The following is a 72,089-nucleotide window of genomic DNA, read 5'->3' on the forward strand; positions in this document are numbered from 1 at the left end:
AAACTTGGCTTTAGCATGCACGAATGGGTCATGTTAACTTCACTTCCCTCAAACAAATGTCAGACAAGAACTTAGTTTGTGGACTACCAAAGATAGATAACCCTACATAGTTGTGTGAGGGATGTCTAGTGGGAAAGCAGACACGGAAATCATACACAACACAAGCAAGCTTCAAGGAAAAACAGAGGCTTGAGCTAGTACAAGAGGACCTTTGTGGTCCTATTTCACCACCCACACCTACTGGTAACTAATATTTTATGTTGTTAGTTGATGATTTTACTCAAGTAATGATGAAGACTGAGGATGAAGCCTTCAGTTTTTTCAAAAAGTTCAGATATCTATTGAAACAAAAATATGTGAAAAGTTAAAGACTTTCCAAACAGATCGTGGTGGTGAATTACTAATAAAACAATTCACCACATATGTGAAGAAACCGGTCTAAACCGACACTACACAACACCATATTCTCCATAGCAAAATGGAGTGGTGGGGAGACGAAATCGTACTGTTGTAGAGATGGCAAGAAGTATACTCAAGAGTATGCAAGTACAAGAAATGTTATGGGGAGAGGTTGCACATCAAGTTGTTTATGTTTTTAATCAGGTGACCGCAAAAGCCTTAAAAGATGCAACACCTTATGAGATTTGGATTGGAAGAAAGCCACAAATTGATAACCTAAGAGTGTTTGGATGTAGGGCTCATGCAAGAGCAACAGGAAGTCATCTTCAGAAACTTGATGATCAAAGAAAATGTCTGGTGCACCTAGGATGCGAGACAGGAATGAAAGCATATAGATTATTTGATCAAGATGCAGTGAAAATATGCATGAGTAGGGATGTATGTTTTGAAGAAGATAAAGCTTGGTCATAAGAAAATTTAACTTTGTTAAAAAGTACATCAGTAGCAATTTTTATAATTGAAGGCTACTCTCTAGAAGATAGCTATGAAGATGTGAGCAACAGGAACTTGAAATCTGGATGCAAAGTCCTATACTAGAACAAACCCAGCAGACAAGTGCACAAACCTCTACACTTACACCCTCAAGCTCGACCATTTCAAATACTTTCGTAAATATTGAATCAGACTGGACAGGTGGAGGAGTCCCAAAACGATATCATTTATTGGATGATATTTATGATGAGCATGGCGAACTTTTATTCATGCATGCTAGTTAGGAGCCTTTGTCATACTAAATGGCTAGTGAGAATGTTAATTGGTTAAATGCAATGAGAAGTGAACTGGAAGCCATTGCAAGAAATAAAACTTGGAAACTGGTTTAACTCTCACTAGATCGAAAACCCATTGGTCTCAAGTGGTTTTACAAACTGAAAGAGGATCCATATGGAAAAGTATTGAAGCACAAGGAGAGGTTAGTAGCAAAAGGCTACGTTCATAAAACCGGGATAGACTTTGATGAATTCTTTGCACCTGTTTCCCGACTTGAAACAATATGTATTTTGCTTGCTCTTGTAGGTAAAAATGGATGGATTCTGCACCACCTTGATGTAAAATTTTGCATCTCTAAACGGATATTTGGAAGAAGAAGTTTATGTAACTCAACTGGAGGGGTGTGTGAATCATAATGAACCAGTAAAAATATATATGTTGTTAAAAGCTTTGTATGGGCTTCGTTGAGTTCCTAGAGCTTGGAACTCCTTTCTAGATAAATGTATGAAAAAATTGGGATTTATGATATACACACAAGAATAAGCAGGTTACACAAGAAAAAGGAATGATAAGCTCTTAATAGTTGGAGTATATGTTGATGATCTAATTGTTACATGAAATTGTAGTAATGAGGTGAAGCTCTTCAAAGAACAAATGCAACAGGAGTTTGAAATTAGTGACCTTGGCTCATTGTCATACTACCTTGGTATTGAAATCGGTCAAGAGAAAGATGGTCTTACTCTAAAGGAAACATGATATGCAAAAATATCCTGGAAAAGGCAGGCATGGCTGAGTGCAACTCATGCAAATACCCAATGGAACCCAAGTTAGAGCTAACGAATGATGAAGAGGGAGACTCGGTAGATCCCACAGAGTACAAGAGCATCATTGGAGGTTTAAGAAATCTCACAGACACTCGACCCGACATCTCTTATATTGTCAGGATTTTAAGTCGATTCATGGAGAGACCCACAATCAAGCATCTACAAGCAGTGAAACATATTCTGACATATATCAAAGGAACCATTAACTATGGCTTAATGTACACCAGGGGGCGGAGAAGACATTGTAACTAGGTACACTTATAGTTATCTTGTAAGGGATGTAAATGACAAACGTAATACATCATGAATGGCATTCTATCTTAATGAAAATCTAGTTACTTGTGTTTTGCAAAAATAAAGGAATGTAGCTCTTTCCTCATGTGAAGCAGAATTCATAGCGGTGACAGGTGCAACGTGCCAAGGGATATGGATGTGTCAGTTGCTTAGTGAGTTAACAGGAAAGTAAGTTAGTCCAATGGTGCTGAATTGTAACATCCTAAGTCGAGGTATACCTTGTCACCCTTAGTCTTTTGAGTACTTGTACATTTTAGTCCCTTTATGAAAAAAGGTGGTGAATGAGTACGCAGGGCGTATGCGAGTGTACACTCGACGTCCTCATATGCGTGCATTTGACACGGAATCCACCTAGTACGTTGGGTGTACCAGAGGGTACGCTGGGCGTACTAGGCCTAGAATGAGAACCTTAAATTAGGGCGATTCCCCTATATAAAGGTTATGATGGCCTCATTCTAAGCCACCATTCTCAGAAAACAAACCCTCTTGTGCCCTAACCTTCATTCTTAGAGCTTGTGAGTGCATTTGAGAGCCTTTGAGAGTCTTTGTGTGTTCTTGAAGTGAAGAAGAAGCTTTGGAGAAGAAGGAGTGAGAGTCCAGGACCTTGGATCAGAGCATATCTGAGTTGGGAGCTTCATATAGAGGTATAAAGCTTCAAGCTTTCTCATATTTTGTTTTGTGCATCATAGTAGAGTATTTTAGGATTTTTGTCACAAAAGTTGTAGACTTTATGAGATATTGAGCTCCAGAGACTATGATCAACCCCTTTGAGTGTGTTTAGTGGTGTAATGTCATAAAAATCCAATCTTGGACGTTGGAATCAAGCCATGCATGAGTTATGAGCTTTTTGAGAGAAGAAAGTGAGTGTTTTTGGTGTTTGTGACCATATCATCCATGCAAAGGCTAAAAGTCATTGACTTTATGGAGTAAGAGCTATTAGGGAGTCCAAATCTGTCATATGAGCCAAGGTCTTAACTGATTAAGATCAAATGAGTGAGAAGAGTGAAATTGGGACGTACGTTGGACGTAATCCCAGTACGCATAGTGCAGGGGTCGAGCATCCCCGATGCATGCATGATAGCAGAGTACGCCCATCGTACAGAGCTGGTACGCGTAGTGTACTCTTTGCTGTTGACTTTTGGTTGACTTTTTGGGATTGGTCAATTTGTGGACTATTAAGGCCTTTGAGGGGTATATTGGTCATTTACCCTTTGATGATTTTGTAGAAGGGTTAGTTTAGCTTATTGATAACCGTGATTAATTATGGATAATTGTCGTATGTGTTAGGCGGAGGCTAGGTAAGTGATTTGAGTTCGAGATTAGCCGATTTCTTGTGACGTAAGTATTCTCACTATACCTACCATAAGTGGTATCTTTGTGTGATCGAGATGTCTTATGTGCTTATCCGTGTATTGTGATATTCTACATTATGTCTTTATGATTTATGTTGAGTATTATTATTATAAGCTTATTGAGTTAGGACCGGAGGGTCCACCCGAGTTGTGGGACCCGAGGGTTTCTAGTGGAACACATTGAACAGAGGGTCGTATTGAGTTAGCGTCGAGTGGCTAATGTGATGTGTGTAGTATTTTGGGGGAACTCACTAAGCTTCTTGCTTACCGTGTTATGTGTTATGTGTTTTAGGTACTTCCGAGGATCGCGGGAAGGCCCCGGCTTGATTGTACACACACTCGCATTGCAGATATGTTTTTGGAGGATCCTGGATTAGTGATAAATAATTTTTGAAATATGTGTTGATGTTTGATACTTGAGATTTTTGAGAAATGTGACATGTGTTTACTTGTGTTTGAAAATGAAAATTTTTTGTTTAAAATTTACGTCGTTACAAGTTGGTATCAGAGTCTTGGTTTGAGGGATTCGGATGCACCTCCAGGTGTGTTTGGACTCAAACTATGGATTTGAGAAAGATTTTCAAAAGAAATGATTTTTCTAAAACGAGAAAGAGTTTTAAGAGAAAACGAGTTGGAGCGGTGTGTACAATCAGCCAGAGCCCGGACGGTGATTTCCTAAAATACCCTTACGTTTGTGTTATGAGATATTTATAAGATATTTTATTAGAATTGCGTGCTAGAGAGTAGGCTAGGTATTTCATATTCTAGGGCTAGGGTTGCCTGATTTGTGATGCCTTAGCCTAGGAGATGCTTTTAATCAGTGTTATATGTTATTTGCTCTGAGTATATGCTGAGTTCTGAGTCAGGAGATAATCTAGGAAGGGATACTTAGATAAGCATGTGAGTAGCCTACTGAGAGAGTAATCTGAAGTTGTGACGGATAGAGTACTTGTGAATTAGAATCCGACGAGGAGGACTTAGGGTGACTACAGGTGGGGTGTGGAAGGTAGTATTGGGCCCGTACTACTGAAAGCACCCGGTATGTATGCAATCCAAGTAAGAATCCTTGGGATGCTAAGGAGCAAGTAAGGATGAATAGTAGAATGTGAGTATGATCGAGCGAGTCTCTGATGATTTTGTGTTGTGTTTCAGAGACATCATGGTGGGTACACGCCACACCCCATACAGCAGTAGAGTTAGCGATGATGATATTCGCAGGATGATTCACGAAGAGGTGGCCGCAAGCATACGAGAGGATATTTGGGAGATATTTGGGTCAATTAAGACCACTTTGATCGAGACTTTTGACGATCGATATGTTGCGGTTACTGAGGCAGTTGTTCCTGCAGCTGTTGCTGCTAGGCCATTGGGAGGTGACTCGTTGCTGTACCGAGAGTTCAGCAACACGAAGCCACCAGAATTTGATGGGACTCAGGATCCGATTGTTGCGATGAGATGGATCTTTGACATAGAGGGGTGTTTCTACACTTCTTCATGTCCAAAGAATTTAAGGGTATGGTTCGCACTGAATCAACTTCGCTTGGGAGCGCAGGACTAGTGGAAGTTTGTGATGGCCAGTTTTACTCCTGCAGAGCACACTGTAGTGACTTGGGAGAGGTTTATTGTGATGTTTCGAGATAAGTATGTTCCCCCAGTAGAGAGGGAACAGTTGGCCCAGGAGTTTCTGTCTATCAAGCAGAAGACAAATTCGGTGACTGAGATTACATGGATCTTTGACGAGAGGACACTGTTCTGCCCTAAGCATGTGTTAACTGAGTAGGCATGCATGAGTCGGTATTTGAGCATTCTGAGGAGGGATATTTGAGAGTTCATGGCGAACTCATCTTATCGAACAGTTGTTGAGCTTCAGGAAAATGCCAGGAAGAGGGAGATCGAGCTAGAGACTTAGGCCAAGGAGGATACAAAGTCTCAGGGGAGACACCAGAGTTCGGTGCAGTCGCAGCCGGCAGCAAAGCGGGCTAAGCCCGTTGATTCGAGGACTGGGGCAGAGAGCCGTACTTGTGGAAAGTGTGGCAAAAGTCACGAGTGGTCGTGTAGAGCGGGGATTTGCTACAAATATGGCAAGGAGGGGTATATGGCGAAAGATTTCCCCAAGGGGTTTGCAGTTTGCTTCCACTGCAACCATACCAGCCACCGGAAGGCCGAGTGCCCTCAGCTTCGTCAGGGATCAACACAGGGATTTGCACCTGCTGCTTTGCGTGCTACTGATAGTCGGCCGGTGAAGGCTGACATTCCGAGGGCTAGTGGGAGAGCTTTTCAGTTGACAACGGAGGAGGTCTGCGCAACACCTGATGTCGTGGCCGATACGTATTTCCCTATTTTTTTTATTTTGAGATTTATTATGCTTATTTTGTGCTATATTTAGGTACATATCTTTTGAGTTATGTACCTGCTTTAGTGTTATTTAACTCGGGTGTGATTCGATCCTTTGTGTCTTTAGCTTTTATTCGTCACATTAGTATCCGACATGAGGCATTGAGTCGAACCTTTGAGGGTCTCTATAACTGAAGAGCATGCGGTTTTCGCTACTGATGTGTTCCGAGGATTTGTGCTGGAGATTTTTCGTGTAGAGTTTCCGATTGATCTGGTACCTATTGCGATGGGTGATATATGTGTCATCGTAGGCATGGATTGGTTGAGCCGCTTTGGAGCGGTGATCTACTGAGAGCGTCAATTGGTGACTATACGAGACCCTAGTGGGGGAGTGCTTACTAAAAGCGTTACTAAAGTTGCCATAGTCTAGGTCAACCTTTGTAACTCATTTTGAAGTAATAAAGAGGAATTAAGTGAATATTATGTGAATTATATGCTTATTTGCTTAATTATTATGATTTAATTAATTAATAATAAAAATAAGCATTTAAAATAAATACTAGAAAAAGCCTATATCTTTTAAGAAAGTTGTAGTGGCCGAAACAAGGATTCCGGAGATATAAATAACGTCGAAATCCGAGCTATAACGAAGAAGTTATGACCTGTCGAAGTTTCGCGACAAAACCGATACGGCACCGGGAAGCGTAAAAAGTGAATATTGCGATAAAGTGCTTTTTAGCCTTAACAATCTAAACTAAAGTCGTGGTATTCGTTAAACCGAGAAGTTCGATAAAAAGAACGCCTAAATCTGACTTCGTATGACGAAGTTATGATTTTTCTAAGTTTTAGCTTAGCAGTAGACAGCTAAATACTCGAATTTAAGATCGAGCGAAATTTAGCCGACACAACCTAAATGAGAATCGAAGGTCTTGTCAATAGTAGTACAACGGTAAAAAGACTGACGAAAACGGACGTCGGATGAAGAAGTTATGAGTTTTTAACAGATTTTCCTGTCCCGGTTTGTTAAAAATAATAATATTAAAACTAAATTCAAAATTAGCCGACGAAGTCTAAATGGAAGTTGTAGAGCATGATTTTAGCTATGCGTGCATATAAAGAACGTCAAAAACGGAGCTCGTATGAGAAAGTTATGGATTTTAGAAGTTCGGGGCTCAAAATTCGAAAAATTCCGCATGAACAGTAACCGGACACGTCATCAAGGCCGAAACTACTGTGTCACCGAAGATATGGACGAATACGGACTAGACGCGTGACGCAATTCCCTCGGACCGAAGCCTCGGCCAATCAGAAGCCGCCTCGTGGCCGCCGCGTGTCCGAGTCTCGCAGAGCCACGTCCAAGCTTCGTAGCCCGCCTCCGTGTCTCGCCTCGCTGCTGCCACGCGCCTCGTTCCCTCGCTGCCACCTTCTCCCTTCGTGACTGAGCCTCGCAAGCTGCTACATGGAAGCTTCTCAGCCACGAAGACCTCGGCCTCGTACCCTATAAACAGGGGGGTTGCGAGATCTCCTGACTACTTTTGAAAATTTGACATTTTTCACCCCTAAACTTATATTTTGACTACTTTGACTTCCCCCGAAGCCCCGGTATCATTTTTAAAGCCCAGAATACGTCCCGAAGTGCCTGAAAACCCAGAAAATTTTATCTTTTCGATTTTGAACCTCCAACTCTCGCAGAGCCCGGTTTCTTAATAAAACTCCCGGTTTTATCAGAAACGATCATTTTAAGGAACGAATTGCTGCCCGATTATCATCAAATCATGTGAGTGTATAGTCACTTTCATCTTACACATAGATATGAAGTATTTTCTATAAAATACGTGTTATGTGTAATTATATTGATTGTTTATTTGAGATGATTGTTGAATACAATGTTATATACAAGTTATAAACTGTATATGTATTTTATCTACAAATATGTTGGGTAGAACATGGGTAGACAAAATAGTTGATGTGTGTTAAAATGATGAGAGGCCTCGATGTTGTTGTTCTTCCAATCATCTAGCGGAGTATGGATGGCGACCAAAGACTCTTCTAGACAGTCCAGTGGAACGCTAGCAAGCTTGCAACCTGTAGGTGTTGTGAACGATGTGTTCACCGGTGTACTCCATCCCCCTAATGGTTGCCTTTAGGACATTTATTGTTGAGGAACCCCCTTAGCAGTAGTGTCCATCCCGATGATAAAATACTTAGACTAGGTCCCTTGTATAGGTGTTTAGGGACGTAAAGTGAGGATAACGGGAATGGGTAATCAGGGTTATTGTTGGTTGATGAAATTAATAAATTTATTGTTGATCGATGAAATTAATAAATTTATTATTATTTGTGGGTTGCAAACCCTATATGCTCACCAGGCTCCCAAGCCTGACCCACTCAGCTTTCTGTTTTACAGGTAGTGGACTCAGAGCATAATTATGATGATGATGAGGGAATTTTGGATTATAGGTCATTAGTTGTAAATAACTGTTGTAAGGTTTATAATGTACTGTTTATACTTATGTACTGTATCAAACATGACATCCCAAGTCTTTTAATGAAATACATTTCTAAGGAAATGCTTTTGATAAATCTTTATCATATTATTGTTTTTGGACAAATTCTGCAATTCTTTTATTAAAAGGTTACTCTGATTTTGAAATAAAGTATAAACAAAACCGGTCTTTTCTGGCCGTGAAATTGGGATGTCACAGTTGGTATCAGAGCTTTAGTTTAAGCGAACTAGGAATTTGTAGGATTTCTAGACTTAAAGTTAGAATACGAAGCAATGATTGTGAGGTGTGAGCACTAGTATATTTTAGGAAAGATGCCTAAAATGATGTAATGTGCTAAATGTTATGTGTTTGCTATACATGATATTATTGTTCGGATCTATGGTCTGTTGCCGACCGGATCTGGAAAACCTTATGTGTGTAGGATTCTAGGCATATGATTACGATATTAGAACTAGCATGTAAACGTTTCGGAGTCTATAGTGAATAAAGATCTAAATTCACCTTATTCGGTGTATAGATCAAGATGGCAAGGACCCGTAGCAGAAACATAAACGCAAATGGGGATAGGAACCAACCCTCAGTGGTTCAGCAAATACCAGTTGTTGAAGAAGTTGCACCTGAGCCAGTCACCATGGCTGGAGTTCAAGCCATAATTCAAGCTATACTAGCTGAAAAAAGGGAAGAAATGAGACGGATTCTCCATGAGAATAGGGACGAATCTACCATACATGTTGAACCGATGGAGCCAATTCCCGAGCAATCCGAGGAAGGGAACTACAGCCGCCAAGTGAGTCAAATAGGGACTCAAGGTGAGCAAAGGGATGGCCCAGAAGGGAGAAACAACAAGGATGGGCGGATGTACAAAAATTTCTTGGGTGCGAAACCACCAAGTCTCTCACGAAGCCCAAAGCCTGTTGATATCATGGACTGGATCTCCGAGATGGAAATGGTGTTTGAAAATTGTGATTGTAGCGAGAAGCAGAAGACTGTCTTCGCTGTGAGACAATTGAAAACTGGAGTCTTGAGCTGGTGGAAGCTATTGGCAGATACAATGCCGCGAGGAGAAGCTCTGAAAATGTCGTGGGATGAGTTCTTGGAACAACTGAAGGCGCAGTACTGTTCAGAGATAGATCTCATTGATCTGAACAGTGAGTTCCAAAATTTGAAAAAGGGGAAAATGAGCATCGATGACTATGCTGTTGCATTCACGGAAAAGATGAAGTTGTTTCCATACCTAGTGCCAACCGAACTTTCCAAAGTTGAGAAGTTCGCAAACGGACTGTCGGCTGACTTTGGCCTAACAGTCAAGATGGAAACCACTCTGAAATTAGCCGTTCAAGCAGCTAAGAATGTGGAGACCCAACAAAAGGAAAAAGGTCTAGAAAGGGCTGAGGTTAGTGAGAAACGGAAGTTCGATGGATCCTTGAAGTCCAACAAGAAGAGTAGCTTCTCGAAGTCTGGTTCGAGAGGAGGAGGATCAGAAGCGAAGTGGTGTGACAAGTGTAAGAAGAAGCACTCTGGAAAGTGTGATGGAGGGGTCACTTGTTTCAAATGTGGAAAGCCTGGGCACTATGCCAACGAATGCACATTCACTAAGAAGGTATGTTATGAGTGCAACGAGGAGGGGCACATTTCAAAAGATTGCCCAAAGAAGAAGGAGATAGGAAGACCCAACATACCACCAAAGCCGAAGGCGAGAGCCTTCCAGATGACACTTGAGGCTGGAAAGGAGGCAACAGACGTCGCTTCAGGTACCTTTCTTGTAAATGGTTTGCCTGCAAACATACTATTTGATTCCGGAGCCAACTACTCCTTTTGTGTCGCATAAATTTGGTGGGAAATTAGCATTACATGTAGAAAAACTTGATAATGCCCTGATTGTAGAAGTTGCCAATGGAAAATTCGTACTTGTTAGTAATCGTATTAGGAACATCATCATTGACCTAAACGGAAATGAATTCCACGAAAAGCTATTACCCATAGAGTTAAACAGTTTCAACATCGTTTTGGGTATGGATTCGCTTAGCGCCAACGATGCTGAGATTCTTTGTAAGAAGAAGATTGTAAGGGTGAACCCACCCGAAAGAGAATCATTTATGGTGTACGGGGACAAACACAGAGTGAATTCCGGAATTATCTCCCTGATGAAAGCCAGGAAATGTTTGTCCAGAGGATATACATCGTACTTGGCATTCGTAATTGATGCTAAGAAGGAGAAGAAAGAGGTGCAGAATATACCGGTTGTATGTGATTATCCGGAAGTCTTTCCCAAAAATCTTCCCGAATTACCACCTGATAGGCAAGTGGAGTTTCGTATAAACTTGTTACCAGGAACAACACCGATAGCAAAGGTGCCTTACCGATTAGCACCTACGGAGATGAAGGAGCTCATGATGCAACTTCAGGAGCTGTTGGATAGCGGTTTCATTTGACCTAGTTCATCACCGTGGGGAGCTCCGGTGTTATTCGTAAAGAAGAAGGACGGAAGAATGAGAATGTGTATTGATTACAGAGAGCTGAACAAAGAAACGATAAAGAACAAGTACCCGTTGCCAAGGATCGATGACCTGTTCGACCAGTTACAGGGTTCGAGCTATTTCTCGAATCAGGATACCATCAACTAAAGGTGAGAGAGCAGGATATCAAAAAGACTGAATTCAGAACAAGATATGGACATTATGAGTTCTTGGTTATGTCATTTGGGCTAACCAATGCTCCTGCAGCATTCATGGATTTGATGAACAGGGTTTGTAAACCATTCCTCGATAAATTCGTGATAGTGTTCATCGACGACATTCTCATCTACTCGAAAAGCCAATAGGAGCACGAAAAGCATCTACGTGAAGTGCTAGAAGTCCTGAAAAAGGAGAAGTTGTATGCAAAGTTCTCCAAATGTGAATTTTGGATTCAAGAAGTCCAATTCTTGGGTCATGTGATTAACCAAGAAGGAATAATGGTTGATCCAACAAAAATTGAAGCTGTAATGAAGTGGGAACAACCAAAAAGTCCTACGGAGATTCGAAGCTTTTTAGGATTAGCTGGATATTACCGAAGGTTTATCTAAGGCTTTTCTTCAATAGCCGCTCCATTGACAGCCTTGATCCACAAAGGAGCTACTTATACTTGGAGTCAAAATCATAAGGAAGCCATTGAGAAGTTGAAGAAGAAATTATGTGAGGCACCGATTCTTTCTTTACCCGAAGGAGTTGAAGACTTTGCAGTCTATAGTGATGCATCTGGAGTTGGGTTAGGTTGTGTTCTGACCCAGCGAGATAAAGTGATAGCATATGCATCAAGACAACTAAAGGAGCATGAAAAGAACTACCCTACTCATGATTTGGAGTTGGCAGCGGTAGTTTTCGCTCTAAAAATATGGAGACATTACCTCTATGGTACGAAGTGCAAACTTTTCACTGATCATAAGAGTCTCCAGTATCTCGTTAATCAGAAGGAACTGAATATGAGGCAACGACGCTGGCTGGAATTACTCAAAGACTACGACTGTGAGATACTTTATCACCCTGGTAAAGAAAATGTTGTTGCTGATGCTCTCAGTCGGAAAGTCAACCTTGAAAAGAAACGGCCAAGAGCGTTGAGAATTGAGGTTGTCTCAACAATTGTGGAGAGTATAAAGAAAGCTCAGGAAGAAGCTTTAGAGAAGAATGACCGAAAAGAAGAACGTTTGAGCAAAACATTAGTATTCGGTACAAACAACCAAGGGTTGAAGGTATTCCAAGATAGGATTTGGGTACCTAAGACGGGAGGAGTAAGAGCTGTTCTGATGGAGGAAGCTCACAAGACCATGTACTCGATTCATCCCGGTAGTACGAAAATGTATAGGGATTTAAAACCCTATTACTGGTGGCCAACGATGAAGCTCGATGTTGCTAAGTATGTGGCCGAATGTGTGACATGTGCAAGAGTCAAGGCACAACATCAGAAACCGTATGGGAGTTTAGAACCTCTACTTGTATCCATGGGTAAATGGGAAGACATCACCATGGATTTTGTGACTAAACTACCCAGAACAAAGAGCGGTCACGACATGATTTGGGTGGTCGTGGATCGTTTCACCAAGAGTGCACACTTCATAGCAGCCAATGAAAAATGGTCTATGGATAAGCTTGTGAATGCTTACGTGAAGGAAATTATGAGACTTCACAGTGTTCCTCTAACAATTGTATCAGATCGTGATAGTCGTTTCACGTCACGATTTTGGAAAAGTCTACAAGAGGAAATGGGTACCAAGTTGTGTTTAAGTACAACTTACCATCCACAAACTGATGGTCAGAGCGAAAGAACAATACAAACACTTGAAGATATGCTGAGAGCATGTACCCTGGAATTCCAAGGTAACTGGGATGAACATTTACCTTTAGTAGAATTTTCCTACAGCAATAGTTTCCACTCGAGCATAAAGATGGAACCTTATCATGCTTTGTATGGACAGAAGTGTCGTACGCCGTCTTGTTGGCTTGAAGCTGGAGAAAAGCAGTTTATGGGACCTGAGATAGTCCATCAGACTGCTGAAAAGTTGAGAATGATTAGGGAAAGGATGTTAGCAGCTTAGGATCGTCAAAAGAGCCATGCTGATAAGAAAAGAAAACCGATAACATTCGAAGTTGGTGATTCAGTTTTGCTTAAAGTCTCGCCGTGGAAGGGACTTATAAGATTTGGTAAAAGGGGAAAGTTGAGTCCAAGGTTTATTGGACCATTTAAAGTTCTTCAGAGGATTGGGAATCAAGCTTACAAGCTAGAACTACCAGAAGAACTAGTTGGTATTCATAAAACTTTCCATGTGTGTTATTTAAGGAAGTTCACAGGAGATGTTCCCGACATAATTCCAATATCTGAGCTAAGACTGGATGAAAGCAAGAGGTAAATCGGAGAGCCAGAGGCAATCGTTGACCGTAAGACTAAAAAGTTGCGATGCAAGATGGTCGATTTAGTGCTTGTGCAATGGAAACATACGAATGGGCCAAATCTCACCTGGGAAACGGAGAGTAACATGATGCGTCGCTACCCGTATTTGTTTGCTGATGTGTGATTCCGAGGACGGAATCATCTTAAGGGGGAGAGAATTGTAACTCCCGTGTTTCTGTGCTAAAAGCATTAATAAAGTTGTAATAGTCTAGGTCAACCTTTGTAACTCATTTTGAAGTAATAAAGAGGAATTATGTGAGTATTATGTGAATTATATGCTTATTTGCTTAATTATTATGATTTAATTAATTAATAATAAAAATAAGCATTTAAAATAAATATTAGAAAAAGCCGATATCTTTTAAGAAAGTTGTAGTGGCCGAAACAAGGCTTCCGGAGATATAAATAACGTCGAAATCCGAGTTATAACGAAGAAGTTATAACCTGTCGAAGTTTCGCGACAAAACCGGCATGGCACCGGGAAGCGTAAAAAGTGAATATTGCGATAAAGTGATTTTTAGCCTTAACAATCTAAACTAAAGTCGTGGTATTCGTTAAACCGAGAAGTTCGATAAAAAGAACGCCCAAATCTGACTTCGTATGAGGAAGTTATGATTTTTCTAAGTTTTAGTTTAGCAGTAGACAGCTAAATACTCGAATTTAAGATCAAACGAAATTTAGCCGACACAACCTAAACGAGATTCGAAGGTCTCGTCAATAGTAGTATAACGGTAAAAAGACTGACGAAAACGGACATCGGATGAAGAAGTTATGAATTTTTAACGGATTTTCCTGTCCCGGTCTGTTAAAAATAATAATATTAAAATTAAAGTCAAAATTAGCCAACGAAGTCGAAACGAAAGTTGTAGAGCATGATTTTAGCTACGCGTTCATATAAATAACGTCAAAAACAGAGCTTGTATGAGAAAGTTATGGATTTTAGAAGTTCAGGGCTCAAAATTCGAAAAATTTCGCATGAATAGTAACCGGACACGTCATCAAGGCCGAAGCTGCTGAGTCACCGAAGATGTGGCCGAATCCGGACTAGACACGTGTTGCAATTCCCTCGGACGGAAGTCTTGGCCAATCAGAAGCCGCCTCGTGGCCGCCGCGTGTCCGAGTCTCGCAAAGCCACGTCCGAGCTTCGTAGCCCGCCTCCGTGTCTCGCCTCGCTGCTGCCACGCGCCTCATTCCTCGCTGCCACCTCCTCCCTTCGTGACTGAGCCTCGCAAGCTGCTACATGGAAGCTTCTCAGCCACGAAGACCTCGGCCTCGTACCCTATAAACAGGGGGGTTGCGAGATCTCCTGACTACTTTTGAAAATTTGACATTTTTCACCCCTAAACTTATATTTTGACTACTTTGACTTCCCCCGAAGCCCCGGTATCATTTTTAAAGCCCAGAATACGTCCCGAAGTGCCTGAAAACCCAGAAAATTTTATCTTTTCGATTTTGAACCTCCAACTCTCGCAGAGCCCGGTTTCTTAATAAAACTCCCGGTTTTATCAGAAACGATCATTTTAAGGAACGAATTGCTGCCCGATTATCATCAAATCATGTGAGTGTATAGTCACTTTCATCTTACACATAGATATGAAGTATTTTCTATAAAATACGTGTTATGTGTAATTATATTGATTGTTTATTTGAGATGATTGTTGAATACAATGTTATATACAAGTTATAAACTGTATATGTATTTTATCTACAAATATGTTGGGTAGAACATGGGTAGACAAAATAGTTGATGTGTGTTAAAATGATGAGAGGCCTCGATGTTGTTGTTCTTCCAATCATCTAGCGGAGTATGGATGGCGACCAAAGACTCTTCTAGACAGTCCAGTGGAACGCTAGCAAGCTTGCAACCTGTAGGTGTTGTGAACGATGTGTTCACCGGTGTACTCCATCCCCCTCATGGTTGCCTTTAGGACATTTATTGTTGAGGAACCCCCTTAGCAGTAGTGTCCATCCCGATGATAAAATACTTAGACTAGGTCCCTTGTATAGGTGTTTAGGGACGTAAAGTGAGGATAACAGGAATGGGTAATCAGGGTTATTGTTGGTTGATGAAATTAATAAATTTATTGTTGATCGATGAAATTAATAAATTTATTATTATTTGTGGGTTACAAACCCTATATGCTCACCAGGCTCCCAAGCCTGACCCACTCAGCTTTCTGTTTTACAGGTAGTGGACTCAGAGCATAATTATGATGATGATGAGGGAATTTTGGATTATAGGTCATTAGTTGTAAATAACTGTTGTAAGGTTTATAATGTACTGTTTATACTTATGTACTGTATCAAACATAACATCCCAAGTCTTTTAATGAAATACATTTCTAAGGAAATGCTTTTGATATATCTTTATCATATTATTGTTTTGGGACAAATTCCGGAATTCTTTTATTAAAAGGTTACTCTGATTTTGAAATAAAGTATAAACAAAACCGGTCTTTTATGGCCGTGAAATTGGGGATGTCACACTTACAGTGTATGGTGAGGGTTCTAGATTTGGGTCAGCCTTCTGCTCTGCTACCAGGGCAAGGCAGAGTTTACAGCAGGTTTGTATGGGCTTCTTGGCGTACGTGATGGATACACGGATTGTTTTAGAGAGGTTGAGTTCTAACTTTGTGGTTCCTATAGTGTGCGAGTTCCCAAATGTTTTTTCATAGGAGTTACTAGGTGTGCCTCCTGAGAGGCAGGTGGAGTTCCATATTGATTTATTTTCGGGCACGACGCCTATTTCCAAGGCACCATATCGCCTTCCACCAGTAGAGATGCACGAGTTATCCTCACAGCTCCAGGAGCTGCTGGGGAAGGGATTTATCAGACCGAGTAGATCGTCGTGGGTTGCGCTGATCCTTTTTCTCAAGAAAAAGGATGGTTCATACCAGATGTGTATTGATTAGTGGGAGTTGAACAAGCTGACGGTGAAGGACTGTTATCCACTTTTGAGGATTGACGATTTATTCGATCAGTTGCAGGGGGCATCTTGGTTTTCCAAGATTGATTTGAGATCTAGATATCACCAGATGAGAGTATGCAAGGAGGATATTCAGAAGACGGCCTTTAGAACTCGTTATGGGCATTACGAGTTTGTGGTGATGCCTTTCGGGCTCACCAACGCACTGATAACATTCATGGATCTCAGGAATCGGGTGTATAGGCCTATGTTTGACTGGTCGGTGATTGTGTTCATCGATGACATCTTAGTTTATTCGAGGTCCAGAGAGCAACGTGAGGAGCATCTATGAAAATTTATTAGGGTATTGAGTTCGGAGAGGCAGTATGTCAAATTCTTCGAGTGTGATTTCTGGTTACGAGAGGTCCAGTTCTTAGAGCATCTCATTAATCAGAATGGGATATTGGTCGATCCGGCCAAGATTGAGGCAATTATGTGATGGGAGGTGCCGAGATCCCTATACAAGATCAGGAATTTTCTGGGATTGGCTGGCTACTATCGTAGATTAATCAATGATTTCTCCAAGATTGCGGTTCGTCTCACCAGATTGATTTGGAAGGGCATTACTCTTGTTTGGGGGCCTGAGCAATAGGCATCATTTGAGACTCTTTGCCAGAGATTGTGCGAAGCTCTGGTGTTAGCCCTTCTAGTGGAGGACTTCGTAGTCCATTGTGATATGTCTATTTTAATGATGGGTGTAGTGTCGATGCAGAGGGGTCACGTGATAGCATATGCATCGAGGCAGCTAAAGCCTCATGAGATAAGGTATCCCACCCATGATTTGGAGTTAGGTGCAATGGTGTTTGCCCTCAAGATTTGGTGCCACTTTCTCTATTGTGCTTGGCGTACTATATACACAGACCATAAGAGCCTAAAATACCTCATGTATCAACTCAACCTGAATATGAGACAAAGGAGATGGTTGGATGAGTGAAGGACTACGACTATGAGATCTTATATTACCCAAGCAAGGCTAATGTGGTAGCCGATGCCTTGAGTCATAGAGCCGAGAGCGCTCTGATCCGGGATGTGTGTTTGAGGATGACGGTGATGACTCTAGGCTTAGATACCATCTTGGAGGCTCAGGTGGAGGTTGTGAGACTAGAGAACCGCAAGAGAGAGCGTGTGATTAGGAAAGTTTCTAAGTTTATGACGGACAACCGTGGGCTTATGTCCTTCCATAGGCGGATTTGGGTGTCTTATACAGGTGGAGCTCATCGTGTATTGTTGGAGGAGGCACATAGATCGAGATTCTCGATCCACCCAAGGGCCACTAAGATGTATTTGGAGCTCAAAAGAGACTATTGGTGACCCTGTATGAAGAGGGACGTTGCATAGGTTGTAGAGAGGTGTTTGACCTGTAGTCGGGTTAAGGTGGAGCATCACTGACCACATGGTCCATTGCAACCTCTTGAGATTCCCCAGTGGAAGTGGGAACAGATTTCTATGGACTTTATCACCAAGTTACCTAGGAATGGGCGAGGAGTTGACGTGATTTAGGTGATTGTGGACTAGCTAACGAAGATCGCTCACTTCCTCGCTATCAGTTAGAGTTCTTCTGCAGAGAGATTGGCCGAGATTTATGTGAGAGAGGTGTTAGATCAGCATGGTGTGTCGACCTCTATAGTGTCATATCGAGACGTGTGCTTTACTTTTAGGTTCTGGAAGAAATTTCATGAGGAGTTGGATACCCGGTTACATTTCAGTACCACATACCATCCGCAGACAGACGGGCAGAGCAAGCAGACAATTCGGACGCTTGAGGACATGTTGTATGCATGTGTTATGGACTTCAGAGGAAGTTGGGACACTTATTTTCCCTTGGTTAATTCTTCTTACAACAACAACCATCATTCGAGTATTGATATGCCTCCCTTTGAGCTTCTTTATGGGAGGGGGTGTCGGACTCCCATTTGTTGGGGAGAGGTAAGGCAACGAGTGATGGGTGGCACTTTGATAGCAATGAAGATGACTGAGCAGATTCAGCATTTCAGACAGATGTTACTGATGGCCCAGAGTCGCCAGAAGAGTTATGCAGACAGGCGACAATCTGAGTTGGAGTTTCAAGTCATAGATTTTGTACTCCTGAAGGTATTCCCTTGGAAAGGGTGATTCGATTTAAGAAACGGGGCAAGTTGGGGCCCCGACACTTTGGTCCTTTTAGAGTGACAGCCAAAGTGGGTAACGTAGCATACCGGTTGGAGCTACTTGTAGAGTTGAGTTAGATTCATAACACCTTCCACGTGTCCCAGTTGAGGAAGTATGTAGCCAATGAGACGACAGTGGTACCCCTAGAGTACATTCTGGTGGATGCGACCCTGAATTACATTGAGAGGCGGATCACGATTTTGGATCAAAAGGTGAAGGTTCTAAGGAACAAAGAGGTGCCCTGGTTCAGGTCCAAGGGAATCATCGGAAAGGGTCCGAGACGACTTGGGAGCTGGAGTCAGAGATGCGAGAGCAATATCCCGAGTTATTTTCGGAAATTGACTTTGAGGGCGAAGTCTGATTCTAATGGGGGAGAAGTGTAACATCCAAATTCTAGGTATACCTTGTAACCCTTGGTCTTTTGAGTACTTGTCCATTTTAGTCCCTTTATGAGAAAAGGTGGTGAATGAGTATGCGGGGCGTATGCGAGTGTACGCTTAGCGTACTCATATGCGTGCATTTGACATGGAAGCCACCTAGTACATTGGGTGTACCAAAGGATAAGCTGGGCGTACTAGGCCTAGAATGGAAACCCTAATTTAGGGTGAGTCCCCTATATAAAGGTTATGATGGCCTCATTTCTGGCTAACATTCTCAGACAACAAACCCTCTTGTGCCCTAACCTTCATTCTTAGAGCTTGTGAGTGCATTTGAGAGCCTTTAAGAGTCTTTGTGTGTTCTTGAAGTGAAGAAGAAGCTTTGGAGAAGAAGGAGTGAGAGTCCAGGACGTTGGATCAAAGCATATCTGAGTTGAGAGCTTCATATAGAGTTATAAAGCTTCAAGCTTTCTCACTCTTTTGTTTTGTGCATCATAGTAGAGAAATGTATTTGATTGTGAAGTAATATAGTTTAAGGTAAGAAATAGTGTTAAACTCTAGGGAAACGTATTTGATTTTAATTAGATAATAAATATATAATAATACTATAAACAAAAAGTAATTTGGGGGATTTTGTTTAAACTAAATTAAACTTGATTATTCACTTATAAAAAGCAAACAAAGCAAAAAGCATGATTTAAAGAGTAGTTTTCAAGTATTTCCAATTAGATTTTGAATCTTCCTATTTTCATATAGTTGATATATTTGAATTGCAATTCATTTAAAAAGTTAATTATCGATTTGTATAATGATTAGTTATCTTGATCTAACTAACTAATACTAGTAATTATAGAGCAACAACACACAATACAATGATCATGTGAGTAGCTAACTAAATAATCAATTAAATATTCGAATTATGAAAGAATTGATCTAATGATTTTTATCAATGGTCAAGACAATTGATCGAAGCATAACAAGGCTATTACATATTTAAGTTCACAATTATATCACCTAAACCTAGGATTTGCTCCATTACTAGTCCTAATAGTTTATTGTTACAAACTTATTAAGATACAATTGAATATAATCATATTGGTGCTTTAAACTATATTAGTCTCAGTTGTATGCAATAAAAATCAAACCTTCAATACATAAGGTAAATCGATCAATCAAACATAATAAATAACCAAACTTTATAAATCCAACTAATAAATTAAATCATAGTATCTAGGATTCATCTACATCTAAGCGGATGCAAAAAGTTATTAGCGCATAATCATTACTAAAACAGAAAATAGTCAAAAGAGAAGTGTTAAACATGATGTCTAAAGAAAACCTAACGATTTAATGAGGTTTCCAAGCTTTGATCTTCAAAACGATGCATCAAATTTGTTCTTCATCATTGACTTCGACTAAAAAGGGTTTTGGACAAATAACTTTCATAATTAAGAGTAGGGATCTCCAGCTTATTGATTTGGATCGAAAAATCACGTATTTATACAAATTAGAGATGTCCTATCATGGTAATAAAGTTGCAGCATCACGGTTTGTAATGTGTACCGATCCTTCTCGAACTATAAAGTTAAGTCGCCACACTAACAATAAATTGTTGTGTCATGCTTTCATAGTATAAGGCAACTTTTGATCTTCTCCTTTTTTATCATCAACTTTGATTTTAAAAATACTTATCCAATTCAAAGATTAGTATATATCATTTATCTTCAAAAACAATATTCTAGATTAATTTATTAAGAAAATTGGCCAAAAGATATAGTTAATTATGGAAATATCAAAATCATAATCATAATAACACCACATACAACTTATAGAAAAACCAAGAAAAAATATATTTTAATCTGCCACTCAATCGAAATTCTACAAAAGTTGAATTCATCCTTCGATAGGTGGAGTCAATTATTGATGAAAAAAGGTTGAAGAGAGAATTTCTAAACCAAGAATGATGGAATAGCTTCCAGATCCGTTCTAAAAAAACCAACAAAAGAAGTCATACTTCCATACACACACATCGAAAACAGTTTAGCACACACATATACACACTATCTAGAAACATATATATGTAACACCCGTTTCCCATAATGGACCAATGGATAATATAACGGAGTCGAAGCCATATTTTTTTAAGAAAAATGATATACCACGATGTGATGCATGGAGTGTCATGACATGCAATCCAAGATGACGAATGTGTACCTCAGGTGGGCTCTACAACGTGACATGCGGATGACCACGACATGGGGGCCACTGCAGCCCAATCTGATGATATTTTTAGGGTTTTCTCCATATTTAAGCACCTTAACTTCAAGTTACGGAATCCTTTTCATCCTCCAACTTCTTCATTTTGATTACCCTAGCCCCTTTGAGTGGTATTGGTGTTCTTGGCCATTAGAAGGCCAATTTCTTATATTTTAATATGGAGCTTGAAGACCAAGTTTCTTGCAAAGTGTTTTGGTGAAGAGATCAAGTGTAGATCTAGCAAAAGGACTTCCTTTCTGGACCATTAAGAGTAAAAAGCTTCCATCCTGACCTTTATTTTGCTATATCTAGTAGTTTAATCATATACGTCCCTTTTGGTCCTTGTAAGCTTGTGCTTTGGATTTGAGTGAACTCCACCATCGCTTGAGCTTATTTTATCACCTCATGTAAGGTCCCCGAATTCTAAGATCCAAATCAGTGATCAAATGATACTGCAATCACTCAGAGTGTAGAAGGGGTAGAAGAAAAATTAACCCAAGCATGCACACATTTATATCAAATAAACATCAAATACACCTTGGAAAACACACACTTGCATCACCCTAAGACTGACACAGACACCTATTATTTATAGCACTCCCAACAGTACACGAGTGTACAGTCGCACACGTATGTACGGCCGTACACACATGTCTAGTCGTACACAGCCACCAAAAGGTTACAACCACCATAACAAACCCCAAGACCCTACCAAGACCTATACAAGATGGATGCCTAGCCCAAATCACTATATCATGACCTATCACCTCATAATCATGTTAGACCGGGAAAGTTTGCAACTTGATCTTGTTCTTAAAGTCATGCATCTTTTAATAAGGTTTTATGTTATTAAGGACTTAGTGTTTAGGATCTTGTCTTGTGGTAAGGTCTTAATGGATAAAGTTGGAAACTCTATCCAATAAGCCATTGTGAAAGATTAGATCTCAAGTTTTGAACCTTGATCTGTAAGGATTAAGCTTATAATGAAGATTTGAAGGAAAATGTCGGTTACCACGACGTGGCAAACTCTGGTTCTGCGACCATTTTATCTTGGCAATCTCATGACGTGGCCAAGGAAGGACCACAACTTGGTGTTGACTTTAAATTTTGTTGAACATTGACTTTTGAAAAAAATTGACTTTGGGGTCAAACTTGGAGGATTTGGGTTGTTGATTGTGGAATTATCTCTTTTGGTATTACCTAGTTCGCAAGATTGAGCAGTACCAGGTGCGAGAGTGTTGTTATGCTTCTCCGGTTCTTCAGTTCATATGATTTCTCACTATGCCGCGTATCCCATTATATATATATCCTTTGCTTGTTAGAATAGAGGTAATGTTAGACTACAAACATGTTAGTGGCTAGGATAACTCCTTTGTATGTATGTGTCGTTTAGGAAACACAATGTCATGGTATGCTAGATTAGTAGGGTCTTATCTGTTGATCGTATGGTACTGTTAGGAGTTATGATTGGTTAGGGTAAATAGGGTAGGTCAGTTAACAAGACTATGTATGGCTAGACAGCGATGGACTTAATTGAGAAGTGGTCAATGGAAAGGTAACTAGGAAGGGTAGTTGCTAAAGGTATGCATATGCTAGCCTCTCTTATGTGTTTATGTTACATGGTTAGGTGCTAATGACATCGTTGGGTTCTATGTAGTTTAAGTTGGATAGCTTGAAAACTCTTTGTCTAATGCCTGATTGTGATGTTCTTGTTTAATTTTTCGCTCTCGAGTGGTCATTTGTTCAACTGTCTATTTGATCCCTGACTAAATGTGACTTTATCTATGGCATGTACGAACAGGATCTGGCCCCTTTCATATGTATGAAAGACCATGGGGTAGCCCATGGAAATTATATTAAAGACCATTAGTGTATCCCATGATGCTTGTATGTAACACCGGGATTTAGTACTCGACATTACAAGGAAATTTCATAGGGTAGCACATTGAAACGGTACAGAAGACTAGGATGTGTCGCCTGGTAATAGAGTGGGTGTAACGACGATACTTTCAAAACAAAATTTTCATTTTTCAACAACCATATTTTAAATATAAATCATTCTCAAAAAATTGTTTCACAATAGTTATTAATCAAACATGTCCCCAAGATCATAAATCAAATCTCCTCTCGGTGTGCACGGTTCATGGTGATGCCTTCCCACGGACCTCGCTAGTACCTGAAAGACATAACATAACAACTGTAAGCATAAATGCTTAGTGAGTTCCCCAAAATACTACATACGCCACTCGAGGCTACTGTACAACCCTCCGGTCAATGTGTCTTAGCGGGACCCTCCAGTCCCGTAGCTCGTTGGACCCTCTGGTCCGGTCATAGCTTGTTGGGCCCTTCGGCCCGGTCTGAATCGTTGGACCCTCTAGTCCGGTCTATACAATTATATATCATACATACATCACATAGCACATAATCTCACACATGGCACACAATCTCATACATTGCACATAAGACCTTCCAGTCAACTCATAATACCACTCTAGGTAACGTATAGTGAGAAGACTCACCTTGTGTAACTCGGTAACTCGGAAATCTCGGTCTCCATGAAATAGGATCTAGCCTCCGCCTAATGATACGAAAATAAACACTCGGCATCAACACAATTTCCAAGACTAGACCATTCCTTCCCTTAGCACTCTTAGGAGGGTAAAAGACCATTTTACCCCTCTTAAGGCTCAAATACTCTAAAGTTGACCAAACACTAAAAGTCAACAAAAGTAAACAAAAGTCAACGGTCAACCCTTTCACCAAAGTCATCGAGTGCATAATTGTGACTTGGCGAGTTCAGTCATGAACTCACGTCCTCAAAACCCCGAATGACTCACTGAGTCACTTCCCCAAATCAGCGAGTTACCATCTGCGTGGTTTATGGGGGAAAGTCATCCTACTCGCCGAGTCTGTTCTTGGACTTGGCGAGTTCAAGCCATGCTCAAACTCAAATAACCTTCAGAGGTCAGATCTGCTCCTCTAATCCATAGATCAAACCTCCCCAAGCTCAATAAACATGTAAAGGTTCGAACTTGATACACATGCAACGTCCAAATGGCACTACTTGATGATTTGGTCCCAAATACAACACTCTAAGTTCATTTCTACCATAACCCAATATAAAGCAAGATGGATAGCCTTCTCTGGACCACAAACGTCCAATAATGGCTTTTTCTCTCTCACAAACGCTCAAACACGATAGGGGTTTCTCTCAAGGGTCTGGTAGCCGAAAATGGTGCCTATAAGCCCCTTTAAATAGGTCTCAAACCCCAGGGATTAGGGTTTCATTAAACAGCATGGAATCGCCGAGTCCATGAATGGACTCGCCGAGTCCACCATTAAATCAGTCTGACCATCCGCGTTCCTACTCGGCGAGTCTGAGCACCTACTCGCCAAGTCTCTCTCCAAAAACTCAATATTAAAGCATAAATAAGATACCTGGGAGTCCGGATGTTACAATTCTCCCCCACTAGAATCAAACTTCGTCCTCGAAGTCTCATTCCGCAAACAACTCGGGATGCTGCTCACGCATCTCGCGCTCCGGTTCCCAAGTCAGCTCGGACCCCCTCTGATATTGCCACTGGACCTGCACCAGGGGCACTTCTTTGTTCTTCAGAACCTTGATCTTCCAATCCAAGATTGCAATCGGATTTTCCGTATAATTCACACTCGCGTCCACCTGGATATCCTCTAATGGTACCACTGTCGACTCGTCGGCTATACACTTCGTCAGCTGCGATATGTGGAAGGTATCATGAATCTGGTCCAACTCCACAGGTAACTCCAAATGATATGCTACTCTGCCCACCCTCGCGATCACCCTAAACGGCCCAATATACCAGGGCACCAGCTTGCCCCTCTTTCTGAAACGGATCACTCCTTTCCAAGGAGACACCTTCAGGAGCACAAAATCCACGACCTGAAAATCAAGCTCCGAACGACGCCTATCTGCGTATCTCTTTTGGCGACTCTGAGCGGTCAATCACCTCTGTCTAACCTGTTGTATCTACTCTTTCATCTGAAGCACTATCTCTGTACCACCCATCACACATTACCCTACCTCACTCCAGCAAATGGGGGTCCGATACCTCCTTCCATACAATAGCTCAAAGGGTGGCATACCAATGCTCGAATGATGGTTGTCGTTATAATAAAACTCAGCCAAGGGCAAATACATGTCCCAACTACTGCCGAAATCTAGCACACATGCCCGAAGCATGTCCTCGAGCATCTGAATCGTCCGCTCGCTCTGTCCGTCAGTTTGTGGGTGGTATGTGGTACTAAAATGCAGCCTCGTACCCAATTACTCATGAAATTTCTTCTAGAATCTGGAAGTGAACCGCACATCTCGATCTGAGACGATCGAGATCGGTACTCCATGCCGTGATACCACCTCCCTAACGTACAACTCTGCTAGCCTCTCCGTGGAAGATGTGACAACCTGAAATTTCCATTCTGTACAAACTATATCACTTCAATAGAAGTTATAGCAGTCATAGTTAATTTTCAAACTTTTTCACGTAAGTTTGAGTAATTCAGGGTTTACACTTCAGGAAATATCAGGAGAGTGGGTGCACTAGGGTTTTGTGCAACACTGTTATTCCAACACTCTATTTTATTAAAGATCATTTCAGGAATAAAAATATTTTCTTCCAAAAATATCTCAGGACTATAAATAGAATTTTGAACCAAATTCATTCATTATTCACATTTCCAACTAGAGAAAAGCCATTTTCTCTCTCACGGATCTTCGGGTTTTTATACCAAAACGTGAGTAACTCTTTATAGTAATGTTAGAAAGTTTTATATGTGTACATAACATGATTTAGAAAGCTAAATCACTAGATTTAGGAGTTTACTCCCCAAGGTGTTCTTGGGCGGTAAACTCCCGAAACCGAGCCTAGATTGTTCCTTGTGTTATGTTACTACCCTAGACTCATTTGTATATGTATTTAGGACAAGAAAACAATCAAGAAACACAAACACATGGGAGTTCACGGCCCAAGAGCAATCTTAGGCCGTAAACTCCATTGTAATGGTCAAAAGGGTATTTTTAAGACACCTAAAGCCCTAGACCATTACATGAAATTGTTTCCCACTTAATTGAAGGACCAAAGCACACCAAAATCACCTACCAAAGTGAGTTTACGGCCAAGACATGGTTCTTAAGCCGTAAACATGAAAGAAGGGCACCAAAGTGTGCCTAATGTCTTCATATGCTTGGAATAAAAGCCTAGAACTTATACCACCTATGCTTGAGACTTGAAAGCATCAAAAACACACCATACTTAGAGTTTACGGCCGTAAACTCTAAGGGGAATAGCCTTAGGGCCGTAAACTCCTAAATGGAGTGTTTCTAGGCCTTAAACCCTTCCAAGGACTTAACCACCAAGTTGGAATAATTCTAGGAATCATTTGGGACTTCAAAACACACCATACCCCCATGGTTGGGAGTTTATGGCCGTAAACTCAAGAGTTTACAACCGTAAACTCCATGTGTGATGATATATGGGGAGTAAACTCATATATAGGTTCCTTTAGAACCCTAAACACAAGTGCCTTGTCCCACATTAGCTTAGATGGAATCCTTAAAGCTTAAAACACTTATATAAAGTGTTGATTATGTCCAGGATGTCTTAACATTATCAGTTAGTGATTTAAGACTAATTGAATGCATATATGTGTGATTATATGTTCATTAGGATCGTAGTGTGTGTACAAGTCCTCGGTTGACACCTAGCAATCCTATACCGTCAGTTCATCCCAATCACCAACTACAAGTGAGTTCATACCCCTAATCAGGGGCGAAGCCAGGATTTAAGAATAAGGGGGGCCGACGTCGCAAAAATATATTTAAATATATGTTATATCAAAATAACATAATAGCCTCTACAATTTTGAAAGAGAATTCGACGAAAAAAAAATTGTTTAAAGAGAAGTTATATCAATCGTTTCAAGAATGCATTTCCAAAGGTTTTCAACCAACAATAAACGTTGATTTATAGTCATTCATTAACATGCTAATATTAAAAAACTATATTAATTATAGATCCATATCTTTCATTAATTGAATTATACTCAATGATATAATCTATCATTACTAAATATAAAAAACAAAATACCATTTATAATAATATAATTAATGGCAAAGTAAAAAGTTATTGAATATACAAGAATAATTAAAAACATACCTTGTTCTTTAATGGAGAAGATACTGTAGCACAATAGGTAAGTAGCAGAAAATAATGTTGCCTTCTTTTTCAGTTTGGGAATTAGAGTGTGAGCAATTTAAGTAATAAATAAGTTAATTAAATCAAATGAGGGTTGTGGGCTACAACTACATGGCCTGGACTTAAATATCAATTATTTAATTTTTTGATGGCTTAGTATACTGAAACTAAAAAATGTTGGGGGTGGCTGGGCATCCGGCAGCCCTGGTACTAACTTCGCCACTGCCCCCAATCAGTGTTTTAAATGATTTTAAATGCTTTAAAGTGGGGGGGGGGATACAAGTAGAAACAAACATGTTATTAAATCATTGTTATGTATTTTATAACTGTGTTTGTCATTTAACAGATTTCACATACTACAAAATGTGATGCATGAAATGATTTTAAATCTTAAAAACACATTATTATCAAATGTTTTACCCTTGAAATGTATATTAAAAATGACATCAAGTCATTGTTAATTATTGTTCAAAACCCATAAGATGTCTTACAAAACCATTTTACATTCTTGAACTAAACTATGCATATACAGTTATATTCTTATATATGTATTGATGTTATAGTTTACATCTTTCATTTTCTTCCCACACCCTTGAGTAGTAAGAGTGTATAAACCTACATGATCAACCAATTATAGTTCAGTAAATTATCATAAGGATAATTTGAAGATATCAAACATTACTCCTATTACAAGGAATCACACAAGAGTCAGTTCATTCATGAGTCTATACTAGTACATTACCTGATACATGAGTACATATACATATACTTACCTATTACATGAACACACTTACATGAATATCGTACAGGAACACTGTTACATAGGTGCATTATCCTGCATTCACTTACCTGGATACTTGTACTTAGAACTACGAGGATAATTTATTAGTACTTTCTGTGTAAATTATCTTTCCTATCCCGGTTCAATGGGATATCTAGGCGGGACTTACCATTCCGAACCCCACTGATTAGCACCAGTGGTCGATAACCATCTATGGAGGTCTAAGGTTACTACTTATATTAGGAAGATCGATAACGGGGGCTAACCCCTCCACCCACCTGCTGCAGCTACAGAGGACAAGTGGACAATCTTCGATTGTTCATAAGGTTATACTTTTCGCTTATTGCGATGTTGTGTTACTCCTAGTACCCAGCGATGACACTTACATTATTACTTTTCTGGACAATCTTTAGATGTTCATTAGGTTGCATTATTCGTTTAACACGATGTTGTGTTGGTCCTAGTACCCAGTGACAACACTTACAGTAGTACATTTTCCTGTTTACTTTATTTTGTGATACTTTCACATAAACGATGAGTTTGACTAAGTACTTTAGTACTAAACAATTAAAGGAAAAACTATCATTTTACTAGCAAAACATTCGGGTCTTGGTAGAAGACTACATCTCACACTGATAGAAAATAAGGGATTCTCTAGGGTTTTTCATACTTACATCAACATTTACATTTAAAGGTTTGCATGACCTTTAAAACAGTTTTCAGTAAGCAAGACAATGACACTTAAATACTTATGAATTCACCAACTTTAAAGCTGATACTCTCTTTCCAAATAACTTGTATTTTCAGGTCATCAGTAGACAGGTACGGAGGCCAGGTTTTGAGAAGACGGAGCAGACAAGTCTCGTCTTTTATTTTGATTGTATATTTTTGGTGTCTTACTAGAATGAAGAACACACATGTATTAAAACTTTACTTATAATGCAATGGATGATGTTGTTGCTTGTTTATTATATTACACTGTTGTGATACTGTACATGACGTCCTCCACCCCTGAACATTTCCGCCGTTCGTGGTTTTGGGGTGTGACAGAAGAGCTCTCACTGATGGCAAGGAAGTGAGCACTCTTCGTCAACCTGTCCATAATCACCCAAATTGCATTGACACCCCTGGCAGTCCTCGACAATTTTGTGATAAAATCCGTGGTAATCTGTTCCCACTTCCACTCGGAAATCTCTAACGGCTGCAACTTACCATGCGGATGCTGGTGCTCGGCCTTAACCTTACGAAAGGTCAAGCACCTTTCTATGAACCATGCAACATCCTTCTTCATACAGGGCCACCAATACTCCATCTTCAGGTCCAAATACATCTTAGTGGCCCCAGGGTGGATCAAGAACGTCGATCTATGTGCCTCCTCCATCAAGACGATACGCGTTCCACCCACAAACAGTACCCAAACCCGACCCTGAAAGGTCATAAGTCCTCGACCCTCGGTAACAAACTCCGATACCTTCCCGATCACTCGCTCCCTCTTGCGGTTCTCTGGTCTCACGGCCTCCGCCTGGACCCCTCGAATGGTGTGCCACACCGGAGTCATCACTGTCAATCTCATACAAACATCTCGCATCGGGGCGCCCTCCACCCTACGGCTCAGGGCATCGGCTACAACATTAGCCTTGCCCGGGTGGTACAGGATCTCTCAGTCGTAATCCTTCACCACATCCAGCCATCTCCTCTGGTGCATATTCAGGTTGGGCTGATCCATCAAGTACTTCAAACTCTTGTGGTCTATGTATATAGTACATCGAACCCCGTACAAATAGTGATGCTAGATCTGGAGGGCGAACACCACTGCCCGCAATTCCAAATTATGGGTGGAATACCTCGATTCATGAGGTTTCAGTTGCCTCAATGCATATGTTATCACATGCCCCCTCTACATAAGCACCGCTCCCAACCTTGATACCGATGCATCACATCACACTACAAAATCCTCCATCCCTTCCTGGAGTGCGAGCACCGGAGCTTCGCACAATCTCTAGCGAAGTGTCTCAAATGAGGTCTGTTGCTCTGGATCCCATGAAAAAGCAACACCCTTCCGGGTCAACTTGGTGAGTGGCATGGCGATCTTAGAGAAATCCCTGATAAATCTCCGATAATAACCAGCCAACCCAAGGAAACTCCTGATCTCGGTAGGTGACCTCGGAACCTCCCAACTCATCACCGCCTCGATCTTTGCCGGATCGACCAATATCCCCTTCTAGTTAACGAGGTGCCCTAGGAACTGGACCTCCCGTAACCAAAAATCACACTTGGAGAATTTGGCGTAAAGCCTCTCCGATCTGAGAACTCTGAGGATCTCCCTCAAATGCTCTTCATGCTGCTCTTTGTATCTCGAATACACCAAGATATCATTGATGAATACGATCGTTAATGATCCAACATCAGCCTGCAGACCCTGTTCATGAGATCCATGAACGTTGTTGGTGCATTGGTGAGCGCAAAGGGCATTACCACGAACTCGTAATGCCTATAACGAGTCCTGAAAGCTGTCTTCTGGATATCTTCATCCCGAACCCTCACCTTATGATATCCCGACCTCAAGTCTATCTTGGAGAACCAAGATGCTCCTTGCATATGATCGAACAGATCGTCGATCCTCGGTAACGAATAATGGTTCTTGACCGTCAACTTGTTCAACTCCTAGTAATCAATACACATCCAGTGTGAACCATCCTTCTTCTTGACAAAAAGGATCGGTGCTTTCCAAGGTGAGCTACTCAGTCTGATGAACCCCTTTCCCAGCAGCTCCTGAAGCTGCGAGGATAACTCCAGCATCTCGGGCAGCAGCGATACGGTGCCTTGTCAATAGGTGTCGCCCCTAGCACTAAGTCGATATGAAACACCACCTGCCTCTCGGGAGGAACAACTGGCAACTCCTTGGGGAAAACATCAGGGAACTCCCGCACAATCGGGACCTCATCAATTGAACATGGCCTCCCAACGGCCACTAGCGTATCCATCACATAAGCCACAAATCCCTTACAGCCCTGCTGCAAACTTTGCCTCACCCTAGCAGCCGAACAAAATGCTGAGTCAGGACGGGTACCCACACCATACACTGTAAGTACTCCCCCACTAGGGTCTCGAATCTTCACCAACTAACGCTTGCAGTCTATAATATCTCCAAATTAGCTCAACCAATCCATGCCCACTATGACACATACGTCCCCCATCACAATCGGGACTAGATCGATCAGGAACCCCACACCAAAGATCTTAAGTCTACATCCTCGTATCACCTCCGTGGCACACACTGCTCGCTCGTTAGCTATAGAAACTTGCAAAGGTTGACTCAAGGCCTGTCAACAAATACTGATATGATGACTAAAAGCTATCAACATAAAAGATCGACTCGCTCCCGAGTCAAATAGCACTAAGGTAGGTACAGAATTCACAAGAAAAGTACCTACACATAACATGATATAAGCATAATATCTCAAACTTAAATAAATAGAGAGAAGAATACATACCAGCCACAACGTTGGGTGCTGTGCGGACCTCCTCCGCTGTCAACTAGAAGACCCTCCCACGAGCCTTTGGTGCCTTGGCCTTCACTGGATGAACCTTGGTAGCCCTAGCCGCAGGCGCAGATCCCTGCTTTAGTTGAGGCCACTCATCCTTTCGATCACCGGTATGGTTGCAATGGAAGCAAATAGAGAATCCCTTGGGGCAATTCCTTGCACTATGCCCCTCCTTCCCGCACTTGTAGCATACCCCTGCCCCGCATGACCCCTCGTGACTCTTTCCGCACTTCCCACAAGTGCGGCCCTTCGCACTCCTAGATCTCGAATCAGCGGGCTTAGCCCGCTTGGCTGCCGGCTGAGACTGAGCTGGCCGCCGATCCATCCTCTGTGACTCGGCCTCCTCCCTGGCCTGAGTCTCCAACTAAATCTCCCTCTTCCGGGCATTTTCCTGGAGCTCAGAAAATCTCCAGTAAGTCGAGTTCGCCACAAACTACCGAATATCTCTCCTCAGAACACTCAGATACCGGCTCATGCGAGCCTACTCGGTAGACACCTGCTCAGGGCGAAACATCGCCCTCTTATGAAACTTCCTGGTAACAACTGTGATAGAATCAGTACCCTGCTTGAGGGTCAAGAACTCCTGAATCAACTGTTCTCTCTCCACCGGGGGAACATACTCGTCTCTAAACATGGCAGTGAATCTCTCCCAGGTCACCTCAGAAATCTCTGCCAGAGTGAAGCTCACCGTCACGAACTTCCACCAATCCTTCGCTCCCAAGCGGAGCTGGTTCAGAGCCAACCGTACCCTCAAGTGCTCTGGACAAGAACACGTATAGAAACACTCCTCGATGTCAGAAATCCATCTTATCGAAGCAATTGGGTCCTGTGTCCCATTGAACTCTGGTGGCTTCGTGTTGCTGAATTCTCGAAACAACGAGTCACCTCCCTGAGGTCTGGCAGCAGCAACAGTAGTAGTAGCTGCAGCAGCCGCAACCTCAGTCACTGCTGCATACCGCTCGTCAAAGGTCTCAATCAATATGGTCTTGATGTCCCCGAACATCTCTGGAATCTCAGCCCGGATAGCAGCATCCACCTCCTCATGAATCAATCGACAGATCTCCTCATCGCTGACACCACTGCTCCCAGGTGTGTGTCGTGTCCCAACCATGATGTCTCTGAATTACAACATAGAAATATCAGATACTCGATCGAGCATACTCGCACTCGATAATGCAACCCTACTCGTCCTCCAACATCCAAAGGATTCTTACTTGGACTGCTCACTTATTTGTTGTCTTCAGTAGTACGCACCCTATACTACTGACCACACCGCATCAGCATTCACCCCAAGTCCCCCTCCTTGGATCCCGTATCGCGAGTACTCTACTCTTGCTATGCATTGGCTACCCTCCGATAGACCTCTTATGAGCTCCTAACTGCTACCTACTCACTCTCAATACATCTCATAGCAGCAGTATTCTCCTAGGCTAAGGTATCACAAATCAGGCCACTCTAGTCCTAATATGAATACCTAGCCCACTCTAGCATGCATAACATAATATATCATATAACACATAATGTTAGGGTATTTTGGGGATTCATCGTTCGGGCGCTGACTGACCGTACACACTCTTCTTCTCTTCTTTTTTAAAACCTTTTACTCTTTCAAAAACTTGTTTTATTTTCTTTTTTAAATCTCTCAAATCCTCAGTTTGAGTTCAAATACGCCCGAAGGTGCATCCGAATCCCTCAAACCAAGGCTCTGATACCAACTTGTAACGACGAGATTTTCAAAACAAAAATTTCAGTTTTCAACAACCATATTTTAAATATAAAGCATTCTTAAGAAATTGTTTCACAATAGTTATTAATCAAACGTGTCCCCAAGATCATAAATCAAATCTCCTCTCGGCGTGTACGGTTCATGCCGACGCTTTCTCAAGATCATACCAACTTGTAGCTACCTGAAAGACATAACATAACAACTGTAAGCATAAATGCGTAGTGAGTTCCCCAAAATACTACATACAACACATATGCCACTCGAGGCTACTGTACGACCCTTCGGTCGATGTGTCTCAGTGGCACCCTCCAGTCCCGTCACTCGTTGGACCCTCTGGTACGGTCATAGCTCGTTGGGCCCTCCGGCTCGGTCTGAATCGTTGGACCCTCCGATCTGTTCTATACAATTATATATCATACATACATCACATAGCACATAATCTAAAACATGGCACACAATCTCATACATAGCACATAAGACCTTCTGGTTAACTCATAATACCACTCTAGGTAACGTATAGTGAGAAGACTGACCTCGTGTAACTCGGTAACTCGAAAATCTCGGTCTCCATGAAATAGGATCTAGCCTCCGCCTAATCATACGAAAATAAACACTCGGCATCAACACAATTTCCAAGACTAGACCATTCCTTCCCTTAGCACTCTTAGGAGGGTAAAAGACCATTTTACCCCTCTCAAGGCTCAAATACTCTAAAGTTGACCAAACCCTAAAAGTCAGCAAAAGTAAAAAAAAGTCAACAGTCAACCCTTTGACCAAAGTCGTTGAGTGCACAATTGTGAATCGGCGAGTTCAGTCATGAACTCACGTCCTCAAAACCCCGAATGACTCACTGAGTCACTTCCCCAACTCAGCGAGTTACCATTTGCGTGATTTATGGGGGAAACTCATCCTACTCGCCGAGTCTGTTCTTGGACTCGGCGAGTTCAAGCCATGCTCAAACTCAAATGACCTTCAGAGGTCAGATCTGCTCCTTTAATCCATAGATCTAACCTCCCCAAGCTCAATAAACACGTAAAGGTTTGAACTTGATACACATGCAATGTCCAAATAACACTACTTAATGATTTGGTCCCAAATACAACACTCTAAGTTCATTTCTACCATAACCCAATATAAAGTGTGACAACTATCAATTCAGGTCATTCTCGGACTCATTCATCTTTATAAAAACCATTCATGCACAACATGTCATGGCCTAGTAGTATAAATTAGGTCAAAATCTTGCATAAACTAGGATCCAACTAAGGTCTAGAACTAATATACTTGCCACTTACGATTCTAGTAAGTTGCTTAACTACAATAGGAAATGCCAATGCTATAATTAGAATGAAACTTCAAACTTTGTTACAATTGAAAAAGGGTATAAAACCCTAAAAATAAATTAAAGTATTCTAATTATGCTTCAATGTGATGGTAAACATCAAACAATATTCCAAAAACCCTAAAGAGCTAAAAATCCAAATTTATAAACCTTAAAGATTAAAAACTTTATAAAATTTGGCTATAAACTTCCTAATATCAAATTTTTATTAATCAAATTATGGATTATACCAATGAAATAGAAATATAAATTATCATGCATTAATCATAATTTATTAGTTAAAAACAAGATTTTTAAATAAATCAAAAATTGCTTAAAGAATCACTTTAATAAAAATTAGATTTTTATAAAAATTAAGGAGGGGTTTTTTTATAAAATTTGAATTGAGGAGAGAGGAGGCTTTAATGCCTCAAAAATCCGGCCATCCCCTCTCCCCATGCTCTCTCTTCCCAAAACTCAATCATTAAGTCTTATCCTTCACTCTTCCACTTCTCTCTTCACTCTCTCACACTCCACCCTCCTAACACACAAACTCTCTTCCTCTCTCTCTCTCTAACTCACGAAAATCCTCCATCCTCTGCCAAAATTTCGAGATTAAGGAGGCCTTGAAGTGTTCTTGATTCTCTCAAGATCAAAACCAAGGTAAACAACACAATCCTCCCTCATGGTTTCATGATTTTACTTCCTCTTCTTCATGGTTTTCTCTACTCTTCGGATTCTATGCCCTTCCATGGCTAGAAATCCTTACTTTTCCCTTGTGGTTTGTAGATTCTCACCATAACACAATGCATGTGTTTGAGATGGTGAAAATCCGGGATCAAACCCATGCAAGGAGTGAAAATGATGCACATGTGTTCATGTGACTAGAAAACCGAGTATTACACCTTCTTCTCCATTTCTTTTGTGTTCTTGCATGACCAAAAGCATTTAAACCATTTCTAGTACATCTTGGATGCTCATTCACTCCATGCATTTGCTAGAAATCGGACCTTAACAGGAGCATGCATGTTGTTCTTGTCAAAATGCCCTAAGAATGCACTCAAAGCAAACATGCAATCTGCCAGATTACATTGTTCAGCTTTGAACGGCCATAACTCGGTCATTACTTAACCAAATCCTGATATTATTTTTGTATTGGATAGTTCCACGAGTTAGCTTTCAAACCCAACTGGTCTCATTGTAAAATATTAAATATCGGAATTTTGGCAATTTTTACAAAATGGTTGCGCAAACAAACTCTTTTTATGTGATCACCATTTTTGCTTTGCATGATCAATGGGCTTAAACCCAACCATAAATCTGGGGAAAAATAATTTAGAGACTTAACATATCCAGTGAATGATGGCTAAAATTTCATGGCTTAAAACCTCACTGAATGGACTACTCAAATTCATTAACTTCAGCCACATTTACATCTCATGCACCATTATATGCAACATTTCTTAACTTGTTTGGGTTCAATACCCCTATTTCCCTTCTGAATAAATTCTGAACATTTTTCCTTTTGAAATCCCTCACATGCATGTGATAATCTGTAAAATACCAAGAGCTTTAATTATTCCTTCGATTTATTAAAATTATTGTTGGAAACCAAGGGTATAAATCACATAAAATACTTCCAGATGTCTATAAATCCGGAATAAATTTATGGATCACCCTTATGGTAAATAACGACCCCTCACTAAATTTCATCAATTTTTGTTTCTGTTTGGTATGATTTCCGATTTTCTTTTCGTTTGGGTATAATAAATTACAAAACCACTTTAGAGAGTGTGAAAATTATATCTAACAATTTTCGCAGCCCTTAACTGCGGTGGGTAGCTCAGAAAAATAATTTCAGAATTTTTCATCATGCCTTACTATTTTTCCCGATTTTTGGTAATTATAATGGCCTAAAAATAGGAAAAATAGTTATGATTATCCAAAATTCATGAAATTTTACCAGAACATCATGTGTTACAGTAGGAGGTTACATAAACATTTTGGTGATTTTTATCTACTGTAAACTATTTTTCTCCTATTTTCTAAAGTTAAATACACTTAAATACACCTAAATACACATAAATATCCAAAACTGGATTATACAATATGAAAACCACTTTTTGTATTTTTCCCGGATTAACTACACTGTAAATGATGTTGCGAAAATTTTTGGTACTTTATTTTAACTGTTTAATATTTATTCTTCAATTAATGATTATTTAAAGGAATAAAACAAGGAAAAATAGAAATAACCATTGAAAAATATCTTTTATATTTTTCCCAGCCTAGTTATGTATAATAACAGTTAAATAAAAAGTTTGGGTAATTTTGGAGACTATTTTTTATTTATTTCAATTTTTATTGGAATAAATGCTCAAAAATCATAAAATATAATTAAACAGCTTGGAAATCCATTTTTATATTTTTCTCAGCTTAGTATTGTGTAATAACAGTAAAATAAAAAGTTTGAGAATTTTTATCCTTTGAATGCTATTTTTCGTGAATTTATGTTGTTAAGAAGACTTAAAAATTTGAAAAATAGTTAACTATATCAAAAATTCAAGGAAAATTTTCTGGAAAACCTCTATTGTATTTACAATGAAAATACAGGGTTTAACAATTTTTGGAAACTGTTTGATAATATTTTGCATTTTTAGGAATATAAAACACTTTTAAATGTGTAAAAATACCTTTAATTTATATTACTAAATCTGTAAAATTAATATTCCAAAGTTGTAATTAATCGCACAACTTGTAGAATTTCAATTTCTCAGAAAAAGTGTAACCAATTAATTTAAAATTTAATACTAAAACATAAATTGGCATTTCACTATATGTAGAGTTTACTATATTAGCATTAGATTTCGACATGGAAACTCACTAGTGTGTGTTTGATGTCGTAGGATCCCGGTAGTAAGATGTTGGTGCATTCCGAGACACTACTTGTATCTACTCGAAACATTGTGAGTATTCACGCACTCCCCTATTTTCAGTTTTTATGTTTTGGGATGGAAAAGCATATCCAGAAAAACTACTGTTTGAATGTTGTATTTAAATTGATTATTATCAAACGTGATTGCTATTGTATTGCTATGTCTTTCTATGTATGTCTATGCAACACGGAACATGAGAACTTATCGTACTAAGGCCCTTCCCTTATCTCTAACCATTAACTCTTTGAGCCAATGGTCATTATGGATAGCGCTATTAGGAATTGACAACTCCTCACTCGCCCTATTGCTGGAGAGCATGATACCATATTCATATATGGAATAATAAGCATAGATCTCGATAGGGCTTCAGTCATAGGTTTGGTTGAGACTCATTGTTTGCTCATACACATACAAACTCGTTTCTCGTTATAGCAATAAACTTGTATTCATTAATAGCAATCAACTTTGTTTCTCAATAAAGCAATGTACTTGTATTTACAAAAAGCCTTATTCAAGCTCGATTTTATAAACTTGTGAACTCACCAACAATTTTCATAGTTGACGCTCGTTTTACATGCTTTTTCAGGAAATAATTAGTAAGTGGATATAAAGATTCATCATCATAGAGCATGCTGCATCGTGTTGAAGTTATTTATGAAGTTATCTTTGAACAATGTTATTTTGGAAAAACTTGTACTTTGTTTCTTTTTAAGCTTTGGGTTGTAAACTTTTAAATACTGCTATGGTGATGTATCTTTATCTTTTGCAATGAAACCATTATCGCTGTCATATCTTGCGTTTCCGCTTTAGCGGGGTGTGACATAAAGCAAGATGCATAACCTTCTCTGGACCACTATGGGTCCAGATCTGAAGTCTAAACATGATAAGGGACCTTATTCTCAACAAATCAACCCAATAAAGGGCATAGAAAACCCTAGATCCATGGATGATTTAACAAAACAGAAACGGGGGGGGGGGGGGTCGATTTGCTACCTCAAAGATGATGCCCTCTGCTTGGAATCCACAAATATGCAACCTCCTTGGCCTCCTCCAAGCTGGAATCAACTTCTTCTTGCAAAAAAAATCCCACAAAGGTCCAATAATGGCTTATTCTCTCTTACAAATGCTCAAATACGATAGGGGTTTCTCTCAAGGATCTGGTAGCCGCAAATGGTGCCTATAAACCCCTTTAAATAGGTCTCAAACCCCGGGGATTAGGGTTTCATTAAACAGCGTGGACTCGCCGAGTCCACGAATGGACTCGTCGAGTCCGCCATTAAATCAGTTTGACCATCCGCGCTCCTACTCGGCGAGTCTGAGCGCCTACTCGCTGAGTCTCTCTCCAAAAACTCAATATTAAAGCATAAATAAGATACTTGGGAGTCTGGATGTTATAGTCGGGGTTGGTGTCGTATGCTCCCTAGGGTTGGGCTCGTTATTTAAGATATATATATATATATATATATATATATATATATATATATATATATATATATATATATATATATATATGTGTGTGTGTGTGTGTGTGTGTGTGTGGATAAGAGATTTGATTGTTCGACTATAGAGTTGAGTTTTTCTTGGATGCATTGTATGTATGTTGGAATATATGGTATAATTGGGAACTCACTAAGCTTAATACTTACAATTATGGATAAACGTTTTGCAGGTTATTCGTGAGAAGAGCTCGATGGGACTATACACACACATCGAAGATATTTTTTTCCATAGTTTTGTAAATTTAACTTTGATAATATATGGTTTCAATCAAGCAAATGTTACTAAATTGTTTTTGAAGCAAAGTCTTAACTGGTTGTTCTATTTTTAAAAATGAAAAATCTCTTTGTATTTTTTGGGATGTTACAAGTTCGTATTAGAGCCTTGGTTTGAGGGATTCGGGCATGCCTTATGGTGTGTCTAAACTCAAACTGATGACTAAAAGATTTTATAAACAATTTTTTTTTTTGAAGAAAATGCTTTTATTCAAAGAAAATGATTTTCTAAAAAGGTTTTACAATTAGTAGAGGATGTGGTGTATACTATCAGTCGGAGCTCAAGAAGTAAGAGATTCTCGATATACCTATATGATTATGTATTTGTGCTATGAATTGTTATGCATACTAGAATGTATACTTGTATTCCGACCAATAATTGCATGCTAGAATTTCCTAATTTGTATAAAATGCCTCGTATACTTAGTATGTGTTTATTGCAATATGTGCTCTTGAATCTTTGCCTGATATTGTTGAGTTATTTATGAATGCCATAAGGGTTGTACATAACTAGATTTTAATAGACTTAGAATTTATTTTTGTGTTTTATTACATGTTCCTTGTCTGGTTGTAGTTTTCACGTAGAGACACTTGTTTGAATGTCCATTTTGTTATGGATTATGTACGACTACGTATTTGTAAGATATTTCTAGAGTGCTTGTAGATGCTTGTTCTGTGACAACCTGAAAATTGTTTGCTTGGAAGCTTAGTCAGTTAACCCAACTCAGTAACAGACTCACTCCTGCTATCATTTAGCACAATTTAGAGCCTCTTTGAGTGTTCTGAGCCTAGTGCACTTAAGGAATAAGTGTTAGAAAGTACCCGCTAGAGACACTGTTGAACTAATCCAACCTTAACCTCATCAAGAAGAGTTCACGGCCTCAAGCACTTGAGTTTATGGTCGTAAACTAAAGGAGAGCCGTAAACTCCCCTATATAGGCTCGTATCCTTCAACATTTCTTCATTCTTTCACTTCCTCCTCAAGAACACTCCATTTCTCTCTCAACTATCATCTCGATCTTCATCCTTGATCTTTAAAAATCATAAATGTTCTTTCTCTAGTTTGTTATTAATCCTTCTTAACTAGCATCATCTCATGATTTCATCCATGAAAATCATGTTTTTATAGATTTTCAAGTTCCACCAAGAACACCAAGAATACACACTAGAGTTCTTGGCCAAGATCGACCATTTCAAGCCTCTATATCGTAAGTACTCTTCCCTACACTTCATATCTAGTAGGAAGCCTTGAACTACAACAATAAAACATGCCTTTTCCCATGAAGATCATGAGTTTACGGCCCTAGTTCTTTCTTGGCCGTAAACTCCATGTTATGGCACGTTTTGGACATTAAACACATCTAGGATCTTACTTAACCTTAGCACACTTGAACCCTTGAGACCCCTTACCCTTAAGGCCCTAAATGTGACCGTTTAGAGAGTTTACAGCCAAGAGTAAACTCCCTTGGGCTGTAAAGACCTCAACACTCTCCAATGAGTGGGCCTTTCTCATCCTCTAGTAGAACAAAAGTACCTCAAGCTTCCCTAACCTTCAAACAAACACTTATGCATGTTTGACCATGAGTTTATGACCGTAAACTCCCTTTGGCAGTAAACCCATGGTAGTAAACTCCTGTTAGTTCCATTCCACAACCTTTAGGTCAATCACATGTGATTCCAAAACTTGGTCTAAGTGTTTCCTAGTCTCGTAAGGTGTTTCCTTGCATTTGGTTGCTTCTAAACCCTATATTCATGCCAATATATGTCATATAGGACTTGTTAAGTCTTGGGACATCATTCATGGAGCTTCTCATCCTTACACACGTATTCATTTGATTCACCCACATCATGTGAGTTTATACCCCGTAATCAATCTTTTAAACTGTTGTAAATGCTTTTAAGGGGGGAGATACAAGTTGAACACAATTGATAATTGTGTAATGGTTTGTTATAAACATATTTCAAAGGTTACTTATGTCTTTAATAAGTGATCAAAACCTTTCAAAAACTCTTTTAAAGTTATGTTACTTTTTAGTTTAACAAAACTCCGCTTTTAAAGTACGAGCATAACTTAGTATTAAAATGATTCGTTTCAATATCAGTTCAAGTAAAACATTAGTAAACTATAAGGGGTATAGTTTAGAGTTTTAGTTCATACTAGATACAATACATGATAACATAAGAGAACACACAATAAATAGAAATAGGGAGGAAGATACAATACATGATAACAGAAAGAACATACTAAGATACTATAACAGAACAAACATAATAAGGTGCTATAGCATGAGACAACTACAGGATCTAATTATACCAATGAATCACTAATGCATTGTTCTAAACAAAAGGTGATAATTATATTGGGTATACATGATCACATAACTTTAATGTGAAGTTACACGACCTAGCAACTCGTTTGCTGAAGTCGCGTTTGGTTCCCAGAATCTTTTGACAGGGAGAGCGTTTAGTATGGGAACTAGCCTTCACATTATGACCTTAATAAAACTAACATGTTTTAAGGTAACTAGTACGTGAAGATTCTCAATCTATAAGACAACTGAGTACTTATATTTTCCTATTACTTTCATAAAGTGACAGTTCCACTTGAAAATTAATGCAAACTATTTTTGAGTCAAGATAGTTATAAACTAGGGAAAAACTTACATCTTTTCAAACGACAAACAGAACAGTCGAGTCTAGTACATTCAGTAAAAAACGACCATAATACTAACCTTATGATTCCTTAATGTATACATCAATAGATATATATAAATAATATCTGATAGGTAATAAGATGTGTGCTTTCTGCTTCATTTCCTATTCCTTGTTTGGTTGTGGGCTTAGAGTGGATTCACCCAGCCTATTATCCATTCAATAGTAGTTATATATGTGTTCCGTATACATTAAGTCATCATAAGGGGTACCAGGTATGGGTCAGGTCATAGGACACTAATTCAATGCACAGTTTTCTAGTACAAAACATACTTTTCAAATCATAAATTTTGATATACAAAACTAGAAACTTACCAATAAAGGGTTTAATCCATTTTATTAAACCATCATTTTTAAAGGACCTTAGGTAGTTAACTCTACAATACCTTATTTTATACATCGAAGGTTATATATAATTAATATCCAATAGGTAGTTGGATGTGTGCCTTCGGCCTCATTCCTTGTTCCTTGTTTGGTTGTGGGCTCAGGGCAGATTCACGCAACTAACTATCTCTTCGATATTAGATTATATATAACTAGTATAAACTAAGTGACATAGAAGGAACCACTCTGGTTACTATTTTATTATAAGAAATAAGGGTTTTCTTAAAGAATCTTTTCATAAATTATAAAGGAACTATTACAGTTAACTCCGTGAGTATCAAGGGAATACACCAGGGTTATATACAACAAGGATCTAACAACCAATGGGATGTGTGTCATCCTCCTCATTCCCTGTTCCTTATTTGGTTGTGGGATTAGGGCAGATACACACAATTGATTGCTTGTTTACTCTGAGTTTTATATAACTTGTATCCATTTAGTACTCACAGAAAGGATTGTAGAGTCATTTTTACTTATCTTTCATCAAAGCAGGAAATATAGGATTTTCTGGAGGAACAGGCGAACCTTTCTAAACATAACTTACAACTTACTACATTTTTCAACTACATTTTACAACAACTTTCTAAACCTTACTTACATCACTAAAATCTTATGAACTCACCAAGCTTAATTGCTGATAAACTCTTTCAAATAACTTGTATTCTCAAGAAACTAGTAGACAGGTAGCTGGGAATTTAGAAGATGGAGCAGTATAGCTCCAAGTCTTGTTTTGTTATTTGTTTATGTATTCTATGTTTTGTGAACACACACCTTGTAAACACTTTCTTTCTAATGAAATGGTTGTTCATTAGTTTTCTTCCTATGATGCATGTATTGTGATACTAAACATGACGTCATCCACCCCTGAACATTTTCGCCATTCCGGTTTTGGGGTGTGACATGTTCGGTTTGTGGGAAGTGTGAATCCTAGAGAGAGAATCTAGGAAGTGTGGTTATATGCACATGGCTAGATGTATGTATGCATGTGAGGAGTTTAGAGAAGTGATGCAAAGCGACTTGGGATTCTTGGATCATTCCTTCGGACATGTATGGATAAGTGTGGAAAGTACTATTGGGCCCAGTAAGGCAAGCCAGACTTATGTTGTAGGATCATGAGCAAGCTAGAATGGGTTGTGAGCCAGAAGGAAAGCCAGACCCATCTTGTAGGGTCAGGGGTAATCCATTTTGTTAGTTGTAAACCCAATATGCATGTTGGTATATGTTTGTGTGGTGGTAATTTCGGGGAACTCATTAAGCTTCGTGCTTACAGTTTTAGTTTATTGTTTTAGGTACTTTAGATGATTGTGGCAAGGCGGAGGCATGATCGTGCACATCCTTATTTTATGTTATTGGATTCTAGGATACTCTGATTTATGAATTTTACTTTTGAAACAATGTTTTTGTAAACAATTATTGTCTTGGAAAAATGAAAATTTTACTCTGATTTTTGGGATGTTACAAGTTGGTATCAGAGTCTTGGTTTGAGTGAATTGGATGAGCACTCATATGAATCCAATCATGAGCTAAGGATCTATAAAAGTTTTCAAAATTGTTTTCAAAACTGTTTTCAAAATTGTTCCAATGTTGTTTTCAAAATTCTTTTCCAAAGTGTTTTCAAAGGTAAACAAAGAAGGATAAGATGTGTACGATCAGCCGAAGCAAGAAAGTGTTCCCCAAAATACCCACACTGTTATTTGCTTATGATGATTGTGATAGAACTGCATGCTACTAGTAGGATTGGGATCTTTAGGAATTGCATGCTAGAATTTCCTGATGTATGATGCTCGATAGCCTAGGAGAATTTCTTATATGCTAGATGAAATTGACATCATTACTATAATTGCTTAGTGTTTGCAATGTAGTTGTACATAACAAAGATTCTATAGGCTGAGAATGCTTCATTTAGATTTATGTTATGTTTTTCTCTTATTAAGGGCTTAGAATAGAGTCAAGTATTCGATTCTCTATGGGATCCAACATTATGTATGATTAGTAGGCACGAGTGGTTGTAAGGTTGGTGGAAGTTTCATTAGTGGGTGCAGTTCATAGTAGGTTAGCATGAGGAATGATTAGCAACTCTTGAGAGAGTGAGGAAAGGATAAATATGTATCCTAGATGCTTGGGCCTAGAGGTCAGGAATTTCATATGAGGATCTTCCTGATTTTTATTGTGTCTTAATGCCAGTCGACTCCACTGGTCAAATGATTCTTGCTTTGTGCTTTATAGGACTCATATTGATGTGGGTTAACTGTCAAATAAATACATTAAAGTACATGATATGAATTTTAAATAATCTTAAAGTGAGGGATTTGGTCCTATTACGCAGCTCTTGTCCGAGTCTAACCGTTTTAGGGTTGAGTATTTTAGTCTAAAGATTATTTAAGTTTTGTTGCATGTAATTGTATTCATGAAGTGGTTAGCTGACATTAATAGGGGTTCTTTAGCAGCTGATAGCAGGGGAAATGGGAATACGAGGAGAGCCTAGGAATTGCTTTATTGTGGTTGCTACGTTGTTTATCTGGTGTTGGAAGTACTATTATGAGTAGGTAACTTAGAGGACATGGGATGATTCTTATGGAAAGTATGGATAGGTGTGGAAGGTAGTATTGTGTCCGTACTACTGGAAGCACATTATCAAAACTCTAATCAAGGAAGTCACAAGGATTCTAAGGAGCTGGTTGACGGTAGATAGCATGGTTGGATAACAATGACTCTTGGTAATGTTTTTGTAGCTATCAATCTTTTTGTTATGGTTGTTCTGGCAAGGGATGAATCTATTAATTGTTAGGGATTTAGTGGCCATGTTAGTTTTTGTTTGAATGGTGCAGACCTAGGTGAGTTAGTTGATTTTGAGGTCTCGGGAGCCATGCTCAAGTAGTGTCAGTTGTGTTGCGGGACTCAAGAAGGAAGCAGTTATGGTGAACAGATTGAGAATTTCAGTTGGAGGATAAGTGATTGGCAGATGGATTGGAATGTCACTATTTATGGAAAGGGTTATGTCCTAGTTTTCTGAGTTTGGAGAAGGAGTGAGCTGGCATGTGACTTTCAAAGTTGGGATGTTAACCCAACATGGGGCTAGTTGGTTGCGGTATTTGGCAACAGTATGACAGCATGGGAATGCAGATGAGGATTGTTGTGGTATGGATAGCTCATGATGAGACCAAAGGTCTGCTTCTTGGGATATAGGTAGGTCAAGTGCTAGCTGATGGTTTTAGGCGAATTAGGAGCCACAAGTTTTGTTGTCTCTGATGTATCCCAATGATGTTATATATATATATATATATATATATATATATATATATATATATATATATATATATATATATATATATATATAAATTGTTCAAGTTTTAAATTTATAAAACTGAATTTATCGCAATCGAACTAACACATACACTAGGAAATGAACCTAATAGTGTAATTGTATAGTTGTGATAAGGATAGGTGTCAAACACAAGGGGAACGGTGGTGGATTAAATTAGAATGTTTGATTATATGTTACACAGAACACGTAAGTAATAAGAAGAGTTTTATTAAATACTTTAAATACCACTTAACATCAAATATTGATAAACTGATTGGAAGAAAATTTTCTTTATGTACTTTGGTTTGGATAAATTACATCTAAAATTAATGGCTAACTACTGATACAATGGATATTTATTCATTTTCATCAATTCCAAATATGACTAGTGTCATGGTCATGACTATCAATCCTTTGATTTCAACATAACTGTTAATTTATTGGTTAGGTGAACAAACAATCTTGCAAATTAGTATTCATTTTGTATTAAGCAATATTTTATCTTATTTAACCCTAATGGTCATAAGAGTTAAATCATGTAGTGAATGGTTATTCTACTCATGCACACACATTAAAGTTCATTACTTTATTCCCTAACCTTAGGTTTTGGCCAAAACTCTAGTCATAATCACCAATGGTCACTGGACAACTATGCTTCAAATTAACAGAGTTAGATAGCCATCTAAACTCTTATTAATTCAGAAATAGAGAACAAAGTAACAATCTTTAACACATATGGATATTCAATCAAACTTGACAAAATAATTTAAACACGAATAAACAATCCGAATAGCAATTAATCCACAAATTCATAGATTCATCGAATCATAAACACAAAGTAAAAGGTTTTAATACCCATCTCAGAAACTAAATACATATAGAATCATATTGAAATGAAATTCTTGGTCGGAACAACGTACCACATGATTACCGACATGAATCTGTTTTCCAATCCTTCAGATCTTCGCTCTTGTCAGCTTAACGGTCTTTTAGTTGCCTTCTAGACCCTCAAAATGGCTTCTTAGGGGTTTATAATCATAGGAATCGATCTAGGCTTTAAGATATATCATTAGGGCTAATTTTAGGCTCTATTTATAGGTTTCAGTATCAAAACGGCATGGTTGATAGCCAACACACTGTGTTCTTCATTAAAATCATGTATTCTGCAACTCAACGTCAAGAATCGTGTAGATTCCATTCACCATGGCGTGTTTGTGCTCACCACATCGTGTTTGTTGGGAATCAACATTTTCTCAAAACACTTAAGTCGTCCGAAATTATTTCTAGTTTTCAGAACATTCTGAATCTCATCAATTAGATATATGAGTCATGAGATATGGCCAAAACACTGACAAGGGGTCAAGTTGTCCAACAACATCCTTCTTTGTCTTCTTTTTTGCTTTATCTCCCGTTTTCCTGCTTCCAGCTCCTCGTATGCTTCCTTTCTGTCCAGAGTATGTATTCGCTATAAAAAAACATATTTCAAACATGAAAAGTACCTTTTTTCTAGAATTAACACATAATGTAGCATAAAATATAAAGATAATCTATGAAATATATAAGTAAATAAGCACACATCAAAATACCCAACACTTGACTTTTTCTTGCCCCCAAGCAAAACTGAAGTTTAACATACCAATACCGCACAAAACAATCCAAATTGAACCCAACCATTATGCCAAGACAACAATTCATGTATTTGTGTCTAAATTTTCCTAAGAACCTCCCTAATCCTAAATACTCACCATCTTCATAAACATTTGCCCACTTCTTTTGAACAACACTCATTTTATTGATCCCTCCAAATCCGTCCCAATAGATCTTTCTTAACCTCAAGGTATATTTGGTTAAACCCCCAAGCATATATATGAAAAATAACCTAATAAATAAAATTACAAATAAATAAAAATAACTTAACAACTTTTGCCTTTGAACCTTTGATAATTTGGAGCTTTTCTTCGTCTTCATAACTTTGTAGATTCTTTCAAACTTTGCAATTTTTTTTCTTTTCAACTTTTTGTTTCTCACTTTTTCACTCAAAACTATAAAATCCTAACAGAAAATATTCTTAAGTAGAGGGATTTACCTCCAACCTTTATTGACTAGATGCAACAGTCTCATGTGCAATGACTACTTAAGCTCTCCTAGATACATTTCTAGTAAACGATGCTAAATATATTACGACCCTCAAACTAAGCAGGGTTGTATTTTTATTCCACGATTTCACTAAGATAAGGAGGCCACAAATACATTATAACATAAGTTGGCTCAACTAAACGTATAGGTTCGCATTGAGTCATCCCACACAATACTAGCATTGAATCCTAATAATGAAAATTGCTTTTGATTTTACCTTAATTTCAAGAATTAACCTAGCAATTTTTTTTCACGATGATGCAATTTTTCAAAACAATCATACTTCAATTACAATAATGTAACCAACCCCGTACTCCACACTCATGCAATGTCCCTATTGCATGTTGTGCAAAATAATTAACAATAAGTAAAAAGGGAGAAAAAAAAAAAGGAACAGACTCCCCTATGATAAAATGGCGAGGTTGAGCTTTCTTCTTTTTTCCCTCTTCAGCTGACTATGACGTGGGAACAGTTCATCCACACCTTGGTTGTCATTCGTCTCGTATGGTTCACATCTCGTAACACAACTGGAAATAGTTCTTTTGTAATTCTCATGGAATGGACTCAAGAATTCTAGAAAACGTCTACCTTAAGTATGTATGAAGCAATGACTTGAAAATGTTGCATGAGCCTTCACCACATCGTGTTTATATGACAACACGGTGTATTTCTATTGACCAAATGAAGGATCATGTATTTTGACCTCACCACACCATGTTTATTTTTTATTACCACGTTTTTTTATGGTGATTTCGTCACTGAGGTGTTTCTGCCCAACCACCGATTCTTTGAATAAAAAGGGTACTAGTGCAATACACCTTTCTAAATCTTCTGTAAATGCTTCCCATATCCTACCCACACTTATCCAAAAACATAGTCTTCAATTGTAATCTTCAAAAATCTCTCAGCTTCTTCTCGTGACAAATCAGCATTAGACCTCAATTGTTGAAATTTCTGAAAGCATCCGAAGGACAAAAAATTCTGCAAAGATCTAAAACATCAAGAGCATCAACATGGAAAACAAAATTTAAACAAACTAAAAATAAAAATAAACACTCACTAAAATGAATAAATAAAAATAGCAAACCAAAATAACTAAAAAATGATATCACAGTCACTCATCTTCGTCGAAATCAAGCTACAATTGTTGATTAAATCTCTTGCATGCAATAGGTGGTTTGTGAAAACAAAAACTTTCGGGACTCGTTAGGCTATTTCCTTTGTTTTCTTCGCACCATTAATTAATAATTAGAACAAGAGTTGACCCAACTAGTCAATAGTAGCAAGAGTTTGGTCTTCAACTTAACCACCACAATACGCCTTGCTATACTACACCTCATGGATGGAGTTGGACAAATCACCAAAGTAGTAGACTAAACAAGTCAACAATTTCATAATCGTTTGCTATCTAAAAACCATGCAAACCAAAATAACTAAAAAAATGATATCACGGTCACTCGTCTTCATCGAAATCAAGCTACAATTGTTGATTAAATCCCTTGCATGCAATAGGTGGTTTGTGAAAACAAAAACTTTCGGGACTCGTTAGGCTATTTCCTTTGTTTTCTTTGCACCATTAATTAATAATTAGAACAAGAGTTGACCCAACTAGTCAATAGTAGCAAGATTTTTGTCTTCAACTTAACCACCACAATACGCCTTGCTATACTACACCTCATGGATTGAGTTGGACAAATCACCAGAGTAGTAGACTAAACAAGTCAACAATTTCGAAATCGTTTGCTATCTAAAAACCATGCAAAAAGTAAAACCAAGCAATGTGTATGATAACGAATTCCTGCAAATAACAACAAAAACCTTCCCAACATATGACATGATATCAACAAAATTAAAAATAAAAATTAAAATATTAAAATTAAAAACAAATAATGAATAATCAAACAAACTAAATTAATTGAAAACCGTTCCCCAGAAAGAAAATAAAATAAAATAACTAAAAATAATAATGAATAATCAAACAAACCAAATTAATTGAAAATCGTTCCCCGGCAACGGCGCCAAAGAATGGTCATTCTACTCATGCACACACATTAAAGTCCATTACTTTATTCCCCAACCCCTAGGTTTTGGTCAAAACTCCAATTATAATCACCAATAGTAAGTGGACAACTATGCTTCAAATTAACACGGCTAGATGGTCATCTAAACTCTTATTAATTCAACAATATAGAAAAAAGTAACAATATTTAACATATATGGATCTTCAATCAAACTTGACAAAATAAATTAAACACGAATAAACAATCCAAATAGCAATTAATCTGCAAATTCAAGGATTCATCCAATCAAAAACACAAAGTAAAAGGTTTTAATACCCAAATTAGAAGGTAAATACATATAGAATCATATGGAAATGCAATTCTTGGTTGGAACATTGAACCACATGATTACCAGCATAAATACGCTCTCTAATCCTTCAGATCTTCGCTCCTATCAGCTTAACGTCCTTCTGGCCGCCTTCTAGACCCTCAAAACGACTTCTTGGGGGGTTTAAGATTATACATTAGGGTTACTTTCCATCTCTATTTTATATTTTTAGCGTCAACACGGCGTGTTTGATAGCCAACATGTCATGTTCTTCATTCAACTGTATTCTCCAAGTCAACATCAAGAATCGCGAAGATTCCATTTTCCACTGCGTGTTTGTTGAGAATCAACATTTCTCAAAACACGAAAGTCGTCCAAAATTATTTCTATTTTTTAAAACATTTTGAATCTCATCAATCAGAGTTACGAGTCATGAGAAATGGGCAAAACACTGACGAGGGGTCACATTGTCCAACAACATCCTTCTTTGTCTTCTTTTTGCTTTATCTCCTGTTTTTCTGCTTCCAGCTAATCGGATGCTTCCTTTTTGTCTGGAGCATGTCTTTTTTCCTAGAATTAACACATAATGTAACATAAAATATAAATATAATGTATGAATTCTAACTAAATAAGCACACATCACCCGACTATGAAAATGATGCCTTTTCATATTTATGAACGATTCTTGCGATGAATTGACGGTTGGTATTACAGGTGAGGAATGTATGTTTTTGGAATGTAATTTGGTGTTTTGTTTATGCATTTTTATGAAATCCTTAATGTTCAAGGTGGTTATGATTGGAAATTTCTAAGGTCTTTATCTAAGATTCAAAATCTATTTGTGTTTGATTGGTCCTTATCTGGAAGATCATCTTGTGTGTGTTATACATTCCAAGATTCAGGAATGATTTGTACCTGGTTGAATTGGTTTGAGATATGGTTTGGTTGCAACACTAGTAAGTGGTAGTTTGAACCCTAAGTGGGGGAGAACTAGGTATTTTTTTTGGAGGATCATCGATCTGTTCAAGTTGTGGTGTCGGAAGAATGGTTCATAGGGATCTACGGTGAGGGTATGCGGGAGTTTGCTTAAATGTTTAGTTAAGTCAGGGGTATACAGAAAGTATCTATCAGAAATATGTGTTCAAGAAATACAAAAGTTTTCTCGCAACAGGAAGTAGTTGGTCAAGGAGATCGTTATAGCCATTGGTTCCTTTTGGGATGCCAATGAGTAGATGAAGATGCGCTTAGATCACTCAAGTTGAGTATCGGTTGTTGAGGGATTTGTTAGCTCGTTGTATGGATGGTTATTTATAGTCAAGATTGGGCAGTTGTTGATCGGTAAATCAGTTTCAGAGATGGGTATGTTCAGCTCTGCGTGGGGTGTCAATGCATACTCAATCATTGGTCATTATTTTCATCGTCAAAGCAGAGGTTCTTCAAAAGTTTTGAGTTGTATCAGTTGAAGTTCAATGGATTCATCAACCTATCTTCAAGTTTGGCTCGAGTTTAGAAGATGTCCTTGGTTATTGGGAGTCTAGAATTTGGGACAGTGTTGTTCAGTTTTCCATAAGGGACATTAGATCTGCATAGAATCTAATTGTTGCCATGTCGTGATGGAAGGGTTGGTATTTGGATGGATCCGACCAGAGTTTTAGCAATATTTCTGTTTCTGGATAACTTTAAAAGTTTTATCGAGATAGTTTTGTATTGACGGGTTTTATTCAGTCTCAATCAAGGTATGGGATGTTGTTTCGATTATTCATGAGGATGTTTTATATTAATGATTGAGGTTCATCATTTCGTTAGATCTCTGGTACTTCACCCTTTAGGTAAGTTATAGGTTCCCTTATGGGTGTGTCTTGTGGTAAGTTCATTAGATAATGTCGTGAGGGGTGTATATGGGTTGGATAAGATATCAATGCAGCACATGGTTTTAATTATATGAATGCTTCTTGCTTGGGTTATAGCCTTCGAATTGTAACAAGAGTGCGACCGTATATCCCATTCTCAGGTCGTGTGCGACCATGTTTTCATCGGATTTTGCGTTGGTGGCAACATGTACTGTGAAAGGAATTATGCATGGTAAAAAAGTACATCATTGTTGTGTTTAATTAGCATTGAGAGGCACATTGATTAGGTTCCTAAAAGGATATGGAATAAGGTTGAGTATCTTTAGGCCCCCGTGGTGTTGGTCGTAAGTTTTCAGGTGAGTGATAAAATAACGACAAGATCGGTGTGATACTACGAGCAATCTAGACATAGGCTGAGGGTTGGGAAAGGAATTCCAGACTCATGTTGTGGGCTCGGAGTCAATCCAGACTTATGTTGAGGACCTTATAGGAGTAATCAAGACATATTTTATGGTCCTAGTGAACATGATTATTTATTTCATTTTGCGTGTGGTATTTTCGGTGTTAGTGCATTATTGGAAAATGGGAGACTCATTGGCCAGCTGATTTGGATCATGTGGGTAGTTAAAGGTTGTTGGGAGTAATAGTTACGCATTAGAAATCCCTTGAGAAGTGTTTGCATTATGAACCCCATTTTCTTGCAGGTTGTTTAATAGGAGTTTGGTTACCATGGTTGGGTATTGGTTATGGAATCTTGAGTCATGAAGTTCATTGTAGATATCTTGAGTGTTTTGTTAGGTGGATGTAGACTTGAGCTGATGAGGGATTCTGATGCAACATGTCGTACTTTATTACAACGAATTTCATCACCAAGTTACCTCAGACAACCAAAGTATTTGATTCTATTTGGGTTATAGTGGATCAGGGTAAGACTGAGTATTGTTAGTGGATAGCTGAGATGGCATGTCGGAGAAGAGTATGAGCATGTTCTAGTTTTGTATGTGATCGCTTGGTTTTCCTTGAGTTGGTACATTTCAAAGGGTTATCTTGTCGGCGGCCGGGCAAGAGTTTCGTGTTTTGTTGTTCCATAGGGCAGCATCTGGTTGAGAGGGTCTCGGACCGATCAAATCTATGGATTTTCAATCAGCTTGGTTACTGAGAAGGATGGTCTAGCCTTGTCTGCTAGCTGGGTAAGATTTTCCACCATTGCGTCGGTGTGCAAGGGTGTGAGATATGTCATGTGTATGGTGTTGGATTAAGTGTCTGGGCCCATAATTATAACTTGTATATACTTGAATTGATAGTAGTACAGTCCTTTTGGATTGCCCTCAAACCTAGCAATTGGATAGGATGATTTTGAGAGAGAAAGAGAGAGAGAGAGAGAGAGAGAGAGAGAGAGAGAGAGAGTGAGTGAGAGAGAGAGAGAGAGAGATTAATTTATTATGTGATTAATAAATTGAAATAAATAGTTTATTAATATATTATAAAAATACTCTATTAATTAGAAAATGTATTATTTAATTAATAACTAATCAGAAATTAATTTGAATTAATTTCAGGATTAATTTAATTAATTAAAAGTGCAGGGTCTAAAATGCAATTGTTCAATTGTTGAACAAAAGGCTTTTGAACCTTGCACATAGGTGGTGGATAGTTTTAGGAGGATATTCTAGGGTTTCTAGAATATCCCAAGTGGATAATTAAGTAATGAGATAAATACAAGATTTGAAATATTAATTTAATATTCAAATCAGGGTTATCTAGGGTTTCCTTGTGTCACTATATAAGGACTCTTAGGCCTTAGACTTTTGTCCACTCCATTCCTTAGAGAGATAGCCGAAAATCCTCCCCCTCCCCCACCCCCCCCCCCCCTCCTCTCACTATATTCTTCCTTCTTGCTAGCTTAGGTGTGAACCAGTATAGGCACGAGAATTGTGGTGCTTGCTTCCAAAGGTTCTACAAGTCAAGGATTATTTTTATTTACCATCATAACAATATTATATGTAATCCTAAACCCTTTATTGTGTTTTTTGAAAGTTACCTAGGGTTTCTCGGGTTTCGTGTTTGATGTTCTTAGTTATAGGTTCAATAGTGAAAACATAGATCCTTAGGTTGCATGTGAACTTAAGGATTTTAAGTTTATTTATTTTGCCTAAATCCTATCAGCGGTATCAGAGCGTTTGGTTTGTTTTCAATTGAATAGCTATAATTTTTGGATTAGATCAATTAGGGTTTATTGAAATTAAACCCTACAAGGCCAAAAATTTCAACTAGGGTTAGGGTTTTTCTAAACCCTAGCCCATCCCCTTAGATTTCGAAATTAGGGTTAGGGTTTTGAAACCCTAACCTTCCTCCCCAAGTTTTCGAAAATGGTAAGGTTGTTTGGATTCCTATTTTAGATAATTGTTAGTTTAATTTGATTAAAATGGATAATTATAAAATTGGATAATTCCTACACCCTAATATTTGAAAATTAAAGGGTTAGGATTAGGATTAAATTATTTTGATTTAATATGTTCTATTAATAGATAAGTATTAAATCAATATTTGGTTTATTTTAAATTTAAATTAGTTGATTATTAATTTTCGAAATAATTTTTTTAATAAACCTAGTATTTTGAAAAGTTTAAAATACACCTTATATATTATTATTAATTGTTAATATATTATATGTATAAGAATCAATCAGTCAAATCACTAATATGCCTCATTCATGAAGCTAGTCTATAAGGGGGTATAAGGAAACTACCTATAAAATGGTAGTTGGATGGGTGTTTACTCTCACCCACTACTTCCTTGATTGGTGGAGGGTCGTTAACAGAACGAATTTGATAGGACAACTAAATATCATTAAAAGTATAATGATATTAAAAAGTACTACAACCTTCTACTAAAACTCCAAATCTAGTTATTTTAGGAAAAATGTGAATGGGTATCTCATAAATTATCATTATTGATGGAGCGTGTGGTTAACCAGCACACTTATAGGGACTAATAAAGAGTTGTAATGGGTATCTCATAAATTATCATTATTGATGGAGCGTGTGTAGTTTACCAACACATCAATTGGGATGATAAATGACAATGAGGTTACCAATCACATTTGCATGGTTATTCACATCTTGTTTGTGCTCATCGGTATCGCAGTCAAAAATAGAAGAGCATAATCTAAGATTAAATATGCATTGAATTGTTTCAATGAATCTCAAAATACCTAGGAATTTCACTTAATTTCGTTATTTTCTGGTGAAATTGGTAAATCGTCATTTACCTACCTTTATAAAATTGACAATTAGATTACGGCGTCACTTTTCTAAGTTATGAATTATATAGTTGGGTCCTAGCCTTACTATTTTATTTGTGGTTACTATTTTAGGGATTATTCATATCTATATAAAACTACATTCTTGTTATATATTTCTACTCCAACTGATGCTTCTGCTTCCTCCTCATCCAACCACCATAACTTCTCCTTGCTCTCTATCTACTCCGAAGTCATATTGGATGGTTCCAATTACAATGATTGGATGCAGAATATAAAGATGGCCTTTTGATTTGAGAACAAAGAGTATGTTCTTGAGAAAAAACTTAATGAAATCGACGAAGAGAAGGCCACTCCTGAAGAATGCCGCCAACAAGAAACAGTATGATGATGCGACAAAAGTTGCTTGCATCATGGTCGCCACTATGACCCTTGAATTTCAGAGATTTTATGAGGACTAATGGCCTTGTTTAGGTGACTAGTGGAGCTGATACTCGGATTAGTGTCCTATCTAGCTATCTATTCAAACTGAGAGGTGACTTATCCTCACTATACTTGTGGGTCGAAGGCACGAATACTATCCCAGTAGGTTGTGTATCCTAATATAGAGGATGTAGTTTTGTTGTAGTGATATGTTAGATTTGTCTCCTGGTGTATAAGATGTTATCCGGTGGTGATCTATAGATCTACCTGTTTTTCTGACTAGTTATAAGATTATTTGTTTGTTGGATACATGTTATTTGATATGTATATGTCGATATGGTATGCTTTGGTTGAGGCAATCCTACTCTATGTGGATGCTAACAAACCGGGGAGCAAGCCAGACATAAGTTGTGGGCTAGTAAGGCAAGCTAGACTTATGTTGTGGACTTGGGAGCAATCCATACCTAAGATGTGGGCCAGTAAGGCAAGCCAGACTTATGTTGTAGGCTCAGGAGCAAGCCAGACATGACTTGTGGTCCGAAAAGCAAGCCAGACTCATGTTGTTGGGGTAATCCAGTTTGTTAATTGTGGACCCAATACACATGTTGTTTTATGTTTGCATGGTAGTATTTTATGGGAACTCACTAAGCTTCTTGCTTATGGTTTTAGTTTATTGTTTCAAGTACTTCAGATGTTCATGGCAAGGCGAAGGCGTAATCATACACATCCTTCGGATTTTATGTTATTGGATTCTGTAATACTCTGATTTATGAATTTTACTTTTGAAACAATGTTTTTGTATACAATTATTGTCTTGGTGTTGTTTTGGAAAAATGAAAATTTTACTCTGATTTTTGGGATGTTATGCTTGAGCTTTAGTTTGCTAGATATTTTATTTTGAACATATATGTCCCTTTTGGTACTTATGAGCTTGTGCTTTCAAATAGAGTGAACCCCATCACCTCTTGAGCTTATTTTCACACCTCATAATCTAGTTGGACTAGGAAAATTTGTATCTTGATCTTACTCTTAAAGTCATGCATTTTTTGGGAAGGTTTTATGTTATTATGGACTTAGGGCTTAGGATCTTGTATTGTAGTAAGGTCCTACTAATAAAGTTGAAAACTTTATCCATTAAGTCAGTATGAATGATTATATATCATGTATTGAGCCTTTATCTGCAAGGATTAAGCTCTTAATGAAGATTTAAAGGAAATGGTCAGTTACCACAATGTGGCTAAGGTATGGCCACGATGTGGTGAAGTCATGATCCACAACCATTTTGTCTTGGCAATCCCATAATGTGGCCAAGGAATGCCCACGACATGGCATTGACTTGGAATTTTGTTAGCTGTTGAATTTTGACCAATTTGAATTTAAGGTCAAACTTAGAGGATTTAGGTTGTTGATTATGGAAGTATCTCTTTTGGTATTAGCCAGTACACATGATTGAGAAGTGCAAGGTGTAAGAGTGTTGTTGTGTTTCTTCGATTCTTCAGATCATGTGATTTTCTCATTATGTCACATACCCTAATGTACATCCTTTGCATGTTAGGATAGAGGTACTATTATAGTACAAGTATGTAGTGGCTAGGATAACTCTTTTGTATGTATGTTCCGTTTACGATACACAGTGTCTTAGTATGCTATATTGGTTGGGTCTTATCTGTTGAGCGTATGGTATTGTTAGGAGTTATGATTTGTAACAACGTAAATTTTCAAAACAATTTTTCATTTTTAAAACATATATTTACTTATAAAATAATTTCAAAACATAATGTATCAAATGTTATCATCACAAAACATATCTTAGAATCTCAAAACTTAAACTCCATGAGTATTTACGAATCATGTCGGCGCCTTCCCGCGATCATCGCTAGTACCTGAAACACATAACACCACAATTGTAAGCGTAAATGCTTAGTGAGTTCCCCAAAATACCATATACAACACATATGCCTTTCCAGGCCATAACTCTGTGAGATCTTCCGATCTAGGTGTGTCAGGGGACTTACGTCCCGAATTCCGGTAGACCTTCCGGTCCTACCCGTATTGACCTTCCGGTCCGTAACCTCCTGACCTTCCGGTCCATGTCATCTTGGCCTTCCGGTCCTTATCATACATAACGTACATAACACATACATATCACACAACAGCATATAGCACATACATCTCATAGCATACAAGACCTTCCGGTCACACATATGTACCTTTCCAGGTACAATATAGTGAGAACACTCACCTCGGATATCTCGAATAATCTCGCACACGTATGCACTGATCTAGCCTCCACCTAAACACATAAACAATTATCTAGAATCAATAACGGCTATCCAGGCTAGACTAGTGTGACATCCCCAAAATCACGGCCAGAAAAGACCGATTTTGTTTATGCTTTATAAAAATCAGAGTAGTTCATTTTATAAAAAGGTTGCGGAATTTGTTCCCAGAAAAACATGGTAAATACGTTATTAAAACATTTTCGAAGAAACGTATTTATTTCATTTTAAAACGTTTGGGATGTCATCGTTAATACAGGAACATAAGCATAAACAAAACTTACAATTATTCACACTAGTGGTCTACATCTCTTTAAATCTCTCAGTGTAATGTCACTTCATATCAACACCTGTGATATAAATAAACTGAGTGGGTCGGGTTGGGAAACCTGGTGAGTACATAGGGATTTCAATCCCACAATGTTATACCATATATATAGTTTAAAATTCACAAAATATACAATTTCACCATACATATATATAAACAACTCTTATCCCACCCCGTCGATCCTCGCAACGAGGCTATCCATACTCTCGGACCTAAGATTAGTCGTTTTACCTACTCCATACTCTCGGATCAGAAATGAACGAATTTACCAAATCCATACTCTCGGACTAGGGACGAATGACTAATCCATACTCTCGGATTAAAGATGAATGATTATGCCTAATCCATACTCTCGGACTAGGGACAATAGCTAATCCATACTCTCGGATTAACGAATGATTATGCCTAATCCATATTCTTGGACTAGGGACAATGACTATGTCTAATCCATACTCCCGGATAAGTGACATATACTAACTTCTATTATCTGAGTTTAACTCACTTGTACTCGTAAGAATATACTACCCAATATTCCTCATATTTAATTTAGGTCTACTCTTTATCCTAAATTATCAAATATAATCAGGTATGTTCTTTAACACGAATTTCAAGCAACATCAATTAACTCGCACATAAACATATAATTAATATTTCAATCAATACTTGTATTAAAATCATGTTCATGAAAGGGACTATGCACTCACCTGAGAAGGTGGTGACTCGGTACTCGGACAGCGCTTCGTTTACTTTAAAATAATTTCCTTCGACGAAACCTAGTATTATCACCAATAGATTTTAGTCTATTATTCGTCGAGACTAATTAATAGTCTAGCTATTATTACTATTATATAATCGTTAAAAAAATACTTATATAACCCATAATAATAGCCCAAGTATTTATTATATGTTCTTAATAACGTTAATATAATTAAATAAAAACTATATTAAAAATAGCGTAGCCGTAGCTCACTTACAGCGGATTTTATAGAAAACCAGGCTTTGCTTGGAGCAGCGTTTCCGAGCCGGAAACCTCTTCTTCTCGGAGCCGTCGAGCACTCCGGGGCTTCCGCCTCGTGCTAGGGAGGTTCCCTAGGCTTTTCGGGGGATTTCGGGGCTAGAAAGAGGTTCTAGAGAGAGAGTAAAGAGAAGAAAGAATGGGAAAGGTGTGAAGAAAATGAGGGTGGGAGAGGTGGTATTTATAGGGTGAAAATGGCTGAACTTGGTGCCACATGTCACCATCTAGTGGCAAGACTTGGGGAGAAAGCAATGGCCAAGATTGTGCCACATCACCCATTTTCGCACAACACACTTCCGACTTCTAAAATCTGTAACTTTCACATACGACCTCCGTTTTTTACGTTCTTTATATCCACGCGTAGGTAAAAATAATATCTACAACTTTCATTTTGACTCCGTCGGCTAATTCTCGACCGATCTTAAATTTAACAGTACGAGGCGTTTAGACTGTTAAATGGCCGCGAAGAATTCGTAACTCCTTCATACGGACTCCGTTTTCGTCTGTCTTTTTACCGTTGAGTTCCTATTAATGAGATCTTCAACTCTCATTTATTTCACGTAAGCCAAAAACCGCTCGAACTAAAATTCGAGTTTCGTGCTGTACACTGCTAAGCCGAATCTTAGAAAAATCATAACTTCCTCATACGAAGTCAGATTTGGGCGTTCTTTTTATCAACGCTCTTAGTTTAACATATTCTACGACTTTTGTTTAGATTGCTAAGGCTAAAAAGTCTTCTATCGTAAATTCACTATTTACGTCTTCCGGTGTCGTGCCGGTTTTGCCGTAAAACTTCGGCGGGCCATAACTTCTTCGTTATAACTCGGATTTCGGCGTTCTTTATATGTACGGAAACCTTGTGACATAATCTAAAACTTGGTTAAGACTATTCATTCTAAATAATCTTTTGTCGAAAAGTCATGTTTGACCCCTATTGCCTCTAAATTGACTAGCCCGGATCTGCGGGCGTTACAATTATCTCCCCCTTAGGATGATTACGTCCCGGAATCATCAACGAAACAAGGAACTTATAATGACTCCATACGTCATCTCTTCATCCTAGGTGATAATTATAACTTCTTTATTCCTTCAAGTCTATCTCTTAGACTTATTGACTGTAAGCAGTACTTGATCGTGCACCTGCTCTCTACCTCAGGCTAGACTTCAAATTATGACCTATCATCATGTGATGCAAGTTTAGACTTAGGTCTCTTAGAGTTAAATTCTAAAATAGACTATGCCTTCTTTCATGTTCTAATGTGATATAATCACACTTTAACATGTAGCGTTTCTGGCTACCAACTTCTTTAACAACGAACGCGATACTTCTATTGATCGCTTTGATTTCAATTGTTTGGTTTAAGTCGGACGCTACATTGAACTTGGTTCCTTGAACCACGCAACATACTAATCATAGTCGGACTCAATTTGGTATGACCACTAGGATCGGAAATCAACAATCTTTTTAGTCATTATCGAAACGATGGTAATGACATACTTGAAAAAATAAAATCAATTACTAGCTTCTTGGTAACCTTGTGACTTTCCCCGATCCAAGTGTGAGTCCTGTGCTTCCGGTAGTATAGGCCTCTACTACCATTCACACCTACTCATACTCATCCCAAGTATTGTCCCGCAGTTTTTTTCCAAGTCACCATACAAGAAAACCATACAACAACTTAACACATCAGATAACAAAACAAAGGTTTTATATTATTTCTTGAAACTGTTACATAGGTGTTCAAGTTCACCCTATACTATGCCTCTAACGGGCTACATCGTGAGGTACTATCTACACGATTACTCCATAACTCGATCCTCGGATGTCAAGCCTTCACTCTTGAATCCTTGCATTGTCATCTGCTTCATCAAGGATCATTTGAAATGCTCTCGCCTTTGGCTTTGGTGGCACATTTAGCTTTGTAGCCCCTTCTCTCTTTGGGCAGTCTTGTTTGAAGTGTCCTTCTTCTCCACACTTAAAGCAGACTTCTCTCTTGGTTGTGCATTCGCTGGCGTAATGACCAGTCTTCCCGCATTTAAAGCATGTCGTATATTTAGAGCATTTCCCGATGTGCTTCTTTCTACACTTGTCACACCATTGCGTTCCTTCTTCAAACTTCGAGAATTTTCTCTTCTCACTGGACCTTGAAGATCCTTCAAACTTTCTCTTCTCGCCAACCTCCATCTTGCTGGAGGCTCTTCCCTTGATCATATCTTCGATAGACTTGGCAGCCCAGATAGCTGCCTCTAGAGTAGGTGCTTGACGCACTGGCACCGTGTACTCCCATGGAAGTCCTTTTGTGTACTTGTTGATTTTCGTCAGCTCATCCGGAACAAGACGCAAGGCGAACTCCATCTTTTCTGTGAAGTTGTTGGTGTATTCATCGATTGACATGCTTCCCTTCTTCAGGGTTAGAAATTGGTTCTCTAGCTCAAGCAGGTTTTGAGCTGAGCAGTACTTTCGTTTGAATTGCACCAGAAATTCTGCCTATGTTAGTTGCAGAGGCTCATTAGGGCTCAGAGTCTTCCCCAAGGTATTCCACCAACGTACAGCGCCTCCTCGAAACTGACGCACTGCAAATGTGGTCTGTAGCTTCCCTCTACAACCACATGTCATGAAGGCTAACTCCATCTCCAAGATCCAATCCATGACCCCGATCGGATCCTCCTTTCCAGTGAAAGTCGATGGCTTGCAAGTCAGAAAATCCTTATACTTGCATCCATTCCTCTCGACCTCGTCATCTTGGTTGTTTTGTCGAACTATTGGTGGGTTGACTTGACCAACAGTCCCACTGTAGTTTCCTTCCTCAGTCTGCCGTTCGTTCAACTCGGGCTGTTCGATCTGAATAGTGCCTTCCTCACGATTTTGCTGGAGCAAACGTCTAGTTTCCTCCATTTGACGATCCAACATCGCTTGGATCATCGCTTGCACTCCGGCCATTGTGACTAGCTCAGCGGCGGCTTCCATCACCGGTATTTGCTCAATCACTGGGGGTTGGTTTCTGTTCCCATTTGCATTCACGTTTCCGCTACGGGTTCTTGCCATCTTGATCTATACACCAAATAAGGTGAATCTAGATCTTTACTTAGGATTGACGGTTAAATCATCCTTATCACTCCGAAACGTTTATATGCTAGTTCTAATATCGTAGTCGTACGTTTAGAATCCTAAACACATAAGGTTTCCAGATCCGGTCGGCAACAGAACATAGATCCGAACAACTAACAGCATATCAGGCACAAGTATTTAGCACATAAAAGCATTTTAGGCATAATTCCTAAAATAAGCTAGTGCTCACACCTCACAATCATCGCTTAGCATTCTAAGTTTAAGTCTAGAAATAAATCCATATTCCTAATTCGCTTAAACTAATGCTCTGATACCAACTGTGACATCCCCAAAATCACGGCCAGAAAAGACCGATTTTGTTTATGCTTTATAAAAATCAGAGTACTTCATTTTATAAAAAGGTTGCGGAATTTGTTCCCAGAAAAACATGGTAAATACGTTATTAAAACATTTTCGAAGAAACGTATTTATTTCATTTTAAAACGTTTGGGATGTCATCGTTAATACAGGAACATAAGCATAAACAAAACTTACAATTATTCACACTAGTGGTCTACATCTCTTTAAATCTCTCAGTGTAATGTCACTTCATATCAACACTTGTGATATAAATAAACTGAGTGGGTCGGGTTGGGAAACCTGGTGAGTACATAGGGATTTCAATCCCACAATGTTATACCATATATATAGTTTAAAATTCACAAAATATACAATTTCACCATACATATATATAAACAACTCTTATCCCACCCCGTCGATCCTCGCAACGAGGCTATCCATACTCTCGGACCTAAGATTAGTCGTTTTACCTACTCCATACTCTCGGATCAGAAATGAACGAATTTACCAAATCCATACTCTCGGACTAGGGACGAATGACTAATCCATACTCTCGGATTAAAGATGAATGATTATGCCTAATCCATACTCTCGGACTAGGGACAATAGCTAATCCATACTCTCGGATTAACGAATGATTATGCCTAATCCATATTCTTGGACTAGGGACAATGACTATGTCTAATCCATACTCCCGGATAAGTGACATATACTAACTTCTATTATCTGAGTTTAACTCACTTGTACTCGTAAGAATATACTACCCAATATTCCTCATATTTAATTTAGGTCTACTCTTTATCCTAAATTATCAAATATAATCAGGTATGTTCTTTAACACGAATTTCAAGCAACATCAATTAACTCGCACATAAACATATAATTAATATTTCAATCAATACTTGTATTAAAATCATGTTCATGAAAGGGACTATGCACTCACCTGAGAAGGTGGTGACTCGGTACTCGGACAGCGCTTCGTTTACTTTAAAATAATTTCCTTCGACGAAACCTAGTATTATCACCAATAGATTTTAGTCTATTATTCGTCGAGACTAATTAATAGTCTAGCTATTATTACTATTATATAAGCGTTAAAAAAATACTTATATAACCCATAATAATAGCCCAAGTATTTATTATATGTTCTTAATAACGTTAATATAATTAAATAAAAACTATATTAAAAATAGCGTAGCCGTAGCTCACTTACAGCGGATTTTATAGAAAACCAGGCTTTGCTTGGAGCAGCGTTTCCGAGCCGGAAACCTCTTCTTCTCGGAGCCGTCGAGCACTCCGGGGCTTCCGCCTCGTGCTAGGGAGGTTCCCTAGGCTTTTCGGGGGATTTCGGGGCTAGAAAGAGGTTCTAGAGAGAGAGTAAAGAGAAGAAAGAATGGGAAAGGTGTGAAGAAAATGAGGGTGGGAGAGGTGGTATTTATAGGGTGAAAATGGCTGAACTTGGTGCCACATGTCACCATCTAGTGGCAAGACTTGGGGAGAAAGCAATGGCCAAGATTGTGCCACATCACCCATTTTCGCACAACACACTTCCGACTTCTAAAATCCGTAACTTTCACATACGACCTCCGTTTTTGACGTTCTTTATATCCACGCGTAGGTAAAAATAATATCTACAACTTTCATTTTGACTCCGTCGGCTAATTCTCGACCGATCTTAAATTTAACAGTACGAGGCGTTTAGACTGTTAAATGGCCGCGAAGAATTCGTAACTCCTTCATACGGACTCCGTTTTCGTCTGTCTTTTTACCGTTGAGTTCCTATTAATGAGATCTTCAACTCTCATTTATTTCACGTAAGCCAAAAACCGCTCGAACTAAAATTCGAGTTTCGGGCTGTACACTGCTAAGCCGAATCTTAGAAAAATCATAACTTCCTCATACGAAGTCAGATTTGGGCGTTCTTTTTATCAACACTCTTATTTTAACATATTCTACAACTTTTGTTTAGATTGCTAAGGCTAAAAAGTCTTCTATCGTAAATTCACTATTTACGTCTTCCGGTGCCGTGCCGGTTTTGCCGTAAAACTTCGGCGGGCCATAACTTCTTCGTTATAACTCGGATTTCGGCGTTCTTTATATGTACGGAAACCTTGTGACATAATCTAAAACTTGGTTAAGATTATTCATTCTAAATAATCTTTTGTCGAAAAGTCATGTTTGACCCCTATTGCCTCTAAATTGACTAGCCCGGATCTGCGGGCGTTACAACTAGTCTCTTTCATGACCTCTAAGAAGGCTAAAAGACCATTTCACCCTTCAAATGGTCCACAAGTCCAATTGTTGACCAAACCCTAAAAGTCGACAAAAGTCAACGGTCAAATTTGACCAGACTCACCGAGTGCAGTCATGTGACTCGGCGAGTCCATGCATGTCCTCTTCGCCCCTGGTCCTCACTCGACTCGTTGAGTCAACTGTACACTCAACGGGTTATCACAGGTCGCGAATCGCGGTGAAACCCGACTCGACTCGTCGAGTCTACTTATGAACTCGACGAGTTTCTTCCATAATCGCACGCAGATGACCTTCTGAGGTCAGATCCTCCTCTCTAATCTATAGATCTGACCTCCCCACGACCAATAACCATGTAAAGGTCGAAACTTGACTCACATGCAATGCACCCAAAGCTTCTTTTGGTGAAATAACCACTAAAATGAATACCTAGGTGCACAACTCAAAAGGGATGGTATAAAGCATAGCTATAGGGACTCTCTGGACCTCTTGAGGTCCAGATCTAAGAATCATTTCACCTTGGGACCTCATCCACTCCAAATTCAAGCCAAAATAATGCATATAGAAACCCTAGATTCAACTAAACATCATAATCAAGAGATTAAGCGCTGATTGATACCTCCAACAGCTTCCTCTGATCAAATGGAAGTATATCCAAGCTCCCCAACTCGCCTAGCTTGTCCTTTCTCCTTTCTTCTTGCTAAAGCACACAAGAAATGGTGGATTAGTCTTCCTCTTGCACCACAAACGATCTCTCTGCTCTCTAGGGTTTCTCAGGGGTGTAGTGGTCGCAAATGAAGGCCATAAAGGCCTTTAAATAGGGTTCAGGCCCTGAGATTTAGGGTTTCACTTTATAGCACGGACTCGCCGAGTCCACGCATCGACTCTTCGAGTCTGGTCATTAATCCGGATAAGAATTCGCAATCCTACTCGGCGAGTCTGAGCGTCTACTTGGCGATTCCCTTCATTTAACTCAAAATAGATAATTAAAATAAGATACCTGGAAATCCGGATGTTACAATTCTCCCCCACTAGAATCAGACTTCGCCCTCGAAGTCTCATTCTACAAACAACTCTCGATGTAGCTTCCGCATCTCCGCCTCCGGCTCCCAAGTCAGCTCGGACCCTTTTCGATGCTGCCACTGAACCTGAACAAATGGCACTTCCTTGTTTCTCAAAACCTTGATCTTCCGATACACCACCGCGACTGGCCTCTCAGGATAATTCAAGCTTGCATCCACCTAAATATCTTCCAATGGTACTATTTCCGACTCGTTGGCTATACACTTCCTTAACTGGGACACGTGGAAGGTATTATGGATCTGGCTCAACTCCGCATGTAGCTTTAAGCGATACGCTACCCTGCCCACTTTAGCGGTAACCTTGAACGAACCAATATATCGGGGCCCCAGATTGCCCCTCTTCCTGAATCGTATCACTCCTTTCCAGGGAGATACCTTCAGGAGTACGAAGTCCCCCACCTGAAATTCCTGATCAGATCAACGCCTATCCGCATAACTTTTCTAAGGACTCTGCGCTGTCAAAAACCTCTGCCTGACCTGTTGTATCTGCTCCAATATCTGAAGCACTATCTTAGTGCTGCCCATCACTCGCTGCCCTACTTCTCCCCAGCTGATGGGAGTCCGACACCTCCTCCCATATAACAACTCGAAAGGAGGCATACCAATACTCGAATGGTGGCTGTTGTTATAGGAAAACTCAGCCAACGGCAAGTACGTGTCCCAACTTCCTCCGAAGTCCAATACACATGCTCGAAGCATGTCCTCGAGCGTTTGGATTGTCCGCTCACTTTGCCCGCCAGTCTGTGGGTGGTAGGCGGTACTGAAATTCAGTCTTGTACCCAACTCCTCATGGAACTTCTTCCAGAACCTAGAAGTGAAACGTACATCTCGATCTGACACAATCGAGATTGGTACACCATGCCGCGATACCACCTCCCTCACATACACCTCTGCCAGCCTCTCTGCGGAAGAGCTCTCACTGATAGCAAGGAAGTGAGCACTCTTAGTGGCCCCAGGATGGATCGAGAACCTCGATCGGTGTGCCTTCTTCATCAAAATGGTACGTGCCCCTCCTACATACGGCACCCAAATCTAACCCTGAAAGGTCATAAGCTCGCGGCTATCAGTAATGAACTCAGGTACCTAACCAATCACCCACTCTCTATTGCGGTTCTCCGGTCTCACAGCCTCTGCTTGGGCCTCCCGAATGGCGTCTAACACCGGGGTCATCACTAAAAACCGCATACAAATGTCTCGAATCAGGGCACTCTCTGCCCTACGGCTCAGGGCATCAGCTTCAACATTAGCCTTGCTCGGGTGGTACTGGATCTCACAATCGTAATCCTTTACTACGTCCAACCATCTCCTATGGCGCATATTCAGGTTGGGCTAATCCATCAAATACTTCAAGCTATTGTGGTCTGTGTATATGGTACACCAAACCACATACAGATAGTGACGCCAGATCTTAAGGGCAAACACCACTGCCCCAGCTCTAGATCGTGGGTGGGATACCACATCTCATGAGGCTTCAGCTGCCTCGATGCATACGCTATCACATGCCCCTTCTGCATAAGCACTGTACCCAACCCTGATATCGATGCGTCGCAATACACCACAAAATCCTACATCCCTTCCGGGAGGGCTAACACCGGAGCCTCACATAGTTTCTGACGAAGTGTCTCAAACGACATCTGCTGCTTCGGACCCCACGAAAAAGCAACACCCTTCCAGGTAAACCTGGTGAGAGGCACGACGATCTTGGAGAAATCTTTGATAAATCTCTGATAGTAGCCGGCCAATCCTAGAAAACTCCTGATCTCGGTGGGTGATCTCGGCACATCCCACCTCATAACTGCCTCAATCTTGGTAGGATCGACCAAAATCCCATTCTGGTTGACAAGATGCCCCAAGAACTAGACCTCTCGTAACCAGAACTCGCACTTAGAGAATTTGGCATAAAGCCTCTCTGACCTCAATACCCCGAGAATCTCTCTCAGATGTTCCTCATGCTGCTCCCTAGATCTTGAATACACCAAAATATTATCAATGAACACGATCACCGAGCGATCCAACCTCGGCCTACACACCCTGTTCATGAGATCCATGAACGCCGTCGGTGCATTAGTGAGCCCGAAAGGCATCACCAGGAACTTGTAATGCCCATAACGAGTTCTGAACGCCGTCTTCTAGATATCTTCATCCCCTACTCTCATCTGATGATACCCAGATCTCAAGTTACTCTTGGAGAACCAAGACGCCCCCTGCAACTGATCGAATATGTCGTCGATCCTCGGTAATGGGTAACGGTTCTTGACCGTCAACTTGTTCAAATCCCGGTAATCAATGCACATCCGGTGTGAACCATCCTTTTTCTTGACAAAAAGGGTCGGAGCTCCCCAAGGGGAACTACTCGGTCTAATAAACCCCTTCCCCAGCAGCTCCTGAAGCTACAAGGATAACTCCTGCATCTCTGGCAGCGCAAGGCGATAAGGCGCCGTAAGGATAGGCGCTGCCCCCGGAACCAAATCGATGCGAAACTCTACCTGCCTCTCGGGAAGCACACCCGACAACTCTTAGGGAAAAACATCCGGGAATTCACGCACTATCGATACATCATCAATCGAACTTGGCCTCCCAGCGGCCACTCGTGTGTCTATCACATAGGCTACAAACCCGCTGCAGCCCTGCTGTAAGCTCTGCCTTGCCCTAGCAGCCGAATAAAATGCTGACTCAGAATGGGTACCCTCGCCGTACACCGTAAGTACTCCCCCACTAGGGTATCGTGTCGTCACCAACTGTTGCTCTCAGTTTATAACAGCCCTAAAACGGCTCAACCAATCCATGCCCAATATAACACAAATGTCCCCCATCGCAATCGGGACCAGATCAATCATGAACTCAACACCGAAGATCTCGAGTACACAACCCCAAATCACCTCAGTAGCATAAATCGCTCGCTCATCCGTTATGGAAACCCGAAGAGGTCGACTCAACGCCTCTCGACAAATACTGATGTGATGACTAAAGGCTAACGACACAAAGGATCGACTCGCACCCGAGTCAAATAACACCAAAGCAGGTACAGAATTCACAAGAAAAGTACCTACGCATATCATAAAATAAGTATCGCATCACAATTCAGCATAAATAAATGAAAGAATACATACCAGCCACGACATCGAGCGCTGCACAGACCTCCTCCACTGTCAATTGGAAAGCTCTCCCGCGAGCTTTCGGTGCCTCGGCCTTCACTGGCCGTCCCTCAGTACCTCGCGCAGACCCCTGCACTGACCCCTGCAGCAGCTGTGGACACTCGGCCTTCCGATGGCCCGTCTGGTTGCAATGAAAGAAACCATAAATCCCTTAGGGCAATCCTTGGCGATATGCCCCTCCTTGCCACATTTTTAGCAAGCACCTGATCGACAAACCTCATCATGTCGCTTGCTGCACTTCCCGCAAGTGCCGCCCTTATGGCCTCCAGATCTCGAATCGGAGGGCTTTGCCCGCTTGGCTGCCGGTTGAGACTATGTCGGTCGCCGATCCTTCCCTTGAGACTCGGCCTCCTCCCTAGCCTAAGTCTCCAACTCAATCTCCCTCTTACGGGCATTTTCCTGGAGCTCGGAAAATGTCCGGTAAGTCGAGTTCGACACGAACTCCCGAATATCCCTCCTCAAAACGCCCAAATACCGAATCATACATGCCTGCTCGGTAGACACCTGCTTAGGGCAGAACATCGCCCTCTCATGAAACTTCCTGGTAACCACAGTAACAGAATCAGTACCCTACTTGAGGGTCAAAAACTCCTGGGCCAATCTTTCTTTCTTCACCGGGGGAACATACTCGTCTCTGAACATGGTGGTGAACCTCTCCTAGGTCACCTCCGAAAGCTCTGCAAGAGTGAAGTTCGCCATCACGAACTTCCACCAATCCTTCGCTCCCAGGCGGAGCTGGTTCAGCGCAAACCGTACCCTTAGATGCTCCGGACATGAACACGTGTAGAAGCATCCCTCGATATCAGAAATTCATCTCATCGCAGCGATCAGATCCTACTTTTTGTCAAACTCTGGTGGCTTCGTGTTGCTGAACTCCCGAAATAGCAACGACCCACCACCCTGAGGCCTAGCAGCAGCTGTTGCAGCCTCAGTCACCGTTGCGTACTGCTCATCGAAAGTCTCAATCAATGTGGTCTTGATAGACCCAAACATTTCCGGAATCTCGAATCGAATCGCCGCCGCCACTTCCTCGTGGATCATCTGACGAAGCTCCTCGTCACTCACGCCGCTCGTCTCAGGTATGTGGCGTGTCCAACCATGATGTCTCTGAAATACAATCATAAAAATATTAGAGACCCGCTCGAGCATAATAGCACCTAATAACTCAACCTTACTTGTTCCCTAGTACCCAAAGGATTCTTACTTGGGTTGCGCACTGATCTGGTGTCTTCAGTAGTACGGGCTCTATACTACCGTTCACACCACATCAGTATTCACCCAAGTCCTCCTCCTTGGATCCCAGATCACAAATACTCTACTTCTCGCTAGCATAGGCTACCCTTCGGTAAACCTTTCGTAGCCCCTCACTGCTACCTACTCACTCGCAAGCATCTCATAGCAGCAGAATTCCTCCTAGGCTAAGGCATCACAAATCAGGCCACTCTAGTCCTAATATGAATACCTGGCCTACTTAGCATGCATAACATATCATAACATAACTCTTAACACATAATGTAAGGCTATTTTGGGAAATCACCATTCGGGCGTTGGCTGATCGTACACACTGCTCTACTCTGCTCGTTTCAAAACCTTTTCATTCTTTTAGAAAAAAAAATTGATTTATGAAAATCTCCTCAAATCCCCAGTCTAAGTTCAGATACACCCGAAGGTGCATCCAAATCGTTCAAACCAAGGCTTTGATACCAACTTGTACCAACGTGAATTTTCAAAACAGTTTTTCATTTTTAAAACATACATTTACTCATAAAATAATGTCAAAACATAATGTATCAAATGTTATCATCACAAAACATATCCCAGAATCTCAAAACATAAACTCCACGAGTGTGTACAAATTATGTCGGCACCATCCTGCGATCATCGCTAGTAACTGAAACACCTAACACCACAATTGTAAGCATAAATGCTTAGTGAGTTCCCCAAAATACCACATACAACACATACACCTTTCCAGACCATAACTCTGTGAGATATTTCGATCCAGGTGTCTCAGGGGACTTCTGTCCCGAATTCTGGTAGACCTTCCGGTCCTACCCGTATTGACCTTCCGGTCCGTAACCTCCTGACCTTCCGGTCCATGTCATCTTGGCCTTCCGGTCCTTATCATACATAACGTACATAACACATACATATCACACAACAGCATATAGCACATACATCTCATAGCATACAAGACCTTCCGGTCACACATATGTACCTTTCCAGGTACAATATAGTGAGAAGACTCACCTCGGATATCTCGGATAATCTCGCACACGTATGCACTGATCTAGCCTCCACCTAAACACATAAACAATTATCTAGAATCAATAACGGCTATCCAGGCTAGACTAGTCTCTTTCATGACATCTAATAAGGCTAAAAGACCAATTTACCCTTCAAATGGTCCACGAGTCCAATTGTTGACCAAACCCAAAAAGTCAATAAAAGTCAACGGTTAACGTTGACCAGACTCGCCGAGTGCACTCGTTTGACTCGGCAAGTCCATGCATGTCCTCTTCACCTCTGGTCCTCACTCGACTCGCTGAGTCAACTCTACACTCAACGGGTTATCACAGGCCGCGAATCACGGGGCAACCCGACTCGACTCGTTGAGTCCACTTATGAACTCGGTGATTTGCTTCCATAATCACACTCAAATGACCTTCTGAGATCATATCCACTTCTCTAATCTATAGATCTGACTTCCCCAT

The sequence above is a fragment of the Lactuca saligna genome, chromosome 4 (genome assembly GCF_052625555.1).
Source record: "Lactuca saligna cultivar CGN05327 chromosome 4, ASM5262555v1, whole genome shotgun sequence".
Taxonomy (NCBI): Eukaryota; Viridiplantae; Streptophyta; class Magnoliopsida; order Asterales; family Asteraceae; genus Lactuca; species Lactuca saligna.